At 37.6% G+C, this 72,089-nt stretch overlaps 1 protein-coding gene and 1 pseudogene across 1 annotated transcript; both read left to right on the forward strand.

Moving 5' to 3' along the window:
- Nucleotides 1–16,493: 16,493 nt before the first annotated feature.
- On the forward strand, nucleotides 16,494–44,621 carry LOC114281195 (anthocyanidin 3-O-glucosyltransferase 5-like; annotated as a pseudogene).
- Nucleotides 44,622–59,419: 14,798 nt separating this feature from the next.
- LOC114281193 (anthocyanidin 3-O-glucosyltransferase 5) lies at nucleotides 59,420–61,018 on the forward strand. The gene has a single exon (XM_028223640.2). The coding sequence runs from the start codon at nucleotides 59,498–59,500 to the stop codon at nucleotides 60,935–60,937; it is 1,440 nt and encodes a 479-aa protein (XP_028079441.2). The 5' UTR covers nucleotides 59,420–59,497; the 3' UTR covers nucleotides 60,938–61,018.
- The last annotated feature ends 11,071 nt before the right edge of the window (nucleotides 61,019–72,089 follow it).

Raw genomic sequence — 72,089 nt, forward strand, 5'->3', positions numbered from 1 at the left:
TGTAGGAGACCTCAAACAGAAAAGTATTCTTAATCAAACTTCAAGAGGAGCTCAAAATAAGGCACTTTACAGTTTATGACAAAGTCCAGAAATGCTTGAAAATAAGACTAATCAATGGAGCAAAATGATGCAAGAAAAAGGGAAATGGAGACTTATCCTTGAAGAGCAAGTTTCCAGCAACTTCTGGACCAAGATGGAAGCTCCTTAACCTCTGCAAATCAGCTCTAAGATGCTTGGATGGATGATGGAGGTGTTGTACCAAGGGTTAGTGTGCAAATGGTGCAAGAAAATTAGGGTTTGGAGCTTGGAATAGTGAGCTATGGAGAGAGAAGTGTATAAGCCTCTAACAAACTTGTTGAACCCTTGCAATGGAAGCTCAGCCCCTCCTTTATAGAGGAGAAGCTCTAAAGCTTCTCCAAGAAGCTTCAAAGCTAGCTTAAACATCCTCCACACACGTGTATGGAGGATGCATTCTGAGGTTTCCAGCTGGCTTTAACTCAATGAGACAAAAAAAGAGAAAATTGGCTGACCAGTTCAGGTGGTCGGCCGACCACTTGCCCTGGTCGGCCGACTACGTCAAAAGGTTCAGGTGGTCGGCCAGCCACTTTTTGTGGTCGGCCAGCCAGGTCAAAAAAGTCACTTTCAAAAAGGTGGTCGGCCTACCCATATTGGTGGCCTCCCAGATGAGCACAACACAATGGTGGTATGAAAAGCCAGAAATTGTGGCTCAAAAGTGAGAAAAACCAGCTTTCTGTCAGAAAAATCGGCTTTAGGAGAGAGAAAAAGAGAAAACTGGTTTCCAAGGAGAAAAGGTGGCCTCCCACCATACTACCACCTCCCTAACAATGAAAATAGGGTCCCTACCAAAAATGGACCAAGACGGATGCAAAACGAGGGTTCGGGGGCCAAAACGTGCAGTCTGGGGCCTCAAAAACAGGCTGTTAGGCACCGAAAGTGGCGTATGACCACCAAGGTGGTCTCTTGAGCCACAGTATCCCTCAAAAGAGAGGAAACAAGGTGTGTGCCAAAAGCTAGAGCAAACAGAGGTAGTTAAGCGGTCCCGAATTGAGGCACACGGCCGATGGCTCCGAAAATCGAAAACTGGTCTCCAAACGGGAAAAATGGCCTACGACCACGAAACGTAGCCTACGGCCATTGGTAGATGGTCTGCGGGACCTCTCCCTTCCTTTGGGAAGAGAAAACAGAGAAAACAAGACCTGGTTCGCAAACCGAGGCAAAGCACAAAAGAGTCCCGACGTCCGGTAGGCAAGGCTCGCAGCCGAGACTCTGCAACTTCAGAACGAGCACAATATGTACCATCACCGAGCACTCAACTGGTGATGTCTGAGTCTTAAGGTCGGTAAAAAATGGGGTGTCTACACCAATTCACAAAGTCCTGGATCAAATTCGGAATCATCCCTATTTCAGAACACCGGCAAAGGCACCAGGAGAATTCATGGGAAGAAACCTTGGCAGGCATTGTGCTTACCACAATGAAAACGGGCATATGACTTAGGGCTGCAGAGCCTTGAAAACACACTTGGAAGTCCTGGTGAGGCATGGCCATCTGAGAGACCTTGTCGATGAGGCCAGAACAAGGGAAGAACATGCAAGATTGCCTCAGGCGACAGCAGCTCCACCTCCCCCAGCACAGCAACCACAAGTAGGAGGACCTCGGGTAATTAATGTAATTCACTCGAAGGTCAACGAAAATGAGATTCGGGGGGAGACCCAGAAGGTAAAACATCTACAGTATGTCTATCAAGTCGGGGAGAAGAGACATCGGGCAGAGGAGTGCCAAGGACCAGTAGTGTCCTTTTCTAAAGCCGACCTTGAGATGGTGTAGCATCCACATAATGATGCCTTAGCAGTATCCCTCCAGGTTAGGGAATGCCAAGTAAAGCGCATCCTGATTGACCAGGGCAACTCTTGTGACATAATGTACGTCCGATGTTACAAGGAGCTCAGCCTTCACCCAAACGACATGGAGCAATCCAATAACCCAATGATCGGGTTCAATGGAACGCCGACATGGCCACTGGGAACAACCAGCTTGGAGGTGCAGGCAGGCACCAGGAAGATAACAACAGAGTTTACCGTAATTGACACACCCTCCCCTTACAACATCATTTTGGGAAGGCCATAGTTGTATGAAATGAGGACTGTTCCCTCAACTATTGCGGTTCCTAACAGAGTTTGGGATTGAGGAGGTCAGAGGAGATCAGCTGCACGCAAAGAATTGCTCCATGGCAGCAATAAAATCCACCTGCAGCATTCGAAAACCAGAGAAGGCAGAAATTGAAGACGAGGACGTGGAGGTCCTAGAGGATGTTGGCAAGGAGCCGGCCGAAAAGAGTGAAGAAACATTGAAGAAAATTCTCGTCCAAGAGGGGAATAAGGAAAGCTTCTTTCTTCTCGGCTCGAGCCTAGACGAAGAAGAAGAAAGAGAGATAGAAACTTTCCTAAGAGCAAATATTGAGGTGTTCGTATGGACACCCTACGAAATGCCTGGTATTGACCCCGAGATCACTTGCCATAAACTGAACGTCGATAGGTCGGCCAAACCAGTAGTCCAACGAGCAAGAAGACCGACATCGATACACGTCGAAGCAGTGGAGGAGGAAGTAGACAGACTTCTTGAGGCCAAGGCCATTCGAGAAGTAGATTACCCGACATGGCTATCAAACACAGTGGTGGTAAAGAAAAAGGATGGTAAATGGAGGGTCTGCGTAGACTTTACTAACCTGAACAAAGCCTGTCCCAAAGACAGCTTCTCTCTACCCAAGATTGACCAGCTGGTAGACGCCACTTCGGGGCATGGAAGGATGAGCTTCCTGGATGCATACAGGGGGTACCATCAGATAGCCATGTACCCCCCAGATGAAGAGAAAACTGCGTTTATCACTCCCATAGGGCTGTACTGCTACAGAGTGATGCCTTTCGGGTTGAAAAACGTAGGAGCGACTTACCAAAGGCTGGTAACCAAGATGTTCAAACACCTGATTGGCAGAACGGTGAAATTTTACATCGATGACATGGTCATAAAGACCAAAGAACCTGAAGGTCATCTGGCTAACCTGAAAGTAGTCTTTGACATCCTTAAAACATATCGGCTCCGACTCAATGCAACGAAGTGTGCATTTGGAGTAGAATCTGGTAAGTTTTTAGGATGCCTGGTGACTAGAAGAGGCATTGAGGCCAGCCCAGATCAGATTAAGGCCATCCTTGAATTGAAGAGCCCGACGTCGGCAAAACAGGTACAAATGTTGACTGGAAGGGCCGCAGCCCTGAACAGGTTCATAAGCAGAAGCTCACATAAGTGCAAACCTTTCTTCAACTTAGTGAAGAAAGCCACAGATTTCTTATGGACAGAAGAATGCGAGGCCGCCCTGGCCGACCTGAAAGAAGTATTTGACCACAGCTCCAGTTCTTTCAAATCCAGAACCTGGGGAGGAGCTGTTCCTATACTTAGCAATTTCAGAACAAGCAGTAAGCGCAGTGGTAATCCGAGAAGAAAAAATGGGAGCAAAGGGCTGTTTACCATGTAAGCAAAACCCTGGCCGATGCAGAAACAAGGTATCTATCCTTAGAGAAATTGGCACTGGCTTTAGTAATGACTTCAAAGAAGCTGAACCATTACTTCCAGGCCCATAAAATTGTGGTGCTAACAGAACACCCCTTGAAGTCCTTGCTGCAACAAGGAGACGTGATAGGAAGAATAGCTAGATGGGCAGTCGCTTTGGGCCAGTATGACTTGGAGTACAGACCCAGAAAAGCAATCAAAGGCCAAGTTTTGGCAGACTTCGTGGCCAAGTTCACACTAGAATCCATCGCACATCAGGCTCCGTTGAGCCGAGATGAACGATGTCCAAGCAAGCAAGGAGAAGCCCAGCCAAATGCAACAGAGCAAAGAAAAAAAGAAAAACTCAGACCCTGCAGCATTTACATCGGCGACTCCTTTCGACTGTTTGTCGATAGGAGCTCAAATCGGCAAGGAGCGGGGGCAGGAGTAGTACTGATATCTCCAGATGGAGAAGTATTGGAACAGTCCATTCAATTGGGGTTCAAGGCCTCAAACAATGAAGCAGAATATGAAGCATTAATTGCAGGACTAAAACTAGCGGTTGCAGCAGAAGCAGATGAAGTGATAGTCTTCTGTGACTCACAGCTCCTAGTCAACCAGACAACGGGCGAGTTTGCAGCCCGAGATGAAAGAATGTCAGCCTACACAAAGGAAGTCAACAGGTTAGTAGCTTTGTTTCATAATTGCCAACTACATCAGGTTAGCTGAGATGATAACAGTCACGCCGATGCACTAGCCAATCTGGCCAGTGCAATACAACTTGGAAAAGCAAGGACAATAATGGTCGAATACTTGTTGGGCCCGAGCATCGAACCACTGACCACGGAGCACGAAGCAATGTGTGTAGACATGGGACCAAGCTGGATGGATGCAATTGTTGCATTCCTGAAAGAAAGAAAGCTGCCAGACGACCACAAGGAGGCACACAAGATCAGATTGAAGTCGGCGAGATTCAGTCTAACAACAGAAGGACATCTTTACAGAAGATCTTTCATTGGACCCCTTTTAAGATGTGTACACCCGTCACAAGTTGAAGATTTTTTGTATGAAATACATGAAGGAATCTGTGGAAGCTACATTAGGGGCAGATCACTTGCCCATAGGGCCATTACCCAGGGGTATTGGTGGCCCTACATGCAGAAAGATGCTGAAGCCTATGTGAAGAAATGTGAAAAATGTCAAAGGTTTGCACCATTGATATACTAGCCAGCAGCAGACCTTAACTCAGTATCCAGTCCTTGGCCATTTGCCCAATAGGGCATGGATCTCGTTAGACAACTGCCCCAAGCAACTGGACAAAGAAAGTACCTGTTGGTAGTAACAGATTAGTTCACCAAGTGAATAGAAGCTGAGCCCTTAGCCAAGATCCGAGATATAGACGTGAAGAACTTCTTGTGGAAGAACATCATCATCAGATTTGGGATTCCGAGAGCAATAGTTACTGACAATGGAACACAATTTGACAGCAAGCTAATCAAGAACTTCTGTGCAAAGTTCAAGATCAAGAACTACTTTTCAACCCCAAGCTTTCCTCAAAGCAATGGTCAAGAAGAAACATCCAACAAAGTAATCCTAGATGGGATAAAGAAGAGGCTGCAGACAGCAAAAGGAAAGTAGGTGGATGAACTACCAAACGTGCTCTGGGCATATCGGACTACGCCGAGAAGATCAATAGGGGAATCCCCCTTTGCCATTACCTATGGCACAAAAGCTGTCATTTCGCTTGAAGTCGGCATCCCTGGGATCAGAACCCAAGGAGTAGAAAGTGGGACTAATGATATACTCTTAGCCCGAGATCTGGATTTACTAGAAGAAAGTGGAGAGAAGGCTGCAATTCAGTTCGCAGCCTACCAGCAGCAGCTCGCCAGAGCTTATAATAAAAGAGTCAACCCAAGGGAATTCCAAGTCGTCGACCTAGTCTTAAGAAAAGTCGTCGGCAACAAGAAGGATCCCAGGGAGGTAAGCTTGGCCCAAACTAGGAAGGACCCTATAGAATCACTTCGGTATTGGGCAATGGGGCATATCAGCTTGAAGATAATGAGGGCAAAGAGTTGTCAAGACCCTGGAATACTTGTAATCTGAAGTTTTTCTATCATTGAATTTTCCTTGTTGTTTGCCGACATAATGAATAAAATTTCAACATAATTTTTCTATGTTTGTGACTGATAAAGATACATAATGTTGTTTTTGGAAGACATGCATAATGAGGCCCCAAGTGGAACTTAGGTTTACATTAGGGGGCAGAGAAAAAAGATATGATGTTTAACACTTGTTGAAACTTGAGAAAAGTTTACAAGTTGAAGTTAAACCAATATGATGATTTATACTTGTTGAAACTTGAGAAAAGTTTACAAGTTAAAACCGAAATGATGTTTAACACTTGTTGAAACTTGAGAAAAGTTTACAAGTTGAAGTTAAACCGAAATGATGTTTTACACTTGTTGAAACTTGAGAAAAGTTTACAAGTTAAAACCGAAATGATGTTTAACACTTGTTGAAACTTGAGAAAAGTTTACAAGTTGAAGTTAAACCGATATGATGATTTATACTTGTTGAAACTTGAGAAAAGTTTACAAGTTAAAACCGAAATGATGTTTTACACTTGTTGAAACTTGAAAAAAGTTTACAAGTTAAAGTTAAACCGATATGATGTTTTACATTTGTTGAAACTTGAGAAAAGTTTACAAGTTAAAACTGAAATAATGTTTAACACTTGTTGAAACTTGAGAAAAGTTTACAAGTTGAAGTTAAACCGATATGATGTTTTACACTTCTTGAAACTTGAGAAAATTTTACAAGTTAAAGTTAAAACCGAGATAATGTTAAAACACTTGTTGAAATTTGAGAAAAATTTACAAGTTAAAACCAAGGAAGTATTGAGCTAAATACTTATGTACTTGCCGATGTAAACTAAAGTATTTCACCCCAAGAAGATTGCACAAGACAATGGCATATGAAAGTCATACAAGAAGCAATAAAGGGAAGACAAACAATGAAAACATTCAAGAAAGAAGGAAGTTGCATTCATTAAAAGGCACATCAGCAACTTAAAGAGTTTACATTACTTTGAAAGAAGAAACAAAGTACACAAAAGAAAGAGAAAAACATGAAATCAAGAGTCTTCAGCAGCAGGTTGGGTTTGGACCTTGGAAGACTGTTGAGAAGACATCTCGGCAACCTTCTCAGCCGCAAGTTCAGCATCAATTTCTTGAAGGGTTTCATCTATGCTCTTGTCGGTAGGAGGCACGTCCGATGATGCCTTCTCTGGAGTGGCATCCTTGGAGACTTCCTCATCCTCCTCATCTAAAGTCAAGTCCAGGACTTGCTCATTTTGAGTAGGTGACTTGGCCCCAGCAGCTTCCTTGGGCTTCCTCACCAAAACCTCCTCCTCGGACTCAGAGTCATCGTCGACGGTTTGGCTTGGAGTTGGGGGGAATGGCAGAGGAAGGACATCGACATTCCTGAGGGGGGAGTCCTCGGGGACATTAAGCCTTTTCAGCAAGGTCATCCAGCCAAGGGTGAAACCCTTGTTGCATGCCAGCTTCACTTGCTTTTCATAATCCGCCGTGACGTCGGCCACCCCATCGTTGTAACCCTTTTCATCGACTGCCTTGACTTCGACCTCTTTGGTGGCCAGAGCGTCTTGCAGTTCTATCTGGGCCTGGGCCATCTTTTCTTCGGCTTCTCTCTTCTGGGCCTCAAGAACTTTCTTGATGGCCTCAACAGATTCTGCCTTTTCTTCGGCATCGTTTTGGGCCTTGATAGCAACCTCAGCCTGGTCTTCTAGTTTTTTCATTTTTGATTGTAAACTTTTGTTGGCCTTTTGAAGACTGGAGACCTCTCTCTTTATTTCGGCTAGCCTCTCCCGATTCTCAAAAGATTGTACTGAGAATGAATGGGTATGCTGAATGGCCTGAAAGTAAATAGAACAGAAGCTGTTAAAAAAATTACAAAGTGTGGAATGAACAGAAAGAAAGAAAAAGTTGCCAGATAAAGACACTTACTTGAACGGAGCGTTGAAGCATCAGAGCGTAGTTTTCCTACTCGCTTAACTCGGCGTTTCAGTCGAGACCGCCGGGGAGAAGCAGAGCGGTACTAAGGGCTACGCCGACGTTGATGTCATCAGCACTATCATTTGCCATAACTGGCTTATCTTCCAGAGTAATTTTTGGGGCCCAGGGGGCGTCATGTTTTTTGGACCCCGAGGTGGTTGCAGAGGATGACCTCGGCCTCTTTGATTTCAGAGAATCGGATGGTTGGGCCTCGGCACGCCTCTTCTCTGCGATAGGCTGGGACTTGTCACTTTCAGCCGGCAAAGTGTCCTCAGTGTCAACCTGAGTCACCTTGGCCTTTGGTTGAGCCTTTTTAATTCTTTTTTGTTTTGGTGGAGGCTGGGTTTGCGTTGGCTGAGCGTCAACAGTTGATGGGATGCTGGCCAGGAGATCTTTTGCAACAGCTTTTTGACGACCCATCTCAGCAGAAAAAATGGTTCATCGCTGGTGTTGTCGTTGGGATATCAGGATCAGATATGGAGCCGAGGTTGACGGCTGTTCAGCAGGATCAGAGGTTGAACCTTGGTCTGTCCGAGATGTGGACGCAACTTGTGGAGTTATGGCAGAAGTTGGAGAAAGGCTTTTCTTCTTCTTCTTTGGGACGTCGGGAAGAGCCGACTTATAAGTAGGGATGAAGTTGAGAAGCAGAGGGGCCTTCTTCTTGAGAACTGGCAGATCCAAAAGCCTCCTCAAGTCTTTGCTGGGAAAGAAAGACTGACGAAAACCCTTTGGAGGCTGAGGAAGAGCTACAAGAAAAAACAGACATTAGAAACAAATAAAGAGTATCAAAGACTTTGAAACAAACAAGTATGGACGCAGGGCTCTTACCATTGCCTTCTACAAAAACTGATCGAGGAAGAAGATAGAGATGGAGGTCCTCGTCTAGATCAAATTCCCAGTTTCTCGAGGTAATGAAGTAATCGTCTCCAGCTCCCTTGTTGGAGTCTGGGAGGTCGGCTACGATTTTGTATTCAGTGGACCTCGGTTTAAGGTAGTAAATATCGCTCGTATCTTTTTTGAGGCCACATATGGTGTAGCAGTACTGGATATCGGCTAAGGTGATCCTAGCGTTTTCTTGTTTGGCTAAGGCTATGATACCATTAATAACTTGGTATGAGTTGATGGCAAGTTGCATAGGGTTCAACTTATAGTAATGAAGTATTTCACGAAAAAGGATGTTTAGTGGAAACCTAAGTCCACACTCGATAAAGGCCACTACAGGAAAGGGCATAGAATCAGTGGTGGGCATGATGGAGTCGTCATCCCCAGACAACCTCAGATAGACATCGGCAGGGATGGAAAACTCTCGCCTAAAGTAGTCTAATTTTGTCGGGGTGTCTACTCTATGCTTTCACATACCCATGATATCAGCTTAACTGAAGGGGTTGGATTTCAGAAATGTATTTTAAAAGGGTTGTTGGGACCTCGACAAAAAGCCTAAAGAATGTACTAGGTAAAGATTTGTGGAAATAGTTTCAGTTTTTCCTAAAAATCAAAGGTTCTACAAGCAAATCCCAAATCTAGGTCTATGGAAACGAAGATTGGATACATGGATCTGGAAAACAGAAAAACAGGGATGCGCTTCAGAATCAAGAACAAAGATGGATTGTCAAGAACATTGAAAGAACAAAAAGGTATCAGGCCAAGAACAGTGACAGAAATAAACTGGTGTTTGAACAGTGTACATTCAAGAAGATGATTTGGGTAAAAGTAGATTCATGAAACAAACATGTCCAAATATACAAGATGCAAGGTGAAATACCAAAAATATGAACAAGATTACAAAGACAGTAGGAAAAAACAGTGAAGTTCAGTAAGGCAACAAGAAATAAGAATCAGGAGGAAACGGTGGCTTACTAGAAAGAAAGAAGCCGGAATGAGATTTGCCGAAAGTCTGATGACAGTTGCAGAGGCAGAAGGTCGGTGGAAATCATGCCGGAGGTGGCAAATGAAGCAAGTTGTAGAGCTCAGAAAGCTTGAGCAATGACGGATCTAAGGAAAAGAGCTAGAGAGAGAAAAAGCTAGAGGATTGAACAACAAAGTGAAACGATGAAGAGAGGGAAAAAAAAGTTTTTGTTAAAACTTGAAACGGCGGCAGACGGAATTAATGCGCCTAAAACAACGTGAGTGTCAGACGGCGCACGCATGCGCAAGACGATTTAGAAGCGCGTCACAAGCACGATCCAGTAAGAGAAAAGTACGTGGCTAGAAATGGTTGAGTTGATGTGCACGACAGCTCATATGTATGAGAAGAGCTCTTGGAATTCTTGATTTTTAAGAAGACATGTCGGCCTAAAGTGATGATTTCGGCTTAAACCGATGTACAGGTAGGAAGTACCGATATAGGTTCCATCAACTCAGAATGCCGAGGTAATAGAACTTAGGGGACAATTGTGGGGATATATTTTCTAAATCCCAACACGTGGCCAAGGTGACGCTGACGTGTCAGCCGAGGTGCCACGTGTCCAGGATATGACGCCGAGGTTATCTTGGCAAAGCTGAGATTATCTTCGAAGATATCGGAATTCGAGATAAGCAGATAAGGGATAGGAGTCCTAGAATAAGGAAGGACTATGGCATGGATAAGGATAAAGTTGTTAGGGAGTTTACCTTTATCTCTTAAAGAGTCTAGGATAAGCACTGAGTAAAAGTCCATTGAAGCTAGGCTTCTAGTGGGACAAGGATTGAGTTAACTATAAAAGAGAAACATCCCCATGAGTCTAAGGTACGCAATTTATATTCTGAACAGTGAGTTTAACACTATTGATTATCTTTGAGAGATATACTGACTTGATCGTCGGAGTGTCCCGGGTGGAGGAACCACCGCCAGAATTTTCTGTTTCTGTTGCAGGTCAGCCGGGTATCATCTATTCTACCAGTACTCTCCAACTAATTAGTGAATTGGACAGTATAATCGAAAAATCATTCACGCACTAACCATCACTATTTTTGACTCCTGCTTGCTTAGAATTTAGTTGGGTTAAAAGTCAAATTGTGGCTCAATTCCATCTTGGGTGAGCGTGTTTCAGGTTTAAATGCATATTGCTAAACATTTTAAAAATAATGATATACAACTAATAAATTTTTTTTTAAAAAATACTTATTGATGTAACACTTGTATTATTATTGCTGTTTGTATTGTTATTTCTTCAAAGTTACTTTATAGCACGACACACACACATATATATATATATATATATATATATTTATAGCACGACACACACACATATACATATATATATATTTATAACCGTATACAGACCAGCATGACACATAATTACTAGGTAGTTTTAAAAAAATTATAAAGTTTGTTATTTATAACATTTTCCCACTTTTAATTAGTTGGTTGACAATTCAGTTAAGAATTAGTTGCCCTTAAATCCCCAAGTTTATGGTAGGAAAATGCTCCCACTTTTAATTTGTTGGCTGACATGTCATGTAAGGGTTGGTTACCCCTAAAATATGAATATGCTACACAAACTTAATATTTTTCAGTAGTGATTTAGATCCCTTCAAACTTTAACCTCCACCACCTCCACACACACGTGGCCGGTGGTGATTGGAGGAGAAGAAAAAAAAGAAAAAGAAAAAGAAAAAGAAAAAGTGACTAATCAAAAAAGAAAGGGGGTCAAAGCGGGTGAAGGGAAAGGGAGTCCCAATCTTTATTCAAAATTTTTATAAACTTTTCTTGTCAATTGATGTTTTAAAATAATAAATTTTTAAAACTTGAAATGAGATTTACTATAATAAAATTAAAATTGACATATCATCTAATAAATGAATTATAATAATTTTTAAATTTGGCCTTGCCTTTACTAGGGATATTTGGTGCTCATAATCAACTTTGTTTCGCTTGGCCTAGAATTTGCATATGCTTTGGCTGGGTGCATGTAGAATTGTGCAAAATACCACTTAATCTATTAAAATTATATTAATTTGTACCATTTAATCCGTTAATCGCAAATTAAATTTTAAAATTTATAATTTGTTTTCGAAACTGTTCTACTCTTCTATAATTAATATATATATATATATATATATATTTTAATCTCTGATGAAATATTAAAGTAAAATAAGTATGAGAGAGATTTAAAATGTAAAATTTGTTACAAATTAAAAATTTTACATATGAAAAATATTATATAAAATTAGTTTGTATTATATATATGAAAAATATTATGCAAATTAATATTATATATTATGCAAATGCTTGATAATTGGTTAAAATATTATTCAATCTGACAATCCGCCTAAAACCACACAAACTGCGATTTGTCAATCCGCCGATTCGCCATTTGATTTATAATTTAATTCTTAAACGCACGAATCGCACTGCGCATACCCCTAAATGCATGGTCAGCTTAGTTGGAATGTGTGACTTAAGCAATGGTGTTCGAATAATTTTTTTTTATTGGCAAAAATTAGTTATTAGTTATTAGATTAGTAGGAGTTAGCATTTTCATCATTTGCAAAGCACCAAATATTTATCCCCTTAATTTAACTCTCCCTAAAATAAAAAAAAAAATTTAAACTTATAACCCCCTTATAACGACAAAGACGTTTCTTATTGATGCTCGTTGTATTGCTTGTAATGGATATATATCTATGTATTGCTTGTAATGGATACAGTGGTCATGTTTGTTTGGGCGGATGTGTGTTTGAGATTGAATTAATAGTTTAATAAAATTATTAATTTGATATTTAGTTGAAAAATTAAAGTATAGACTAACAATCTATCCGGATATAATATCCCACATATGATGGACTATTTAATCTCATATAGGGAGTGGGATATAAATTGAGGGATTAAGTCAAAGCTTAGATTAACTTATCAAATGAGCATAATAGATATATTATGGTTAATATATTGGATGTCTCATGTCCTATGCATTCTAATCCCCTTAAATAAATATCGAATTGGATAATATTTTATTAATCCCTTCTTATAATCCTAACTCAATCCAAACATAGGATAGGATATACAATCAAAATGATTCTTAGTTGTAGGATTATTAGTCATAGGAATACTAATCTAACCTAATCCAGTCCGCCCAAACAAACATAGTCGGGTGTATTTGTTTGGACGAACTAGATAAGGAGGGATTAAAATTCACCGGATTGTTAATCATGGGATACATTGTCCCCGAACTATATGGTTGGACTGAATTTATATCTCATGTTTATTTAGTCATGAGATTAGATGTCAAGAAATGATTATTTGGTTAGATAGGATATGAATCTTATGTTTATTTGAGATTTTATGGAGAATGATAAATATTCAAATAATTATTTTATCCTTTTTAATTATTTACTAAGTAATAGTAATATTAAACATATCTTTAATATTTTAATTATTTTTAAGTAGATTAAATAAAAATTTATTTTATTTTATTTTTTACACAATTAAATAAATTTATTTTTTAAAAATTAAATAAATAAAATATCAATAAAAATATTAGTATGTTATTTTTTTAATTAAAATTTTAAATAAATTCATTTAAAAAAATAATAATAATTATAATGAACTTAAATAAAACATCTATTAAAATTTAAATAATGAAATTAAATAAAATATAAACAAAATTTAAAAATAAAACATCAATAAATATCTATAAAAAAATTAAATAAATAAAACGTCAGTAAAAATTAAATAAAATTATTTTATTTTTAAATTGAGGCATTTAGATTGCGTTTGGTAGAGCTTTGTAACTATGATTTGAAAATATGAGTTGTATTTTGAGTTTGTGAGGTTTGGAATTATGATTTGAGTGTGAAAAATTTGTTTGAGAGTTTTGAAAATAGTTTTGAATTGAGTAGAGAATTTTTAATGTGACATTTGATATTTGATACAAAAATTTACAACTCATAACCAAACATACAACTCAAAATTATTTTAAAGCATATAAAAAATTTTAAAAATATTTTTTTCGAATATATAAAAATTAACATATCAATTGCACAAAAAAAAAAAAAAAAATCACTATTCCGGTCAACTGGCTAGACGACCGGTTAGGCCAAATTTCGAAAAAAAAAAATTGAAATCGCACTCTGTTTGACAGACAAACAAAGCTTTGTGTAGAGTTATGAAAAATTAATTCCACAACTCTATCTAAACATCATACTCAAACTACTAAGTGGAAAACTAGTTTGAAAACGGTTCCAAACAGAAATTTCATTAAATTTTACTAAATATAATACATAATTAAATAGTAGAGGGTCAAAATGATCATTTCACCACCTAATCTCATATCCTCCTTATCCCTCCGTTTGTGTCCCACCCCCAATAGGATACAATAGTTCAATGGATTTGGAACTAATAATCCGGTGCAAAAATTTTAAATCAAACAACGGATTATTAGTCCGCATCCCTTAATTCCTCAAAACAAACACCACCTCTGAGCTTGTTTGGGGACTTAAGATTTTAGTTAAAAAATTAAAAAATTACTATAAATTGTTATATCACTTTCTTTATTTTTTTTTATAAAAAATTTAAAAATTAATTAAAATAGCCAACTCTCATCGTGGCTCTACCTCGTGGACTATGTCTGGTCATCATTATCTTAGCTATATAGCTTCAAAATTCTAATGTATCCCATCAATATATGCGGAAATCTATTTTTGCAGAAATTACAAAAAAAATAAAAAAACAAAAACTCAGAATTTGAACCTTATAATAAAATAAATTCTAAATTTTTTATTTTATTAATTTAAATCTTAAACTTTTAATTTATTTTCAATCTAAACTATTTGTTTATTTTCATTAAATAAAATCAATGAAAAATTAAGTATTTTAATCATTAAACTCAATAAAAAATATATTTTAGATATTTTATGAATGGCTATATAAAGTTTAATGATTAATTTAAATTTTTTCAGTCGATCAATATCCAATGGCTTGTACCATTTAATAATCAATAATTTTTATTTTGACAGAAAAAAGTTATGAAAATTATTTATTTGCATAACATTGCTCTTATGAATAACAAAAAAATTATTTAAATTTTATAATTTTTATAAACTCTTTTTATTAACTGAAGTTTCATGCAATGACCCCGTTTGGTGGAGCTGTGGAAAAGTGATTATAGATTATAACTTAACAGATTATGACTTATAGCTGTGAACATAAGCGGTTAACCTGTTTGGTGCAGTTGTGAGATTATGGATTTAAACAGCAGAGTAGTATTTGGTTAATAAGCTGTAAATAGTTTTTTACTGTATAATTGTCATTTCTACCCCTTGTATGATATAAAAATGATTATTTTGTCATTTTTTTTTCAGTTTTGATTTTTTTTTTTCAGTTTTGATTTAAAAAAATATTTGATTAATAAAATTTAATATAAGTAGTATTAATTAGTATCAATTAATATAAAAATTGATACATTTGCTAAAAATGTAATGGAAGTATTATTGTCATAATTATTTTTCATTATAAATTAATTAGTATCAATTAATTGCTTAATTAGTATCAATTAATACTAAAATTATTAATTAGTATCAATTAATGGCTTAATTACTCTCAATTAATATTAAAATTATTAATTAGTATAAATTAATATTAATATTTAATTTTTATTAGTATCAATTAATATTAATAATTAACAATTGTTATTAATTAGTATCAATTAATAATTAATTCATTACAAAAGTATACAATATTAATTTATTAATAATTAATACCAATTAATATTGATTTTTTTAATTAATATTGATTTTTTTCTTTTTCTTCAGGAATATACAATTTTTTATTTTTTTAATTAATATAAAAATATACAATATGAATTTATTAATAATTAATACCAATTAATATTTATTTCTCAATTAATATTGATTTTTTCTTTTTCTTCAGAAATATACAATTTTTTATTTTTTAATTAATATTAATATTTGGGTATTGACGAGGGCATTTAAGTAATTTTAGTCCCTTACACTAGCTGCGCGCTTAAGTTAAAAATTTAAGCACCCCCTGACCAGCTTTTGAGATAAGCTGAGAAATAGCTTGATTTAAGTTATAAGCTGGTTAACTTAAACTGCATCAAATACAATATTTTAGCTTAAATTAAGCTAAAAGTTGAAATAAACAGCTTATAAGCTCTACCAAACAAGCCTGATGATGTAATGATAAAATTTTGATATAAATGTAACATCAATTAATAACAGAAGTTTATAAAAACTATTTATTTGTATATTAATTTATGAATAAAATAATGCTATGCAAATTCAGGATATTTAATTACAAGTTTTTCTATAAACGAATGTTTCATGAGATGATAAAACAACTATAGCACGACTCATTAAGCATACCATTTAAAATTTTATTCATAAGCATTTATGGTTTGAAAAATATTTAGGTTTTCACCTAGAAAGTTAAAAATAAACTAGAAAAACCATTTTTTTATGCATTTGGATTTTATTATTATTATTTTTAATTTTTAAGTTGACCTATTTATACAAGTTTTGCCAGCTCATTGGAGAAGTTATTTGGTGGTCATTGGCACCGCTCCATGGTGTCCTAGATAAATTGTCATTGGAGAAGTTATTTGGTGGTCATTGGCACCGCTCCATGGTGTCCTAGATAAATTGTGATTAGCGAAAAGGGTATGATTCACAATTTTGGATTAAGTAATTAAAAAATAAAACGAAACATTATGAACCCTCATTGGTCAAAAACAAAGAACGTGATAGCCTGGATCACAATATAATTTTCTAGCTCATTATTTAAGCAAGCTTTCATTTGAGCTGCTTTATCTTGTACAAACTCACTAGCTAAGGCATTCCTCCTCTCTCTCTCTCTCTCTCTCTCTCTCTCTCTCTCTCTCTCTCTCTCTCTCTCTCTCTCTCTCTCTCTCAAAGTTGCATCCATGGAAAGCACAAAGCTTCATGCAACCATACCGCGTAGCCCCAACATGGGTCACCTTGTCCTAGTCCTCGAGCTAGGCATACGCCTTGCCACCCATCACAGCTTAGAAGTCACCATCCTCGTCGTCACCACCCATTCTTCAGCCACAGAATCCTAATTACTCGATCCCTCCACTTAGAGATGGCAATGGGGATCCTATCCTATGGGTATCCATGGAGATCCAACCCAAGTATATGGATTTTTTCTCTTTTTTTTACCCATAGGATTAATTAAGTGGTTTTTTTAAATATCCATAGGATATGGGTCAGGGATTGGGTACCCGCCCATTTCCCCATATGTTAGGGTTCTCATTCTTAATCTCGCTCTCACGGTTTCTCATTCTCATTCTCATTCTCACTCTTCCAGCAGTGAAGGCAGCGATCTCCATAAGTTTTGCAAAGGCAACAATCTAGCAGCGGCGATCTCAGTCGGCGTTACTACGGTAGTTCTCCGGTGTGGTGAGTTTCTCTATCTCGTTCTCTCTCTCTTGTTCTGTGTGTGTTTACAAATTCATCTATTTAGAAGAGAATTAAACTGAGTGTTGAGAAAGCAATCTTCATATTTGTGGACAACGTCCTTCCGCCTACAGGTATCTGCATTACAAGTTCATGCGCTCCATTGATGTTTTTTTTGTTTTCAGAATTATATAACCCTTTTTTTCCATAGCTACAACATTAGACAAGGACTTTATATTCATAGTTTATATATATATATATATATATATATATTCAAAAGATAGTAATTCTATTAGTAGTTTGGATCCTTATTAAACTAAATATATTTTGAATGATTTATACTTGTGATGTACACTGGAATTGGATGTATAAGCAATTATCAACTGTAAAGAGCAATTATCAACTGGAATTGGATGCATAAGCAATTATCAACTCCCTGTTTTTGTTCTCAGCTTAGTGGTCTGATTTCTGTATTGCTATGGGTTGTAATATCTTATGGGTTACATATTTACTTGATTAATATTAACCATATTGGCAAAATGTTAAAAAAACATAGTGTACAGTATCTCCTAGCTTGTGCAGTGTTCTAATTTCATTGGACAGAGTTAAATGCTATCATTTCTTTTTTGAAATGGGTTATTTATTTATTTATGTTCTCCAGGGTTTTTAACCATTGATAATGTCTGAAGTTGGAGCAAACTCCCAAGCAAACTCTCAAGTACTTGTTGATGGTTTACAACCATCAACATCGGTTGAGAGTGAGACCTCTCTACCATCACAACCTCCCCTCCCAAATCAAAATGTCCTTGATGTAGATGATTCTGATTCTAGTTTAGCTACTAGAAAAAACCCAAGTTTTGTGTGGCAACACTTTAAGAAGGAAGAAATTGATGGGGTATGGAAGGCAATATGTAATTATTGTAAGAAGCATCTTGGAGGTAATCCAAAACATGGAACTTCACATTTGCGTGATCACTATCGGAGTTGTCTTAAGAAAAGGGAGGGAATGGACACGAGGCAAAGAGTTTTAACTAGCAACTTTAACAAGGAGAGCCCAAAAGTCTCTTATAGTTTTGATGAAGATATTGCTAGGAGAGAGCTTTCAAATGCCATAATCTTGCATGAATACCCTTTGTCTTTTGTGGATCATATTGGGTTTAAAAGATATTCGATGGCACTTCAACCATTGTTTAAAGTACCTACTCGAAACATAATAAAAAGTGATATTTTGAAGATCTATGATAATGAGAAGGAGAAGATAATGAGATTGGTACAGAGCAATCAAAGTAACGTGGAAATCACAATTGATATGTGGACTTCTAGTAATCAAAAGAAAGGGTTCATGGTGGTCACGACACACTTTATTGATGATTCTTGGTCATTGCAAAGCCGTATTTTGAGGTATATTTTTGCATATAAATTTATCTATGGTTTATTATAGATTGTTGTTGCATCATATATTATATGCATTCTACTAAAAACATGTCTTGATGTGCTTTTGGTGTTGAACAATTACAATGAAAGCTATTCATAATGTTTTGTTGATCGAAATTTTGTTTTAATTTATGATTTTAGGTTCATTTATGTTCCATGTCCACACACAAAAGAAGTTATTTATGATACTTTGCTCAATTGTTTGATGGATTGGGATCTTGATAGAAAAGTATCTGCTATCACTGTTGATAATTGTTCCACCAATGATGCGATGATTAACATTTTGTTGGATAAATTGGATAGTAGTTCTCTTCTTTTGGGTGGGGCTTTGTTTCATATGCGTTGTTGTGCACATATTCTCAATTTGATTGTCAAAGATGGATTGGATGTGATAAGAGTAGGTGTAGAGAAAATTCGGGATAGTGTAGCTTATTGGACAGCAACTCCTAAAAGAGTAGAAAAATTTGAAGAAATAGCTCGTCAAGTGAAAAGTTTGAATACTAAAAAGATGGGACTTGATTGTGCTACTAGGTGGAATTCAACATATTTGATGCTTCAATCTGCCTTGTTGTATAAGGATGTATTTTACCGTTTTAAATATAAAGAGACCCAATATACAACATTGCCAAGTGAGGAGGAGTGAGAGTTTGCTCGAGAAATTTGTGGGAGATTTAAAATATTTTATAAAGCAACTGAATTGTTTTCTGGAACTAAATATCCCACAACTAATATTGCTTTTCCAAATTTATGTGAGATTAGGATAACTATCTCCTAATGGCTCTCTTGTTCAATTGAGGTTGTTAGATCAATGGCATCAAAAATGTTGGGCAAGTTTGACAAATATTGGGTTGTTATATACGGTCTTATAGGGGTTGCTGTTGTACTTGATCCTAGGTACAAACTTAGTGTGTTGGAGTTTTATTTTGATAAACTTTATGGAGATACAACTGAAGAGGAAATTGCGAAGATTCGCCAACTTTGTTATGATTTGTTGCAAGAGTATCAAAGAAAACTTAGTTTGGCGACTGATACTAATGTTGAATCTTCTACAAGTTCAAATTTTGGGGATTCAGAGGTACTTTCAGATTATGATTTGTTTATTAGTAGAAAACGAAGAAAAAAAGTCAACAATGTAACATCAGAGTTAGACTATTATTTAGAAGAGGATGTTGTGACAAGAACTCCGAATTTTGATGTGTTGACTTGGTGGAAATCAAATGTATTGAAGTATCCAACCTTACAGGCAATAACTAGGGATTTTTTAGCTACTTCGGTATCAACTGTTGCTTCTGTGTCTGTATTTAGCAGTAGTGGTAGGTTGGTGAGTCCGTATCGGAGTAGACTTCATCTAGATACTTTGGAAGCATTGATGTGTGCACATAGTTGATTGTGGGCTATAGAGATGCAAGGTACATAAATAAATCAATATATAAATATTTTTAAAATAAATATATTTTCATTGAATAGTCTCAGTACTTAATTTCTTTTCTTATTTTTCAAGTAATTCAACATTGGAATCAATTGGTTATGCTACTATATATGATGAGATTGATGCGAATCATAGTTGATTTTTCTTTTGCATTTCTCTTGTTGGACGGCTCAAACTTTCATAGTAGGATCTTTTTACATGTTATATATTGTCTTTCAGTATATGGATGTGAATTAGAGTCGAGCAACATTTTTTTCTTTGATCTTTATTATCCTTGTGTAGGTTTTGTTGCTGGAGAGTTGCTGCTGTTGGAATGCTGCTGCTGCTGGAGTGTTGCTACTGTAAGAAACTTGTAAAGACTTAAAGTTGAAATGTTAAAGAATGCACTTTGTTGAGTTGGGAGCTGAAATGCCAAAGAATGTGCATTGGGAGTTTAGTGTGTTTTGCTTCTAGTTGAATTAAGCCTTACTATGAACATCTAACTACTTTAATTATTCTGTGCAATTCATTAATGATGTTTAGAATTACACAGATAGATACTTTGACATGCATGTGTATTTAGAGTGAAGTTATCCATATATGGGTTTTGGTTGGCAAAGAGTTTTTTGACATTATTTTATTGGTTCTGTCTTTAAGATCTTTGCTGTGCATTTTGATTTGTTACAATTTTTATTTTTTATTTTTTTGTGTGTGCTACCATTGGGATAAACATGGGTAGCTATGTATTAGTTGTTGGAAACGGTTGGAAAATTCTGGGTAAAACCAGAATTTTTTCCTAACTTTGATTTATTATTTAGGTGGGACCTGAGTGTCAAATTTGGCAGGTCAAAGTGGTAATGCGTTCTATGTCGCGTTGTGATTCACGTGATATATTTGGTTACTCAAAACTATTACCGAGTGAATGGGAAATTGAAACCAAAGTATGCTCTATGGAAATGAAGTTTTGGTGGAAAATCTTTAAATGTTGAAAAGTGGCTTGTCCTACATTGATTTGGTGGGAAGTTTTGAGTGGACTTATAAGGTATGGGATTGGAACTTGGGGTGTGCTCCAAGGCGTACCCAAGTTTTGTAGAAAGGGAGGTTATGGACAAAATGGGCTAGACCCATTGGACCAAAAAATCACCACACACACGCGCGCGCCGCCGCCACTGTCTGTCCGGTCGGGCGGGCTGGGCTGGGCTTGGGCTTGAGCACGGGTGCGTGGTGTGAGGTTGGGTTAGGCTTGTTCGGCCCAATACTAATCTTTTTGGGCAAAAAACATTTGAATTTAAATTTCATTTTTTGAAATAAAATTTGTCCAAAAATTCATATTTTAAATTCAAATTGTTGCACCTCTTCACAAACAAATCCAAGTCTGTCCAAACCGAATTTGTTCTGTTCAAATTCAAATCAAAGCAGGTTTTTGAATTGGTTGAAATTCAAACCAAACAGTGCCTATATGTTTAATTTAAATTGAACAGGTATTGTACCTGTTTAATTCAAAATTAGCAGCTACCAAGCCACCACTTCATCTCTATAAATAGATTAGTCACTCATTTGGATTTCACTCTAATTTTGTACTCCATCTTCTGCTATATAAATCTCTTCATTTTGCTGTATTTAATTTCTGTAAGAAATAGAGAAAACACTTAGTGTGTTCATTAGGAAAATATATTGTAGTGCTGCATATATTTGTTATTGATCATTTCATCTTGGAAGATAGATGTCCATACTCTAAAAGCATCGTGGAGAGGACGAATCTGTCTTAAGGACACAGTGTCAAACATTGGACTTGATCAGAATAATATTCAAGATATAAATCAAGTAAGTTATTTATTTATTTTCTGTTTTTATTATTTATTTAAATCAGATTTTAATTTTGTTTTTGTAACAAAATAAAATCTGTTTTTATTTATTTCAAGTTTGATTTTTGTAATCAAACAATTTTCTCTCATATCCTTTATTTCTTTTATATTCTGCTTGTCGTTTAGTACCCAAACAGAATTAATTAATTTAAATACAGTGAAGATTGGCCAACAATCTTAAGACAGACCTGTTTTTTTTGGTATCTTCATTACATTTAATTTTCTGTGATTTCATAAAGACATATTCTGGTTAGAAAAACAAATAGTAACTTATGCTATTTGATAGATAGTAGTAATATACTATCTCTTTTCTTTGACAACTAGTAGTAATATACTGGTGTCATTAACAATTGCAGAATATTAATTTGTGTTACAGAAAATTACTGTGGTATTTTATTTTTCTTGTTTTAGTAACAAGGAAAATAAAATTATTTTGTGTAATAATTTATTTTCTGCTTTTAGTAACTAGAAAATTAATTTGTGTTTTAATTTTTTCTGATTTTTGTAATTAGAGATTATGGCTACTGCTACTGAAACTACAACTGGAAGTGGTACTCCGATTGTTACACCAACACCAGTCCCTATCCAGAACTATGTTCAAGTACCAATCAATCATGGAGAAAAATCAAAAAAATTTAACGGTATTCAGTTTAAGAGATGGCAGCAGAAGATGCTGTTCTATCTTACAACTCTTAATTTGACCCGGTTTCTCCATGAAGAGGCTCCAACACTTAAAGAGGGTGAAAGTGATCGACAAGTTGTTGCCGCTGTAGATGCTTGGAAACATTCAGATTTCCTGTGCAGAAACTACATCCTCAATGGCCTTGACAACATGCTATATAATGTTTACAGTCCTTTGAAGTCAGCAAAAGAATTGTGGGATTCTTTGGAGAAGAAATACAAGATAGAGGATGCTGGCACGAAGAAATTTGTTGTCGGTAAATTTCTGGACTTTGTTGTGGTAGACTCCCAAACGGTAATATTTCAAGTTCAAAGTTTTCAATTAATTTTACATGATATTCATTCTGAAGGTATGTTTCTAAGCGAGTCTTTCCAAGTCGCTGCTTTAGTAGAAAAGTTACCACCGGCTTGGAAAAATTTCAAAAATTATTTAAAACATAAATGTAAAGAGATGACCATGGATGGACTTATTGTAAAACTAAGAATTGAGGAAGATAATCGAAAGGCTAAAAAGAGGAATGGGAAAAATAGTAGATTGTGTGTTTATTGGTTATGCTTAGAATAGTAGTGCATATCGGTTTCTGACTTATAAATTAGAAATACCTGATATAAATGTGAACGCTATTATAGAATCAAGGAATGCTGTGTTTTTTGAACATGTCTTTCCTTACAAGAAATGACAAGAATTAAGTTCACAGAAAAGAACTTATGATTGTACACAAAGTCAAGAGACTAATGACAATCAAACACAAGCGACTAGTAATGGTCTTGACCAACAGGATTTAATTGATGATGAACCAAGACAAAGTAAGAGAGCGAGAACATCAAAATCCTTTGGTCCAGATTTTCTGACATACTTGTTAGAAAATGAACCTCAAAGCTTTAAGGAAGCAATGACAGGTCCTGAAGCACCTTTGTGGAAAGAGGCTGTTAATAATGAAATTGAGTCCATTATGCAAAATCATACTTGAGAATTGGTGGATCTTCCACCAGGTTCTAAACCTCTTGGATATAAATGGATATTCAAGAGAAAAATGAAAGTAGATGGTTCAATTGACAAGTATAAAGTAAGACTTGTAGTTAAAGGTTATAGACAAAAGGAAGGTCTGAACTATTTTGACACATATTCCCCTGTGACAAGAATAACATCCATTCGCATGCTTATTGCTATAGTAGCATTGTTTAATTTAGAAATACATCAAATGGATGTTAAGACAACTTTCTTAAACGGTGATCTAAATGAAGAGATTTATATGGAGCAACCTGAAGGGTTTGTAATGCCAGGGCAAGAAAAGAAAGTTTGTCGGCTTGTAAAATCTCTTTATAGATTAAAACAAGCACCTAAGCAATGACATGAAAATTTTGATCATGCAATGCTTACTAATGGGTTTAAGATAAACGAATGTGACAAATGCGTCTATGTTAAAAACACTGACCAAGGATATGCCATAGTTTGTCTTTATGTGGATGACATGCTTATCATTGGAAGCAGTCAAAACATGATCAAATCAACTAAGCAAATGCTTAACAAAAGATTTGATATGAAAGATATGGGGGTCGCAGATGTTATATTAGGAATGAAAATTACTAAAACATCTGAAGGATATGCATTATCTCAATCTCATTATATTGAGAAAATTCTTGATAAATTTATTAAGGATGATTTGAATGTAGCTAGAACACCTGTAAACATCAGTCTTTATTTTTCGAAAAATAAAGGTGATGCAGTGTCCCAGTTAAAATACTCCCAAATCATTGGAAGCCTAATGTACCTAATGAATTGTACTCGTCCTGATATAGCTTATGCTATTAGTAAATTGAGTAGGTACACTAGTAACCCCGGAGAAGACCATTGGAAGGTGATCATTCGGGTTCTTAGATATCTAAGATTCACCCGTGATCATGGTTTGAATTCTACTCGATATCTAGCAGTACTCAAAGGTTATTGTGATGTAAATTAGATATCGGATACTAAATATTCAAAATCCATATGTGGATATGTCTTTACTCTAGGAGGCACTGTTGTTTCTTGGAAATCCATGAAACAAACATGCATCGCACGATCCACAATGGAATTCGAGTTCATTGCTTTAGACAAAGCAGGAGAAGAAGCAGAATGGCTTCGTCACTTCTTAGAAGACATTCCAATATGGCCAAAACCTGTGCCAGCTATTTGCATTCATTGTGATAGTCAATCTGCAATAAGCAGGGCACAAAATCATATGTATAACGGTAAGTCACGACATATTTGCCGTCGACATAATACCGTAAGGCAATTGTTGTCAAATGGAATAATCTCAATAGATTCTATAAAATCTAAAGAGAATATTGCGGATCCGTTAACAAAAGGTTTGACAAAAGAGCTACTGTATAGTTCATCGAAGGGGATGGGATTAAAACCTATTACATAAGAGTCGTCATAATGGTAACCCTACTTATATGACTGGAGATCTCAAGAACTAAGTTCAAAGGGACAACTAAGTTATGTGTGGCTCGCAGAAATCACCAAGGGATTAAAATTCCCTACCCATTCCTATGGTGAGAGTGATATCTGCAACATGTGTTGTCTGCAGGGGTATAAGAATAAACTTTGCTTTTAATGATTACTTATATCTTGATTAAGGCACAAAATCAAGACGAGTATAAAGAGATACTCACAATAAAAATCACCTATATGAGTGTCATACTGGGGTCGGTTCTATGAGAATGAAAGAAGCTAAATTCTCTAGAAACACTCATGAAAACCAGGAGCGTTCAAGGCCAAAATGAACACAATAGTGAGAACCGCGATGTGTTAGAAGATATTTCGTGTAAAATCTATTGTCTTGGCTTACACAAACGGCTAAACAATTCAAGGCATCGCGTCCATTGGTTACCTAGTAAGTCCGATAAGTTATCACTAGGGAAGGTTCAGGGCCGAAAGCTACCTATCCTGATGCAAGATATTTTCGACTTATACTCTTTCGATAAAGTCTGCATATTGTTGCATTTCCGTTGTCATCAAATTCCATTCATGTGGGGGATTGTTGGAAATGGTTGGAAAATTCTGGGTAAAACCAAATTTTTTTCCTAACTTTGGTCTATTATTTAGGTGGGACCCGAGCGTCAAATTTGGCGGGTCAAAGTGGTAACGCGTTCTATGCCGCGTTGTGATTCACGTGGTATATTTGGTTGCTCAAAACCATTACCGAGTGAATGAGAAATTGAAGCCAAAGTATGCTCCATGGAAATGAAGTTTTGGTGGAAAATCCTTAAATGTTGAAAAGTGGCTTGTCCCACATTGATTTGGTGGGAAGTTTTGAGTGGGTTTATAAGGCATGGGATTGGAACTTAGGGTGTGCCCCAAAGGGTACCCAAGTTTTGTAGAGAGGGAGGTTATGGGCAAAATAGGCTAGACCCATTGGACCCAAAAATCACCCCCCGCGCGTCGCCGTCCGTCCGTCTAGTCGGGCAGGCTGGACTGGGCTTGGGCACGGGTACGTGGTGCGAGGTTGGGTTGGGCTTGTTCGGCCCAATACTAATCTTTTTGGGCCAAAAACATTTGAATTAAATTTTATTTTTTAAAATAAAATTTGTCCAAAAATTCATTCTGAATTTCTGTCCAGATTTAAATTTTAAATTCAAATTGTTGCACCTCTTCACAGACAGATCCGAGTCTGTCCAAACCAAATTTGTTCTGTTCAAATTTAAATCAAAACATGTTTTTGAATTGGTTAAAATTCAAACCAAACAGTGCCTATCTGTTTAATTTAAATTGAACAGGTATTGTACCTATTTAATTCAAAATTAGCAGCCACCAAGCCACCACTTCATCTCTATAAATAGATTAGTCCCTCATTTGGATTTCACTCTAATTTTGTACTCCATTTTTTGCTATAAATCTCTGCATTTTGCTGCATTTAATTTCTGTAAGAAATAGTGTAAACACTTAGTGTGTTCGTTAGGAAAATATATTGTAGTGCTGCATATATTTGTTGTTGATCATTTCATCCTGGGAGATAGACGTCCATATTCTGAAAGCACCGTGGAGAGGACGAATCTGTCTTAAGAATACAGTGTCAAACACTGGACTTGATCAGAATAATATTCAAGATATTAATCAAGTAAGTTATTTATTTATTTTCTGTTTTTATTATTTATTTAAATCAAATTTTAATTTGTTTTTGTAACAAAATAAAATCTGTTTTTATTTATTTCATTTTATTTCAAGTTTGATTTTTGTAATCAAAAAATTTTCTCTCATATCCTTTATTTCTTTTATATTATGTTTGTCATTTAGTACCCAAACAGAATTAATTAATTTAAATATAGTGAAGATTGGTCAACATTAGTGTTGGTTGATAGAGATCAACAAACAAGTCCTTATTTATGCCCTGATGCAATTTAATATGGGTCTTATAACACTTTCTTCAAATAGGCTCTTTTACATTTTATTTCTTCAAACAGACTCTTATAACATTGTAAACAGGTTCTTATAATATTGTAGGGAAGAGAGAGAGAGAGAGAGAGAGAGAGAGAGAGAGAGATGGTTGTAATTTTTTTTTAATCTTCCACGTTCTTCCACATTTTTTTTTCAATTACTAAAACTTATTTGATTGTCTCAAAATTATATATTTGATTATTATAAAACAAACTTTTTAATTAATTAATTAATGTGTATTTGATTTTGTTGTTGAACCAAATAAAATAAAATAAGAGTAAATTTATATTTAGCTTTTGTTGTGAACCTTTTAAAAAAATAAAAAAATAAAAAAAACTAAGTTGTTAACATTAAATATATTAAAAAAGAAAGAAAAAAGATTGAAGGTATATTTAGCTTTTGTTGTGAACTTTAAAAAATAAAAAATAAATAAAAAAAGGTGGTTGTTAACATTAAATAAAAAAATAAAAATAGGGATTAAGTTGGGTTGGGGAAAATCCAAACCCACTAGGAGATGGGGAGGGTGATATCCATGGGGAATGGGGAATGGGGATGGGGAATTAATATCCACCCCATTAACCCCCATTGCCATCCCTACCTTCACTGCCCCTAAACACCTCCGCATCCTCCAACTCCCTCCGGTCGACATCTCCAGCCTAGTTAACCCGGACACTAAGATTGTCACACTGCTCGCCATTATCATGCACAATATCATTAAAAAAAAAGCCACAGATGGACCAAAACAGAGCACAAACACAGCTATCAACAATTTGAATTTTTCTTCATAGATTTTTAGCTTCAAGCAAACAACTTTCAACACAAATAATCAGATAATAAAAACATTAGTAAACACTTATCTGGGCATAAAAAATATGCAATTTTTTCAGAAAAAAATCAGCTTTACAATGCTTTCTCCTCCACCTTGTACATAGTAACACACATACACACAAAAATCTTCTTTTTTTTTTTTTTTTTTCGTTTTTTCTCTTTTCTTACCGAGTTTTTGTCTTTGTTTTTTCTATTAAAAAAACTAACTGATGTGTTCACTTTTCAGCCACATATTTTCACCTATGAAATGTTCTAGAAGTACATTTTACTTACAAGTACAAAATATAATAATTTTACAAAAAAGACCCAATACACATGTAACCAAACATCCCAAAATGGGTTTACAATATCTAACATCCCCTCTTAAACCCAATGTTCAAAGGTCTAGCATAATCTTCAATCTATTGAATACATCATGCATCAAAGGCTTTGCGAAAATGTCAACAATTTGATCATAAGACTTGCAATGAACTAGCTTCACTTCCTTTGGCTTCACATGTTCCTAAATAAAATGATAACGAGTGTCAATGTGCTTACTCCTTTCATGATACACTGGATTCTTTGCCAAGGCTATTGCCGATCTATTATCAACAAAAATCTTTGTGGAACTCTCTTGTGGAAATCCCAAGTACTTCAATAGGTTCCTTAACCATATAGCATGACAAACAGTGGTATTGGCCGCTACATACTCTGCTTCACAAGTAGGCAAAGTGACAATTGCTTGCTTTTTAGATGACCAAGTGAATGCAGCATTTCCCAAGAAGAAAACAAAACTTGAAGTACTCTTTCTTTCATTCAAGTCTCTGCCTCAATCACTTTTAGCGTATCCAACGAGTGTAAAATCATTAGTCCATGAATAAAGTAAACCATCATTGAGTGTACCTTTGATATAACAAAGAATCCTCTTTGCCGCATTGAGATGTAATTGATTCGGTGGTTCTATATATCTACTAATTAGCCCAACTCCATAAAAGCATGTTTGATTTAGTGGAAGTAAGGTATCGGAGACTTCCAACCAAACTTTTTAAGTAAGTTGGATCTATATTGCCACCATTGGTGCTCTTCCTTAGCTCTAACCCACTCTCTACCAGATTGTTTACCAGATTACAAGACTTCATCCCAAATCTTTTGAGTATCTCCTTTGCATAGCCATTTTGAGAAATGAAAACTCTATCTTCCCTTTACACAACTTCAATGCCAAGAAAGTGAGACATCAAACCAATATCTATCATTTCAAACTCCCTGTAGACACCCCATTTTTGACTGTCCTCAAGACTTGGACATCATCGTTTGAACACTCGATGATTATCCATGTTTGTGTTCGTCTTGAGTTCTCGGAGGTTTCGGCCGCGCGCCTTGCCTCAAGACCTCTCGACTTGTCTATTTTGTGCTTGGTTGTGGACCAGGCACTTGGTTTTTTTTCCTCTGAGGGTAGGAAATGGGTTGTTGGCCATCCTCATACCTCACCGGCCATGGCTTGAGGCCACTGGCCCTATTTTATTGCCATCGGCCATTAGTGATGGTCAACCGGCACTGTTTTTGGTCGATCGGCCATTTGTTTTGGTCGATCGGCCACCTTTTCTGGCCGAGCCCTTTTCTTGAGGAGGTTTGAACCTTTTGAACCCCTCATTTTAGCTTCTTGAGGAAGCTTGAACCTTTTGAACCCTTGGTTTTAGCTTCTTGAGAAAGCTTGAACATTTTGAACCCTTAGTTTTAACTTCTTGAGGAAGCTTGAACCTTTGAACCTTTGCTCTAGCTTCTCCAAGAAGCTTGACCCTTTTGCTCTAGTTTTTCCAAGAAGCTTGAACCTTTGTCTAGCTTCTCCAAGAAGCTTGACCCTTTTGCTCCAAGCTTCTAAGAGGAGCTTGAACCTTTCTTAGCTTCTTGAGGAAGCTTGACTCTTGCTCTAGCTTCTCCAAGAAGCTTGAACCCTTCTAAGCTTCCAAGAGAAGCTTGTAACTTTTGCTCTAGCTTCTCCAAGGAGCTTGAACCTTTTGCTCCAGCTTCTTGGAGAAGCTTGAACCCCCTTTGTTCTTCTAGAAGAGGGAGCCTCTCCCTCATTAGCAAGGTTTGAAGAAAATTGCTAAGGCAAGAGACATACATATCTTCCTATATCTCTCTACTTTGAGCTCCAAATTGCTTGGTTCTTGGCCCCTTTGCACACCAACTCTTAGCCTAACACCTCCATCATCAACCTAAGGATCTTGGAGGCCATTTTCAGAGGTTGAAGGTCTGGTTTTTGGGTCTCAAAGCTGCTGGTTTTGCTGGAACTACAAGGGTAACACACTTTACCCTCTTTTGGTCTTTATTTTGCTTCATCTTTTAGCCACACTTAGAAGCATTTTCGAGCTTTGTCATAAACTAAAAAAAGTATTATTTTGAGCTCCTTTTGAAGTTTGTTTAAGATCACTTTTGTGTTTGGGGTTGTTTACCCCCTCTTAGGCCTTGTTTGGCCTCATTTTTGTGCCTTTTTGGTGAGCTTTGGGACCACCTTGTATTGGCCCTCTCACCATTGAAATACAGAGGGATTTCAGTGCTAGGGATGGTGTTTTGAGGTCCTAAGAAGAAGAGGGCCATCCCCTCTCCTTATTGTCTTGTTTACTTGCATTTTTGGCCTTACAAAGGAGCCCATATTTGCACACTTCTTGAGCTCAGTTCAGGAGTTTTTTAGTGAGTTTTAGGGCCTTCTTGAACTCTTTCCAGAGCTGTTTTTGTCATTTAAGGCTTGCCTCTTGCATGTGTAGAGTAACCCCCTTCATAGCTTTTTAAAGTAGCACCTCATTCTTGCATGTATTAGATACATTTTAGTGGGTATTTGGTCATATTTTGGCATGTCATGAATCTGTTTTAGGCTGGTTTAGTGACCCCTTGAATGCTTCATACACTTGTAGTGCAAATCCCCTAAACTAGCTTCACATGCTTTATGCTTTGTCATGTCTTGTTAGCTTGTTTGGTTTACATTTCAGTGTGTTTTTGGTAATGTTTTGCCATATCATGACCCTATCCATAGTTGGTTTGGTTATCCTTTGCATGCTCCATATAGGTGTAGAACAAATCTTGTTTACTAGCCTCTTGTGCATGATGTTTTGACTCATCATCCTAGTATATTTTGGCTTTACTCTAACATGATTTTATGCTTATTTTGGGCTATCCTAGGACTTTTTTGGGCTTCCATGGCCATATCACTCATGCCTTGTATAGCTATAGTGTAAATGCTTAGGCTAGTCTTGGGTTTTGAGGCCCCTACCATGCATATCATGAGTGTTTGCATGCTTTGGAGTCATTTTGGAATCATTTAGCATGCCATTTCAGAGCTTGATATGTATGCCATATGTCCATGTTCATCTTCTTTTAAGTGTGCTTAAAAGTTGTCTCTTTGATGCTTAAGTGTTGGACTATGTTTGCATGCATGTTTGTATGTAAATTTGACCTCATTTCCATAGCATTTGGCCACTGATTTTGACATGCTTGAGAGCTACCCATATTAGTTTAAGTCCATCCTTTGCATATTGCTCAAATATTGTTACATTGCTTCATGTTTGCATACTTTGGTTGCATTGTGTCTTGCATGCTCATTGTTTGCATTGTTGGCACATGTTTAGCCAGTTGCATGTTGTTGCATGCTTGAGCTATATTGCATGGTTTGGCAAGCTTGTTGCATTTCATTTTGCATGCATGCCTTGCCTCTTGATCAAGCATGATAGAGGTTGGGTCCTTTATGTGTTTTGTGTGCATTCCATTTGACATTGAAATTGCATACTTCGGCTCCTTTGGCCATCATGCATCGAAATACGTGATTGGTGGCCCAAGGACCGAAGGTCACACTCCCTTAAGTCCATAACATGATGGGGAGGGTGGTCGTGCAACATTTTGCATTGAAAATCCTATGCCATGCACTGTCTGTCTTCTGTTGCAGTAAAACCAGTGTTCTGCAGGAAGAAATGGCCAGTCGACTACTTGCAGTGCCGACCGACCACCAAAATCCAGCCGGTGGCTTCATTAATGGTCGATGACCGGTTACAGATGGTCGGTGGCATTTCCATTTGATCGATGACCTCTCAGCATGTCTCTAAGGCAGTTCAGAAGTGTCATAGAGGTTGGCATTATTTTCAGAGATGCAAAACAGTGCAGATAGAGACAATTGTGTCATCGCAATGGATTTCCAAGTGAAGCCAATCCGAGCATGCGTGCATTCCTCTTCCTGAGGCCTTTTACTACTTTCCATAGCTTAGTTAATTTGTTTAATTAGTTAAGTGTTATGTAATATTTAATTAGCTAGGTTAGTTAATTATTTATTCGGTTTGTATTATTTATTCGGACCCTCTGAGCGAGGGCAATTGTGTAATAAGTGTGCGTGAGTGTGTGTATGTCTTCCAACCCCACGTCTTTCTCTCTTTTATTTACCTGCTATCAGTGATTTGTATTCGGGCATATTTCAATTAGCATACTTATGCTTTGCATGTTTGCATCCATTCATCCGTATTGCATGCACCGGGCTCGGCGCATCATACTAACCGCGTAGTATTTCAATTCTAAATTGAATACATGTATCAAGTTGCATTTCACATGACATCTTAGAATAGCCGAGTCTATTTCTAGTTGCATTTTGCATGTGTTGCATTAACTATCTTAACATGAACTAGGATCATGCATTTGATTACTAACTAGTTTCTGTTTTGGCTTGGAGTACTCAGTAAGTGTTTATGCTTTTGCATCTTGCATGCGTGTGAGTGTTGCCATGATAGCATGCTTACCATGAGGCTAACTGCTTACGTGATATAACTGCCTGAATGCCTATGGGTGAAGGTTGGATTGTTTGAATTGGGATAATTCATTGAAATCCGTGATTTAGCCTACTTGGGAGTAGCAAACTTCAAACTCTTTTCCAAACAAACGGATATGCAATGCTTTGTTCCAAATTAGGCGATCTAGTCTATACTTGTTTTACTGTGCGTATCACATAGTAATTCTAGCTAATTAATTGGAATAAGAACGCATGTGTTTTCAAAAACAAGATATCATGGTTAGTAGAGGCTGATCTTCGGATCGGGCAAGCGGGGGTGCTCATAGCTGACGTTCCCCAATCGTACCCAAGTTCCTGAACCGAGGCAACTTTGGTGATGGGTTTCTCTCTCTGCCGGCTAACTTAACACTTAGCTCGGACACGTGGCAACGGCTGGTTGGCTCTCCTAAAAAAGGTGATAGATTGACAAGACAAGACTATGACTAAGCGTATCTAACAAGCTACTCAGTAAGGCACTCCGGCAAGTGATGACATCGGCTAAGGACGAAGCTTCGGCAACTAAGGTGACAATGACCTCGGCTAGGAAGGACAACACTTGACTAAGTTGTGCCACACCTTGGCCTAGATGTGCCGTACCTCGGTCTAGGTCATACCACTCCGGGACAAGATCACTTGGGTGCAAAGGTAACATCTCGGCCTAGATGATTCACACCTCGGTCTAGGTGATAAACACCTCGGCTTAGATAACGACATCTCGGCCAATATGTCAGGGCGGAGGTGGAGGTCAAACAAAGTGGTTCCAAGATAATTCTAGACTGAAGACGACCTCGGCTAAACTCACACCAAGCGAGGTACAAAACATGCTGTAACACTTAAATGAATAAGGACAAGACTTGAAACGCAAGCTTACAAGACAGAATCACATGAATGCATATGTGTATGGCTAGGGTAGCGTGAGGGTTATTACATCCTACCCCCCTTAAAGAAGTTTGGTCCCCAAACTTGAGTTACCTTGTTTCGAGAATAACTCCGGATATCAGACTTTCATTTCCTCTTCCATTTCCCACGTAGCGTCCCTGCCGTAATGCTCTTTCCATTCAATCTTCACCATCGGTATTGCCTTATTTCTCAATCGCCTCACTTGTCTATCGGTGATGCGTATCGGCTCTTCTTCATAGCTTAGGCCTTCATCAACCACAATCCTGAAATGATCGATCATGTGCAGTGGATCCCGTATATACTTTCTCAACATCGAGATATGAAACACATTATGAACTTGACTTAATCTCGGTGGTAAAGCAAGTCTGTAGGCAACCGGGTTAACTTTGTCAAGAATTTCAAACGGTCCAATGTAACGGGGTGCCAATTTACCCTTCTTCCCAAATCTTGAAACTCCTTTCATCGGCGAGGTTTTCAGGAATACATGATCCCCTACTTCGAATTCTAACTCCTTTCTTCTCTGGTCGGCGTAACTCTTTTGTCGGCTCTGAGTGATTCTGATTCTCTGTTGGATGAGCTTAATCTTTTCGGTTGTCCTTTGAACTAAATCGGGGCCAATCAAAGCTCTATCTCCTACTTCGGTCCAACATATCGGCGATCTACACTTTCTTCCATACAAGGCTTCATACGGCGCCATGCCGATGCTAGCTTGGTAGCTGTTGTTGTAAGCGAATTCTACTAATGGCAAATGCACTTCCCAGCTTCCCTTGAAGTCCAATACACACAGTCTAAGCATATCTTCAAGTGTTTGAATTGTTCTCTCTGTTTGGCCATCGGTCTGGGGATGAAAAGCTGTACAAAACCTCAATTCGGTTCCCAAAGCCCTTTGTAAACTTTGCCAAAATCTAGAAACAAATTTTGGATCTCGGTCTGACACGATGGACATCGGCACACCATGAAGTCTAACGATCTCATTCATATACAACACAGCAAGTCGATCAGCACTGAACAAGGTCCTAACCGGCAAGAAATGCGCTGACTTAGTTAACCTGTCGATTATAACCCAAATCGAATCCATTCCTTTCTGTGTCTTCGGCAAACCAATCACAAAGTCCATGGAGATATCTTCCCATTTCCACTCAGGAATCGGCAAAGGTTAGAGGAGTCTTGCCGGCCTCTGATGTTCCGCTTTCACTTGTTGACAATACAAACATTGAGACACGAACTCGGCTATTTCTCTTTTCATATTCGGCCACCAAAAGGTTTGTTTTACATCTTGATACATCTTGGTGTTCCCTGGATGAACTGCAAATCTGGATCCATGAGAGTTTTGCAAAATCCTTCTTTTCAATTCCGGGACGTCGGCCACGCACAATCTTCCTTCAAACTTGAGCACTCCATTCTCAAGGGCGTAACCCGACCTCGGCCTGGTGGTAATCTCGTCGGCTACCTTCTTCAGGAATCCATCCTCCATTTGCCTTGCCTTTACTTCCCCAATAATAGTCGGCTCCACTGAAATCATGGCTAAGCATGCCAAACTTCCCACTGACTTCCTACTCAATGCGTCGGCTACCGAGTTTGCTTTACCTGGGTGATACTGAATCTGCATGTCATAATCTTTCAATAATTCAAGCCATCTTCTCTACCTCAAATTTAGTTCCTTTTGGGTGAACAAGTACTTCAAACTCTTGTGATCCGTAAAAACTTGGCAAGAGGCTCCATACAAGTAGTGGCGCCAAATCTTCAAAGCAAACACCACGGCTGCTAGCTCTAGATCATGGGTTGGATAATTCTTTTCATGAAGTTTCAACTGACGGGATGCATATGCTATGACTCTGCCCCCTTGCATTAATACACAACCCAAACCCATATGTGAAGCATCACTGAAAATCTGAAATTCCTCATTACCTGACGGAAGTACAAGAACTGGTGCCGTAACTAACCTCGTCTTCAACTCTTGGAAGGCTGATTCTCTATCATCGGTCCATTCATATGCTGTTCCCTTCTTAGTTAGTTGTGTCAATAGTACTGCTATCCTTGAGAAGTCCTTCACAAATTTTCTATAATAACCTGCCAAGCCCAGAAAACTACGAACCTCGGACACGTTGGTCGGCGTCAGCCAATTCACAATGGCTTCAATCTTACTCGGATCAACTAATATACCCTCTTCATTAATCACATGCCCTAAAAATGAGATGCTGGAAAGCCAAAACTCGCACTTACTCAGCTTGGCGTACAACTTCTTGTCTCTCAAGATTTGCAGGGCGAGCCTCAGATGATTCTCGTGCTCAATTGTACTCTTGGAATAGATCAATATATCGTCAATAAAAACAACTATGAACTCATCTAGATACGGCTTAAAGACTCTGTTCATCAAGTCCATGAACGCTGCAGGAGCATTGGTCACTCCGAAAGGCATTACCAAAAATTCGTAGTGGCCATACCTTGTCCGAAAAGCAGTCTTCTCAATGTCTTCGGCTTTGACTTTCAGCTGGTGGTAGCCCGACCTAAGGTCAATCTTGGAAAAGACTCGTGGCCCTTGTAATTGATCAAGCAAATCGTCAATCCTAGGCAATGGGTATTTGTTCTTAATGGTTACCTTATTAAGTTCTCTGTAATCAATGCAGAGGCGAAGTGTGCCATCCTTTTTCTTAACAAATAAAACGGGTGCTCCCTACGGTGAAGTGCTCGGCCTAATGAATCCCTTATCCAACAATTCTTGTAACTGTAGTTTCAATTCTCTAAGTTCAGCTGGGGTCATTCTATAGGGTGTTTTGGAGATAGGTTGCGTCCCCGACACGAGGTCCACAGTAAACTCTATTTCTCTATCGACTAAGTGGCCAGGCAGCTCATTTGGAAAGACATCGGGAAATTCCTTAACAACTGGTATGTCGGCTAACTCAACACTCCCATTCAAATCACTTAGTATACTGGACAAATAACCTTGACACCCCTTTTGGATCAACTTATAGGCTTTCATGGATGAGATTAAGTAAGGTGGGGGTACTACTCCCTTCCCTTGGAAAAAGACCTTGGCTTTGTTTGGGGTCTTCAATGTAACGCTCTTAGTAACACAATTAATGGATGCATGATGCGTTACTAACCAATCCAATCCCAATATGACATCGAAGTAAGTCATGCTTAATGGCATCAAATCAGCTAATAATTCTACATCCTCAATCACCACAACACACGCCCTATATATGGATGCAATAATTATAGTTCCCCCAGATGGAGTAGATACAGATAGCACATAATCAAGGGGTTCTAATGGTCTGTTCAACTTCTCAGCAAATTTAACAGATATAAATGAATGTGTAGAGCCCGAATCAATCAAGACGTATGCAACTTGAGAGCAAATTGAGAGTGTACCTGACACTACCGTTTCAGCATTTTGGGTGTCTCTTGGCACTAAAGCAAAAACTCTACCCTGTCTCATCTGTGTCCTTCCGACGTTGCTTCCTTGTGCAGAGCCCGAGGTGCTCCCATTTTTCTTACCATCATCAGCTCTTGCCTTTGGACAGTCTTTCACGCGGTGGCCTATCTTGCCACATTCAAAGCAGGCTTCTGTCGCCCAGCGACAAACCCCGAGATGCGGCTTCCCACAACTCGCACACGTCGGCTTAGCATTTCCATCCCGATTTGAGTTGCTGGAACTGCCCACATTCGCCTTCTTCTTGGCATTAAACGGCATCCGACGACCTTCATAGTTCTGTCTCTTCCTCTGACTCTCTCCTGAACTTTGATATCGGTTTAAGTTAGCTTCCGCCAAGATGGCCTTATCTAACACCTCGGCGTAAGTCGGCATATTCAGCATGTTGACCCGATCCTGAATTGGTCCACGTAGTCCACTTTCAAACTTCCTGGCTTTCCTATACTCATCGCTGACCATATGAGGCACGTATCTCGCCAATTCGGTGAAGGCACGATCGTACTCTGCCACTGTTCTGCTGCCTTGTGTCAGAGTCTGGAACTCTGTGGTCTTGCGATCTCGAACGCTAAGCAGAAAATGCTTGTTGTAAAATAGTTCCAAAAATCTGGCCCAAGTTAAACCAGGATTAGCCTCCCGGATCATCATCCACCACCTTCGCGCGTCGTCGTCTAATGTGAATGCTGCTAATGTCACCTTCTGAGTGTCGGTGCTAGGAAAGATTTCGAACAGCTTTTCCATTTCCAAAACCCACGCCTCGGCCTTCATCGGCTCTATGCCCCCTGCGAACCTCGGTGGGTTCATCTTCTTGAACTCTTTAATCAAAGTCATCATCCCTTTCCCATACAAGGCTGACTGTGGAGGCACTTGGGGCACTGGAAGAGGTGGAGCTGCATGTCGGCCATCCGTCTGTTCGGCCGGGGTAGATGTAGCACTTGCATTCTGTTGCCTCATCTGCCTCAACTCATGGGTTAAACCTTCAACTAGTCTTTCTAGTTTGTCTAACCCATCCTCTGATTGATCTCGGCCAACTGATGGTCTACCTCTCCTCATGATGCTATGAGTAGGCAAAATGCAACCTTAAAACAAACTGAACCAAGAACCGTGTATGCAAATAACAAATGGTTATGCCGAGATGATGCACACCTTGTCAAGTAACAAGCAATATGATGCAATCCTAAGATCATTCTAAGGGACATCCTATGCTCTTTAGGACTCAAAGTGTGTGAATAACGCACTATAAGGAATGCGTGCTCTGATACCAATCTGTTACGACCCCAAACCGCCCCTAATAGTTTGGTGCTGTGATGGCCAGTAATTCGGGATTACCGAAGGCCAACCTTCAAAATCCACACACAATCAGAGTATAAATTTATATATATGGGGCTCACAAGTGCGGAAGCAATAATTTAAAAATACAAGTGGTCCATAAGAGCAGTGCGTAAGTTACATGGAATGGCATACAACTTTGCAAAATTTTACAACTTGAATACGGATACAATAAAGTACAAAATACATATTACATCTTGATCAAAAGGCTTCTCCAGCCGACATGTGTAAATTACAAGTATTATAAGCCGAGAAGCATAATTTTCAAGATTGCCGACGTGAACACAAGTTAGGCCGACATGACAAAAAAACCCAAAACAAGCTCGCGAATCACACCTAGGCGTCACCGCCTTCCTGCTCATCACCTACATATATATAGAGAGGGTGAGCTTGGATACTCAGTGAATGGTATAAGAAATAAAGGGGTTTGCATGACTGGTATTCAAGATTTTTATCAAATAATACATAACATAATTAGTGCAAGTCAAGGGATGAACCAAGTCCATCTTCCAAATCTGTCAAGTTTCAAAGGATGCTTACTAACATCATTATAATACAAGTGATGACATCTCGGCAAACAAAACCCACGCGGTAAACCGTCAGTGGCAAACAAGACAAGACAAGGCAAGGCAAGACAAGGAAGATATCTCAATTCAATGGTGCCGTTGCATTATAGTCCCCTGACACTAAGGACTTGTGCTACTAATGCTTAGAGTCCCCTAGCACGTACGGACTTCCAAACTTTGTGCTACAATTGCTTATAATCTCCTAGCACGTACGAACTTCCAAACTTTGTGCTACAATTGCTTATAGTCCCCTAGCACGTACAGACTTCCAAACTTTGTGCTACAATTGCTTATAGTCCCCTAGCACGTACAGACTTCCAAGAATGTCATCAAAACAAGATAATATATATATATATATATCCAATTAGGAATAACTATTCATGCTTACAAATACTTTCCAAAACGAAACAAAACAAGACTTTTATCAAAGCATTATAACATAGCTTTATTAAAAATATCACTCACTTAGTTCTTTAGACGTCGGGGTCAAGCCAGTCCAAACCTTACAAACATATGACAAAGTCTGTTGAATGCACTTTCAAACAAGTTTCACATGCATGCAGATGATCTCGGCATTCCTCAAGACTAAGTCGAATCAAAACAAACACAGTTCTTTATCTCGGAAAACATGCTGGGCAACTACCAGGTCTAGGCCGAGGTTCCACACCCCCTTGCCGAGGTGTGGCCTCGATGGCCACATTCAAAGGGATGAAGTCGGGAAAAATTTAGGTTTCTATCTCTTAAAGAACATGATGAACATAAAGAACGTGTTCATGAGGAAGATGGATGCAAGGATAATGATTTGCTATTACAAAACCTGAGATTTCATGCTATGAGTTCAAAAACATGGACCTGGGTACCCATATTCAAGGATCTTGTGAGAACAAACACAAAAACATGAATCTTAATGCAGACTTTCAGATCAAACAAGACTTTTTCTTCAAGAACACATGAACACTATTTTCTCTTTCTAAACCAACTTTAAATCGATGCATGACATGCAGAACGGTTCGATCGTGCAATGCAACTAGATGATTAATAAGAACGACAAGAGTAAATCAAGAATCTAACCTCAATACGCGAATCTAATGGTTTGATCTCTAGGAATCAAGCTCGAAAATCTACTCTCCCTCAAGAACTTTTCTTCCTCTCCTAGAGCTTCTCTCTCTTCTTCAAAACAAGTATGGGAACAAATGATGGGTTTCTCTCTCTGCCGGCTAACTTAACACTCAGCTCGAACACGTGGCAACGGCTGGTTGGCTCTCATAAAAAAGGTGATAGATTGACAAGACAAGACTATGACTAAGCGTATCTAACAAGCTACTCGGTAAGGCACTCCGGCAAGTGATGACATCGGCTAATGACGAAGCTTCGGCAACTAAGGTGACAATGACCTCGGCTAGGAAGGACAACACTTGACTAAGCTGTGCCACACCTTGGCCTAGATGTGTCACACCTCGGTCTAGGTCATACCACTCCGGGACAAGATCACTTGGGTGCAAAGGTAACATCTCGGCCTAGATGATTCACACCTCGGTCTAGGTGATGAACACCTCGGCCTAGATAACGACATCTCGGCCAATATGTCAGGGCGGAGGTGGAGGTCAAACAAAGTGGTTCCAAGATAATTCTAGACTGAAGACGACCTCGGCTAAACTCACACCAAGCAAGGTACAAAACATGCTGTAACACTTAAATGAATAAGGACAAGACTTGAAACGCAAGCTTACAAGACAGAATCACATGAATGCATATGTGTATGGCTAGGGTAGCGTGAGGGTTATTACATTCTTGGTGATGGGGTTATTCAACTTGTACCCTATTGTTCTATCACTATACCTAAGAAAAATTCATTTTTCACCTTTGTCATCAAGTTTTGTTCTTCTAGCTTCCGGAATTTTAGCATATGCAATGTACCCAAATACTCTTAGATGAGTAACACTTGGCTTGAATGAATTCCAAGCCTTTTCTGGTGTCTTCAGTTTAACACTTTCTGCTGGACATCTATTCAACAAGTAAACAGCACATACAACGGCTTTAGCCCAAAACTCTCTAGGCACACATTTTCTTTTCAACATGCTTCTAGCCATATCCAATATTGTTCTATTCTTCCTCTCAACGACTCCATTTAATTGTGGCATATATGATGGTGTTACTTGATGCATAATTCTATGTTCTTTGCAATAATTTTCAAAAACATCGAATATATACTCATTGCCTTGATCGGATCTCAACACCTTGATGTAGTAGCCACTTTGCTTATCAACTAGTGTCTTGAACTCCTTAAAAACATCAAACACCCCAGACTTCCTCGTTAGAAAGTATACCCACGTCTTTCGGCTATAGTCATCAATAAAAGTGAGGAAATGCCTATTCTTCCCATTTGACATAGGTTTCAAAGGTCCATATACATCGGTGTGCAGAAGCTCTAAGGGCTTTGATGCTCTCCACCTCACTTGTTTTGCAAAGCTCGATCTATGATGCTTACCAAGAATACACCCATCACACACTTCATTCGGATGATCAATATTTGGCAAACCTTTCACCATTTTCTTACTTGATAAAAGCTTCAGGCCACCAAAGTTGAGATATCCAAACCTCAAGTGCCATAACCAAGCCTTGTCTTTGACAATAGCATTCAAGCATTTTATGGCATCATGTTGAATATTCAAAGAAAATATTCTACTCTTGGACATTTTCATATTAGCAATCAAATTACCACAAGTATCTTTAATAGTAAGGTAGAGATTTTTCAAGCTAATACCATAACCCTTCTCTAAAAGTTGGCTCAAACTCAAAATATTATTCTTCATATTCGGAACATAATAAACATCGAAAATAAAATCATGATTTCCATTCTTGAGTTTGATTAGAATTTTACTTTTGCCTTTCATCGAAATTTTGGAGGAGTCACCAAATGTAACATGGCCTTGCACCGTTTCATCAAGTTCAACAAACATATGCTTCTTGCCACACACGTGATTGCTAGCCCTGGTATCAAGAAACCATACATTGCTTTGATCATTTTCAAACCCATTATAAGCTAGCAACAAAGTAGGCCCCACTTCATTGCTCTCTTTTTCAACATAGTTCACTTGCTCACCAACTTTATTGCTTGATTTTGCTCTACATTCACAGCTATAGTGCCCAAAGTTATGACAATTGTAGCATTCCACATTTCTCTTGTCATAGCCATGCCTATTGAATGAACAGTTGTAATTTCTTACTCCTCTTTCTCTTCCTCTTCCTCTTGGATCATATGAATTTTGGCCTCTTCTACCTCGACTAATGTTTCTTCCGCTTCTAGCTCTACTTCCATGACCTCTACCATGGCTCTCATAACCTCTTGTACAGCTTTTATAGCCTCTTCCACGATTTCCATAGCCTCTATCATAAACTTCATAGCCTCTTCCTCTTCCTCTTTGGGATGTCCCACCTTGCTCCTTTTCTTCCTTAAAAGAAAGCTTGGATTGGAGAGCTTGCTCAGGGGAACTAGAGGCTTTCTTGTTTATCATTTGCTCATGTATGTCAAGCGTAGCCATCAATTGATCAACTGTCATAGTACTAAGATCCTTCGATTCTTCAATGGTAACAACCACATGCTCAAATCCTTCGATTCTTCATTGGTAACAACCACATGCTCAAATTTGGAACTTAGTGACCGTAGAACCTTCTTTATCACATGCACATCATCAAGATTTTCACCATACCTTCTAATTGGATTTACAATACCCAAATTTCTTGTAAAGTAATCTAAAACGGACTCATTTTCATTCATATTCAACGACTCAAATTCAGCCCTTAAAATTTGAAGCCATACTTGTACTGTTTTATCAATGCCTCTATGTGAATTCCTAAGAATTTCCCAAGCTTCTTTAGAAGTAGTGGCGGAGGAGACCTTCTCAAAAGTTGACTCATCAATGCATTGGTAGTGTGTAAACAATGCTTTCTTGTCTCTTTTTCTACAATCTTTTAGTGCATTCTTCTGATTTTCTAACAACTTGTCTTCATCTTCTTGTGAGTTGGGTTCTTTATACCTTTTTTTCAATTAAATCCTACAAATCTTGAGAGGCCAACAACACTCTCATTTGGATACTCCATTTCTCATTATTGTCTTTACCCAATCTAGGAAATTAAGGTTGAAAGAAATTGGTAATAAAATCCATCACAACTTAAGTAACAACAAACATCAACACAAGCTCTAATTTCACCACAGTATTTAAGCAATACACCCAAAGCTTTGATACCAGATTTGTTAGGGAAATTTAGGAGTTAATTACATGCACAATATCATTGAAACAAACAGTCACGGATGGACCAAAACAAAGCACAAAAACAACTATCAATAATCTAAATTTTTTTGTATAGATTTTTAGCTTCAAGCAAACAACTTTCAACACAAATAATCAGAAAATAAAAATATTAGTAAACAATTATCTGGGCATAAAAAATCTGCACTTTTTTCACTAAAAAATCAGCTTTACAAAGCTTTCTCTCCCACATTGTACATAGCAACACACACAAAAAAAATTCCATTTTTTTCTCCTCTTTTACAGAGAGTTTTTGTCTCTATTTTTTCTATTCAAAAAACTAATTAATGTGTTCACTTTTTAGCCATATATTTTCACCTATGAAATGTTCTTAGAAGCACATTTTATTTACAAGTACAAAAATATAATAATTTTACAAAAAAACCCAATATACATGTAACCAAACACCTCAAAATGGGTTTACGACATCTAACAGACCCTCCATCCGGTCAGCTCTCTATGCCATGAAGAACTGCCCTACCATCTGCATCGTCGACCTCTTCGGATCTGAAGCTTTTGACATCGCGACGACAATGCATGGTTCACTGCTTTAACCATTTAGGGCTAGTTTGGCATGTATTAAATAAGTCAAAAAGTCAAAAAGTCACTATCTTATTTAAGTCATATCATCTTATTTAAATCACATCACCTTTCTAACACATCACATCAAACCCAACCCAAACCCACCAATAAGTCAAAAAGTGCATTTTTTTAGGACATCCCAAACCAACCCTTACTGTCATGTGCTTGACAAGGAGGTTGAAGGTGAGTACATCCATCAAAATGAACCCCTCAGACTTCCGGGTTGCAAGCCAGTTCGTCCGGAAGACGTAGTCAACCCGATGCTGGACCGGACCAATCAGGACTATTATGAGTACGTGCGCTTGGGGGTTGAATATTCGCAATTTGATGGGATCTTGATGAACACTTGGGAAGATTTGGAGCGTACATCAATCAAAGCCTTATGAGACGATGAAATGCCGTGATCAATAGTTAAGGTTCCGGTTTATCCAATCGGACCATTAACAAAACCGATTGAATCGGTCGAACCAACAAGCGAGCTGTTGGAGTGGCTCGACAAGCAACCCAGTGAGTCAGTGATATATGTCTTGTTCGGGAGTGGCGGGACGTTGTTAGCAAGGAAAACCATAGAGCTGGGTTGGGGTTTGGTGCTAAGCCAGCAGAGGTTTGTTTGGGTGCTACACCCACCCACTGAGGGGCATGGAGGTGCATCCTTTTTCACGTCAGGGAGTTGCCCAGATAGTACCGTAGACTGCCTGCCCGATGGGTTCTTGACTCGAACCCACAACGTTGGGATGGTGATTCCACTTTGGGCCCCACAAATGGAGATATTGAGCCATCCATCAGTGGGGGGATTTTTATCACACTTTGGGTGGAACTCTACTTTGGAGAGCCTAACCAATGGAGTGCCCATGAGTGCATGGCCACTCTACGCTGAGCAGAGAATGAATGCAACCATGCTAGCGGAAGAGCTCGGAGTTGCCGTCAAGCCGTAGGTGTTGCCGACGAAGAAGGTGGTGAGGAGGGAAGAAATAGAGGAGATGGTGACAAGTGTGATGGAATACAAGCATAGAAGGAAGGAGATGAAAATAGTGCCAAGAATGCCCTGAGCGTTGGTGGGTCTTCTTACAAGTCAATATGTGAGGTGCTCAAAGACTAGGGATGCAACGTGGGTGGGTTTAACTTGAGCAACTTGAATTCAGTCCGAATTTTTTAAGGGTTTGGACAAGATATTTTTGAATTTAGTATGGGCTTGGACAAAAATTTAAAAGTCTGAATTAAATTTAGACGGCTTTCTGTAAAGACGTCAAACAATCCGAGTAACCCGAAACCTGAATTACACATATATAGATATATAAAAATATTAAATATACATATAAATTATTAGCCATTACATGATATTAAAATAATTTAGATTATTAAATCATATTGAATATATATTATTATATATACAAATAATATAAAATCTTACTTTTTTTTATTTTATTATTTTCACTCATAAATTGTAAGGGCTACTATAGCGACATCTTTCTTACATTATATAAATTATTTGTTTTGGTGGTATTAATGATTTTCTATATAAAAAAAATGTAAATAAAGTCAAATTTTAATAATTTAATAATGTAGCTGAAGAAAAAAAAAATTGAAATTCATTTACAATTCGGGGAAACTCGGGTTTAACTCGAGTCGGGCTCGGGGAGACAACCTCGGGTTACAATTCGGGTTTGGATGAGCCTGAGTAAGTCTCAGCACAACTTAAACTGAGTTTGAACAACCTCCCAATCTGACTGAATTGGCCCAAGTTTCACTCCTATTAAACACTGCCAGTTGAGACTGTCCGTTAAAACCCAAGGCCAATAATTGTAAGGTGCCATGGATCATGTACCAGGCACAATGGCACAGTTTGTTACAATTTAAAAAATTTCAGTGGTTATAATTTATTTTAATCTGAGAGTTTGTGTTATATTATTTGATGCAATTTATGGTTATAATTTATTAGATAAAAATAAGCTAAATAAGTTAAAAAATTAATTATCTAAAAGCTAGGGAGTTATTTTTAATTTCTACTTTTTGATTATTAATTTTTTGCTTCCAATAAGTTACACCAAATAGGAAGAAAAAAATTGCTTAGCCATTTGTTAAAATGCTTATTTTCAAAGGTTTTGTGTTAATCATTTATGAAAAAAAATTAAATTGATCTAATAATCACTAGCAGATGATTTTATTGTATTTATCTTTAAAAATTAAATAATTTATTTTCAAAGTTGTTTGTCATCTAATTTTATTTTATTTTTTTTTTAAACAAATGTTATGAATTCAGATGGTTATAATTATGAATGAATTTAAGTTTTTTTAATGAATAACTTTACTTAACCAATTGACCTTTATAGCTTTCCAATGAATAAAAGACTAAGGCCTCGTTTGGGAACAGGCTAATTTAGTAACTTTTTGACTATTTGGCTAAAAAGGTAGGTAAAAAAATTTGTATGTTTGGGATGACTTTTTGGCTAATTACGAAAAGATGTGCAAAAAGTAGAGAGAAAAAAGAATCTTTGACTTTTTGGTATGGGTTGTTGACTTTTTGGCTAATTTAGTAACTTTTTGGCTAATTAGCTAAAATAGCCTCTTGCCAAACAAGGCCTAAGAAACAGGTTAATTTTTAGTGCAGTACTATTTAGGTTAAGAAATTAGACATATTTCATGGCAGCAAAGCTTCTGATTAGACAATGTATAGGACGCTGTTTGTGAGGTGTGAAACAGGGAAGCTGAATGCAGCATTGCTGCTGTTCAGAGGCCTACTTTTTTTATTTTTTCTCCTCTTTCTCTTGGTTTCTCTGGATTGGTTTCTCACCAATTTTGGGTCAAGTGCTAGTAGATGATATTCCTTCCTCAGCGGTGCCAATCTAGTTGAGATTGTTAAGGTTAGCGGTGATACTTTTTGCACTTCCCTATTTGTTAATGTAAATTTTATGCTTGTATTGCTTTCTTCATCAATAAAATTCTTTTTGCTTATCAAAAAATAAAAATAAAAAATAGACATACTCCAAATTCAATAATGTAATAATTTTTAGTGTAGTACTCATTTTTTCATATTTTCTTTAATTATAAATCAATCATATCTTTTAAACATTATCAAATTTAAAAAATAGAACTTATATATGATTTTTTTAACGTATTTTTTTTTTATTACGAATTCTTTCGAATACTATAGAGGTATTAGTGGAATATTCAACCAAACAATCTGTTTCATGGCGGTAGGGCTTTTGCAAATTAGGTGAAGGGTGAAGAGTGAAGAGGTGGATTTCTCTCAAGTTAAAAATCTAACTTGAGAGAGTATTTGATTTTAGTGTGTTTATTGTAATTTTAATTTTGATGATTTAAACTATTCGCTTTTTGTAGTTTATTGAGAATAATAAACATATAAAAAATTAAGATAATTGGACTTCGAAAACTATATATTTGAATCACATTTATCTTAAAAAAATTAACGATTATTCTTAAAATTATAATTACTAAAATCCAATCATCTTAATTTTTTACATATTTATTATTCTTAACAAATCTTAAAATACAAATGATTCAAATCACTAAAATTTAACTCACAATAAACCATTAAATCCAAATATTCTCAAGTTGAATTTTTAATTTAAAAGAAATCAAACTCTACGTGAAGCCTCCCAACAAATCAGGCAGACAAAAATTTGTTAGTGGGAATAAAAAAAAGACAAACATGAAGAAAAGAAAGACAAACATCATAGTAGGGGTGGGCGCGGGTCGGTTACGGCCACGAAATCTCCAATCCGCCATCCGTTCGTCAAATTGGCGGATTGAAGAAAATCAATCCGTATCTGTCCGCGAATCCGGCGGATGTGGATTGAGCGGATTGGCGGTTTGGCGGATGGATGCGAATCGGTTTGGCGGTTTAAAATTTTATAAATTTTTAACATAATTCAACTTGTGCACTTCCTTAAAAAAAAAAAAAAAAAGTATTACAGTCAATGACTTAAAAAAGTATTACAATCACTGTATGCCTTATCTAAAGAAAGAAAGTTTGAAACTTTAGAATATCACGATTACTGTATGCTTCATCCACATATTACAATTACAGCATGATTCATCCCTATAAAGTATTACAATCTGTGATTCTTAAAATATAATAACAATTCAAACCACCAAAACCATAAACAGAGCAGTAGTAGAGATTGAATGTCTCTATATTGTTACATCTACATATGTTTTTGAAAACAAAAACCAACCAGCATATATCATATTTTTTATTTATTATTTTTAGAGTTAGATTTAAAAACTAAAAAATATAGATGAATAATATGTTTATTTTTTTCAATTCAAAAATATATTCAAGTTGAAAATTTTTTTTCAACAGAATATTTAAACTCTTTTTCAATTGAAAACACAAACATAATATTTAAACAAATTAAAAATACAAAGTCTTATAAATTACTACAGGTGCTCGCGATTTGGCGGTTCGGTTGCGGCCAAAAAATCTCAAATCCGCCATCCGTCCGCCAAATTGGCGGATTGGAGAAAATCAATCCGCAACCATCCGCTCATCATCACGCATCCGTCCAAAATGCGACGGATCGGTTCGGTTCGGTCGGTTTTGGCGAATCGGTATATCCGCTGCTCACCCCTACATCATAGTGATATCATATAAAGTACATTGGCCATGGCACTAGTGCATTCGAGGACTAGAAAGCAAAATGGTGACTTGTATATATAATATATATATATATATATATATATATATATATATATATATATATATTTTTTGATTAGTCAACTTGATTTTTTGATTTTTTTAGGGGTGTTTTAAGGAGATAATTAAAAGTTAATTTTTTAATTTTTTTAATTTTTTTATGTGAGAGATGATACGACTACAAATAAATTAAAAATTGACTTTTAACTTTTTATTCATGCTCCAAATGACCCCTATATATATATATATATATGTAAAGTACGCAACTTACTTGATGAATGCTCTATCACATAATTTTGATTTAAAAAAATAATTACAATAATTGTTTGGTTTTAATTTTTTGAATTTAATTTTTTAAAAATTGAGTTTTTATTTTTAGTTATTTTTTTTTAATATTTTAAGAAAAAAATTTACTTTTTAGATACACCTAATCTAAATATACCTAAAAAATAAAGTATTTATAAAAAGATCATTTAAAAAAATCAATAAATATATAAGAATATGAAAATATATTGATTTTTTTTGTATTTTTGATATTTAGTGAATTTTTAAAGAATTTTTTTTATAAATATTATATTTTTTAATTTTATTTATATTAAGTGTATCTAAAAATTTTAAATTTGCATAAAATATTTTTAAAAATTTACCAAAAACAAAAAGACACAAAAAAATTAAAAAAAAACTCAATTTAAAAAAAATTAAATTCAGAAAATTAGTTCCAAATATCTAATTTTACTTTGCAGTTAGACCTCTTTTGAAAAGTGGCTTATAAGTCAATTTGTTAACTTATTTAGATTACATCACATTTTTACTTTTTACGCATCTTTTTAAAATAAACAAAAAAAAAAAATCAACTTATTTAGCACTTTCATTTGCATAATTCTATTGAATCAGAACTGCATTGGTATGAAATTATCATATCAGACTGTCCATATTTGGAGGGATTCTTTGGTAATCTTCTGATGATAGTGCATAGGAGGGAGTAATTTATAATATCAATAAACTTTTTATCTATCTCAAAATAATTTTAAACATTTCAATACACTTTTTCACACATTTTTTTAACACTATCAAGTGTGATAAGGGTTTTTTTTTTTAGCATTTCTCTAAACTTGAATGAGATGAAATGATGATTTATTAATTTTAAATAAATATCTAGGGACTGAAATGGGCGATTGGCGACTGAACCTTGGGCGATTGCTTTACCTCCTTGGGCGATTGCTTTTGATCGACTGAACCAACCAAGATTTGTAAGCATCAGGCATTAGTGTTCAACCAGGCACACCTCTGTTATTTGGATACCATAGTTAGCGGCGATTATTCACTCCAACTCTACTTTCTATCTTCCTTCGTGTAAGGCCATTACTTAGCTTTCTGATCTCTCTGTTTTCTGATCTCTCTCTATTCATCTGGGTTTTGTGATTTGGGGGAAATGTACAGTATGAGCTGGTCTTGTTTTTCCTAGTAATAAGTTTTCGCACTCCACCTGTTTGATAATATGCCTCGGTGAAAATGTAATGGCAAAAATAGGAAATGAAGGTGGGTTTCCGTTAGAGAGGTGGAGGGAAGGGGATGGAGATCAATGCAAGGATGTTAAGTATGGACTGTTCATTGTATTTGTGGATAATTTACCTTCAGCTATGGATGCCAAAGCGCTATTCAAACTTTTCTCGCAATTTGGCATTGTAAAGAATGTCTTTATTCCGTTCAAAAGAAGGACTATGTCAAAATCAAGATTTGGATTTGTGAGATTTAATTGCCCTGTAGCTGCAGACATTGTCATCCAAAAAGGAAATGGTCTGCTGGTAGAAGAAAGGGTGCTAGAAGTTAAAAAAGCTACTAAGGAAAGATGCACCAGATTTGAGCAGAGCAGGAGAGAACCCCATTCCATCAGCAGAACTCTTGATATTATCAGTTACAAGGCTGAAGTTCCATATTCAGGCCATAGATCGTTCGCTGAAGTATTGAAAGGGGTCACACCCACTGTGGCTAGGAAAGAAAGCTTGTCCGTAAAAGCTAATGAAGATGATCTTGGATGGCTCTATAGTAGTGTAATAGTCAGATTCAATTCTGAATTCTCTACTATTAACATTGGAAATGTCTTGAAGGAGAAAGGTTTGGATCATGTAAGGGTCAGAAAAGGGGGTGGTTGAGATATAGTTCTAACATTCAAATTTCAAGAGGAGCTGAAATCAAATATTTGCAATATCAAAGAATGGTTTAAGGAATGGAGTCAATTTGTGGTGGAATGGAAGCCAGGTTTTTATCTTGAACAAGAAAGATGTGTGTGGTCGATGTGTTATGGCATTCCCTTAAATTTTTGGAATAGAGACACACTCAACAACATTGAAAGCATGTGGGGTACTATCCTTAGCTTGGATGGTGATATTTGTCATCCTAAGTCCTTCACCCACACCAGAATTAGAGTGACAACATCTTGTATGGAGTTTATTAACAAAACTATATCTTTGGATTGCAAGGGTAAATTATACCCCATTCTTGTGTGTGAAGATCTTTCATCAGAATTTAGTAGCTTGAAGCGCAATGGCTTGGAAGAGTGCAGTTCCAACGAAATCTGTGGTAGTATTGTGGAAAGAACAAGTCTAGAGGAGTGTTTTAGGGAGAAGGAGGCAGACCATGTGATGGAGGTAAATACAGTTGTTGAGGAGTCAAAGTGGGAGGAAGGGTTCAACAAAGAAGAGGAAGTATGTACCAAGAAGGTTGATCAGAAGTCAGGGTCTAGTGATTGTCATTTGGGTGAGGAGGTAAACACAGTTATCGAGGAGACCGCATTGGAAGAGTCAGTGCACAACCCAAATTTTATTATTGAGCAAGTATCTACACCTGGTTTTTTCAAAAGCTTCAGTGGATCTCGTGATGGAAGTGGGTTTGGTATCAATCTTGAAATGGATTTGGTACAAGCACTTAGTAAGAATCTAAATAGAAAGGGTCTTCTGAGCCTTAATCAGTCAGGCCTAGTTAGGCAACCTACTCCTGTCCCAAAACTCCTTCGGAATGAGAAGAGGAAAAGAAAGAAGAAGGTTCAGCTAGAGGGGTTCACCAGCTTTGCTAGACTTCATGGGCAGAAAGCTGTAGCAGTCAACAAGCACACTTCTAGGTCTGTCATTTTTAGACCAACAATAGCTGCAATTGCACGTTCAGATCTGTCTGAAGGTGGTACTAGTCCGAACAATCTTCTCCTCAATGAAGCTAAAGTTACTATTCAACTAGGTAAATCTCTTGGCATCAATTTCAATGGGGAAGAAGATGATGTGCTAAACAATATTATTGGGCTAGAGTTAAAGGACAAAGAGATATCCAAATAGGAGGGTCTGGTCTTAAAAATGTTGTAGAATGGCAACAAGTAAATTTAGTTGGAGTCTTCAGTAGGTTTTAAGCTTTGTTAGCTAGTTTCTGGGTTTTGGCTTCAAGTGTGTTTGTGGTCTTGTGAGCTAGTGTTGGTTTCTCACCAACACTATGCTCGGTCTCTTTTCTTGTTCTTTTTTCTCTCCCTTGTTGATGTTATCTCATATGTATTGTATGTTTTCTTTTTCAATAAAAGATTTTCTTTGCTGATCAAAAAAAAAAATATATATATCAAGCAAAAACGAGTTTGCTGCCTGCCATAAAGACACATGATATATTGTTAGAAATTGGGCGCCCATGTGGCATGACCCTTAGAACCTTTTGAACCTGAACCTTTTGAACCTTATCCAAATGGGTTTTGAATTTGAATTCAGACCTATTTGGATAGCCACTCAGGATGTATATCTATCATATCATGATATGGGTAGATGATATAGATATCAGATATTATCTCATATAACAAATATGGATAAATCAGATAAATAGAATATATATCTGATATATGGGATATGGGTGATTAAGTGAAAAATAACATATGTTTGAGTTTTTCCCATATACTGACTTTTTCCTAAAAATAACGATCAAAGCCATTTGCACTGTGGTTTGTGTGGGTGATATTCACTATTGTAATATCACCCTATTGCTGGGTTAATTGACCAGATTCAGGAAGCACGTGATTTACCCACGAGATCCTTCAATTCAAACTCTGATTGAAAGGTATGACCATAATATTTATTCCGCTGCGTTATACTTTGTTTACATTGGTATCAGAGCGTTAATGGATATTTTCATGTTTCTTTTAATCATGTGTATATTTTTATATGTATATGTATACATTATATACATGAATGTTTGTAAAGGAGAAAAAAATATACTTTTATTAGATTAAGAGCATAAATATTTTTTTAATGTTCATCAATGTCTTTTTTAATACCGTAAATGGTTTTATTTTGAAAAAAGGAGTCCGGCAGTACAAAAATCGGACCAAAAAACACCCTGGAAGGCGGCGCGTGGTCTGCACGTGCCACCTGACGTCGTGAGCTGCTCCCATGCACTCCCATGCGCTGCCACGCGCCAGATGCCCTGTCGACGCTCCTGCACGCGCCCTCACGCTTGCGCCCTCCGCGTCACGCACGCGCGCCGTGCCCTGAGCCGCGGGCTGAGCTGCGCACCGAGCCGCTCGTTGAGCCGCGCCGTTTTCCTCCACCGGCTCGGCTGGCTTGGCTACTGATGTATTAGGCGCTGTTTGTTTTGTTTTTAATTCTGAATCGCGTTAAATTGCAATAATTAATTCGTTATAGCTTTGTTTTAAGCATGGTTGGTACCGTTAGACTCAGAATTAAATTTTTTATCTTCTGTAAAATTTTGAAAATTTTATAAAAATAAAAAATATTTTTCCTGAAATAATAATTCATTATTTCTGGTTTAAAATGCATCTGGTGTTGCATAATTAAGTTTCTGGGGCTGATTTTTTTTTTTGTAGACTACTGTTATGGTTTACTATTTACTGGTATAGTTGTAGCATTTTATCAGTTTCTGATTTTTTTATTTCTAATTTTATGTATGTTTATTAGTTATTTAAAATTTCAGAAAATTTCAGAATGATGTACATTTTAATTATAACATAATCTGAATATTGTTTCTGTTTATCAGTTTCTGGATTTTTTATTTCTAATTTTATGTATGTTTATTAGTTATTTAAAATTCTAGAAAATTTCAGAAAATTCCAGAAAATTTCAAAATGATGTACACTTTAATTATGGCATAATCTGAATATTGAATACAACATATTTTTTGAGTTTTTAATATGTTGCAATTAAAGAAGCATGATTAATTATTTTTTTTATTTTAATTCCGTTATTAAATGTAACATAGCATGTATTGATTGTGAATTTACATTATGATGCTATTGTATGGAATTAGAATTTTTTATCATACTTTTAGACATGTCATAGTCAGTGGGAGGTTATTCGGTTGAGAGAAATCTTTGTAGATTAACTCCCGAAAACCAATATTTTGCGCAAAAATTAAATTGAAATTTGGATAATTGTCACCTGTGGCGCAAGAGATGATTACGAGCATAGCGGATTTTTGATCTTGCGACTTGTGTAATATTGTCACTATTTAATTTAGATTTTTGCAGCAAAATTATAATATGCTAATCAAATTAATCCCAATGCGAATTTCTCTCTAAATTGATTTAGCTTATGGAAGTCAATTGGTTGACCTAGACTTAGTAAAGATGTTCAAATGTGAACAATGTAATCCCATTCTTTAGATGAGCAAAAGTCTTGGAGACTTTAGGTCAAGTCTTAATTAAGCCAAAGTAAGGAAACATGACTCAAAGTCGCCGTGGTTTTGTTGCCTTGTTTGGCACAATAAAAACTAATGTGTGCGCTATGGCTAGCGGCATGCTACGTAGTTTTGGTTGGCGAGTTTTGGAGTTATGAAATTAGTAAGTCCTCAATAGATCTGTATATGATCTTGACTATTGAGCTGCACGGATTGACTTTGTAATTTGACTTGTAAATAATGTTATATCATTGGATGAAGTAACATTCAAGAGTCACGTCATCCAAGAAATGCGAGCTTAAATAAATTAGTCATCAAGTATAAGACAAGTAGCCAGTATGAGCAGTATTTTGCTCTCTACCCAATTATTGGGAATGGATGGAGCAAAATTTCATGCACTATAATAGTGTGCATTGAAATATCACGTGAAGTTAAAAGATTAGCGCTTAGAAGCTGCAAAATCTATTAACACTAAGTGAAAAGATTAGCGCTTAGTGGTTGTAAAATCTATTAGCATTGCCGACTTGTCTTAGTCTGGACACTTACTGTTTCCACACTTGAGTGTGAGACATGAGGAGGGGCTTCTTTGTATGATTCCTTAGCTAGGCTAACGTTTTGAATAACGTTTACCACTAAGCGCAAACGTTGCAGCATAGTAATGAAAAGGTCAAGGTTGACAAGGTTGTTATGACTCTAAGAATTTGACGTATCGCTTGTAAGAGCATTGTGTTGAATTAGACTCTTTGGCCTAATTCGCGCTTAAGTTACTTCAGGAGCTGTCATAGTTGATAGCTTATTCTTTCATTCTTGTGGATAGTAGAATTAATTGTAAGTAGCTATGAAGCGAGAAACAGAGATGGCAAGAGGAGTATCGTCATCTTTCAACTAGATGCAGTAAAGTGTATGGAGAATAAAATTGACTTGTAGGTGCAGGGGATTAGCACTTACTAGTTAAATTTACGACTTAGGCGCACTTGATATCTCCATGACATCCTTTTTATGATCTAGTGAATATGACTTAGTCATGAGTCATTACTTAGTTGGGCCCAAACCTTTAAAACTTGTCTTCGAGAACTCACACATTAAGATGATTGGAAATAGTTTATGACATTGGTCATGAACCAGTGGCTTATTATACTTAATCACATTAATGAGATAATGACACGATGGTTTGAGTAGGCCTTCTCGGGCCCACTCGCTTATGACATCGTGCTCTCATATGAATGTGTAACTTTGTTCGCAATGGGTGCACACAAGTAAGTAGGAAACCCGTAGAAGGTCATTTGTATTGGCGCATTTAGTCCACTATAATATTTGTGACTAGATATGTGTGATGGTATGATAGCTAAGCCTCAATCTCGACACATTAATAGATTACGATACGCATCTGAGTCAAGACTATTTTATCTCCTATAAGTCAAAAGTTTTGAGATGACATTGCACATATGAGGTCGAGATCAATTAGATAAGAGCTTTTGTGCTTTTAGTTTTGACCAAGGTGACGAGTATCTATTTGAGTTATTTTTTAGAAAACTCTGTGAAGAGAAATGGATGCTTAAAAAATTGATTATTCCTAGTACTCAACAACAAAATGGTGTAGTAGAGATAAGGAATTAAATATTGTTAATGTTAGGTGGATAATGGCGTAAGATGTTTCCTAATTGGAAATTGCACTAGTTTGTTGCTATATCCCTAACTAAGAGCCCTCTATATCAAATTTTACACTCCAATTTTGAGTAATAGGTTAGCGGAGAGCCATCTATGGGCGATCTGTAACCGTTAATCAGCTCATCTTTATTTTACTTCTCATAAGATTGCGAAGTTAAGACCTAGGGTTCTATAGCGCATTATTGTATGCTGTCTTGTAAATACAAAGGGTCGTGTGGCGCATTATTGTATGCGGTCATGCAAACCCTCCAGGTCATATGCATATAGGTAAGCAGCTTTGTGGTAGTGTAACTAAGTTACATAAAGTTTTATTAGTAAAGGTGACGTGAATAGAGTTTTTGGAACTCTATAAGATAGAGAATTCTAAGCATAGCGTTCTATGTAGCCTAGTTGAGAATGGAAAGAAATTTCCAATATCCTAAGGACAGTGGAAGCGATGTGCCTACTAATGGATTACTCCATTAGAGAAGAATACTCTACTTTCTTAGTTACGTGGTAGCAAATGTGAAAATTTTCCACGTCATCACTGGGTGATTGAGAGGGAAACATTCATGATTGCTCCGCAAGATGATAAAGAGCCTAGGATAATGCCAAAGGCTCTAGTCCCCTGTTTTTAGAAAGTGGATCAATGTTGCGTAGTTTAAGACAAAGTCTTTGAGGATTAACTATTTCTATAATTTGGTTGACTTTCTATTATGACGCGAAACTGTTCTAAAGTTATGCGTAATTTGGATAGTCATTGTTGAGGCATAAGGCTCACTAGATACCGAAAAGTCGCACCATTGAGGAAAGTGTAGACCATGAGAAGACTTCCTCCTGAGGAGTGAGGTTATTTTGACTTAGGCTATGATTGACATAAGTTCAGAACATTGATTTGTGGACATTGTGACCTAACTTTCTCGTTAGAGAATTGGATAAGTGGATCCGTAGGGATTTACCTTCTGCTTTTATGGTAAAAAGTTAGGAGCGCAAAAAGGTTGCTAGTTCCAATAAATCTTTTACAACCTAAAGCAGTTATCCAAACAGTGGTTCTTAGATTTCGTCAAGCCATGATAGGCCAACGATGATCGATGAAGACCACTGAGGCATGATCAATGGTCTAAAAAAAAGTTTTTTTCCTTACTTAGTCATTATGAGCCAGGAATTTATAAGGTTGTCGCCACCTAGTGTGGACAGTCCTCTATTTTAGATATGATGGACATGGGTGATGCAATTTATATGCTCGGATGTACGATCCTTAGGGATTGGTTTGGGAGAATTCATGTTTTGTCTTCGATGACTTACATAAGGAATATCCTAGAACGATTCTAGATGCAAAATTGCAAACCCATTGACTTACCTATCGGTAAAAGCCAGAGCCTTAGCTATTGAGTGAATCCTCGGATTGTCTTAGGGAGAAACAGATGACCAATATTCCTTGATCTTTTCTTTGTTGTGGGAGCCTAAAGTACGCTATATGGGCGTATTCAGCATGATAAGTGTTATCTTTGGTAAATGGTCAACTGAGTTGTTTAGACATTAACCTTGCTCATTAGACTGTGGATAAAATGCTTTACCAGAAGCATATTAATTTCCTCCTTGTAATATTCAATGCGCTAGTTGGGCGCATTAAGAATGAACGCAAATTGGTCACCAAAATATCTTTAGAGAGGTTATTGCGCAAGATGTAGTGATCTTAAATTACTTTATGTGAGGCGCACATGGTGGATTTCGTTGTATATACTTATCGCAAGAGGTGCTGATAAGGCTTATGTTTGGAATCTATAATTGCGCAAGTTGTGGTCAATTTTTTTTTAAAAAATCGATCACTTATTTTGAGATGATGGGATGTTGACACTATTATGGTTTGTGTCATAATGATTAGCAGATGATGATGTCAGCAGGCAAGATTGGCTCACTCACACGAGCAATCGCCCTTGGCGCTTAGGAGTGAGCAAGGATGAGACTGGTGGTTTATTTTTATTTGGAGCCAAGAGAGGCTTAAATTATCCACTATGTATGTCGCCTTGGTTATAACCAAGATGAGGTCGTGTTAAGGACCAAACATGGATGTTAGTACCCACTTTTCGTGTTGTGCCTGTTATGATTAGCTAGATGCGAGATCTCATTTGGCGCCAAGAAGGCGAGCAAATAGAGAATTCAGGTTAGGCGCTAGAAAGCGACTAGACTAATATTTTTACGGTGTATCGAGTATGACGTCACTCTTTATGGAAGAGTTACTCCATCGTAGCATGTATTCATACTATATGTGCTTGGCGACCGAGTAATGAGGTGAGAGAATGGATCCCTGCTTCCTCACCGTGTGAGTCTTACGTGTCATTATTGATATGACTTTCATTTATGTACCCTTTTGTGACTTTTGACTATGTCATAAGGTAAGGGGTTGATATTCTGCTATTTTGGTATGTTGCCTGCGGTCATGGATGATTCGGCCTTAAGGGACATCACTGGGAAAGCGGTCAATTCTAAACTAAATGGCATGAGTGCAAAGGGAAGATCATCTAGTGTTACACCACTGTTGTATATTCACTGCCGGCAACTCACATCGCCCTGTATGAGAGACGAATTGAGTGTGAATATATTGCAAAAATAAAATAAAAATTGAGAGGGTCAAACATGCTCTTTTTGAGGGATTAGAGATGTTTTTTGGATCGGTGTAATTCGATGGGTCTGGGGTATATGAGACACTATTTCTGTTCTTTTTGGGTTGATGTCTCTATGCTGGCTCATTTTGAGTTTCTAGTATAGAGCTCCCACATGCAGGTGTTCTCAGCAGTTGCATGGTGCAGTGGCTAGTATGAGATTGTTTATTTTTTGGGGAGATTGAGATAGAGACGTGGCAGTGTCATGCCAACTCATGTCTGAGTGGGAGATGTTAGAAATTGGGTGCCCATGTGGCATGATCCTTAGAACCTTTTGAACCTGAACCTTTTGAACATTATCCAAATGGGTTTTGAATTTGAATTCTAACCTATTTGGATAGCCACTCAGGATATATATCTATTATATCATGATATGGGTAGATGATATAGATATCAAATATTATCTCATATAACAAATATGGATAAATGAGATAAATAGAATATATATCTGATATATGAGATATGGGTGATTAAGTGAAAAATAACGTATGTTTGAGTTTTTTTTCCTTATACTGACTTTCTCCAAAAAACAACGATCAAAGCCATTTACACTGTGATTTGTGTGGGTGATATTCACTATTGTAATATCACCCTATTACTCGGTTGATTGATCAGATTTAGGAAACATATGATTTACCCATGAGATCTTTCAATTCAAACTCTAATTGAAAGGTATGCCCATAATATTTATTCCGTTGCGTTATACTTTGTTTACACATATTGGATGGGGCAACCTAGTTGAGATTATAGTTCTTTATTATAATGTTTATAGTACTATTCCTTCATTCTTTTGTCTTTTCGTTTATTAATGCTTGATTCATAATTAATAGTTTTGCTCATACAAAAACAAACCCAACTGCATCTTTGAAAAATGCAGCAAAACCATACCCTACCCATGTTACTTCCACATGCATATGATTATTTAAGAGTATATTCATGCTTCAGCGTCTCACATAGTACCTACGAAGAGAGTGAAAAAAGAAAAACTATATACTTTTATTTTGCTAACCACCATCGATCTCTCTCTATTGGATTCTTCTTCAAATTAAATCAGGATTGATTGCAAGTTGACCGGCATCCCTAGAAATAAAAATTCATGAAGTTGTACCAAGTGGCACATATTTTATCTGTATTACCTTTCACTAATTATAAATATATATGTATATATATATTTTATTATTTTTTAAATATTCAACATAAATGTGATGGATTTTACTATTAAAATTAATCACAATAATAAAAAGCACAATATGACATATAGTATACAAAAACTACTCCTTTTATAAACTCACTTGGCTAGAATAATGCTTCTCTGCATCATCTCTCTGTCTCTCTCTCACAATTGTATCCATGGAAAGCAGAAAACTACATGCGGCTATACTCTCCAGCCCCGGCATGGGTCACCTTGTCCCAGTCCTCGAGCTCGGCAAGCACCTCGCCACCAATCATGGCTTAGAAGTCACCATTCTCGTCGTCGCCACCCATTCCTCACCTGCAGAATCCCAACTTCTCGATCCCTCCACCGCCCCGAAACACCTCCATATTCTCCGACTCCCGCCAGTAGACATCTCCAGCGTAGTTAACCCCGACATCAAGGTTGTCTCACAGCTCGCCATCATAATGCGTGAGGCTCGACCAGCCATCCGGTCCGTTCTCTCCTCCATGAAGCAACGCCCGGCCATGTTCATAGTCGATCTCTTTGGAAATGAAGCTTTCGGGATTGCCGACGAGTTTCACATGTCCAAGTACCTATTCGTGACATCCACTGCATGGTTCACCGCTCTAACGTTGTACTGTCATGTGCTTGATAAGGAGGTTGAGGGTCAGTACGTTGATCACAAAGAACCACTGAGACTTCCGGGTTGCAAGCCGGTTCGACCGGAAGACGTCGTCGACCCAATGCTGGACCGGAATTGTCAACAGTATTATGAGTACCTGCGCGTAGGGTTCGAATATTCGATGTGTGATGGGATCTTGATAAACACTTGGGAAGATCTGGAGCGTACATCAATCAAAGCCCTACAAGCGGATGAAACCTTACGATCTGTTGTTAAGGTGCCGGTTTATCCTGTCGGTCCATTAACAAAGCCGCTTGAACCGGCTGGTCCAAAGAGTGAGTTGTTGGAGTGGCTCGGCAAGCAACCCAGTGAGTCAGTGATATATGTCTCGTTCGGGAGTGGCGGGACGTTGTCGGCTGAACAAACCACTGAGCTGGCTTGGGGTTTGGAGCTGAGCCGGCAGAGATTTGTTTGGGTTCTACGCCCACCCAAAGAAGACCATGCAGACGCATCCTTTTTCACGTCAGGGAGCGGCCCAGATGGCACCCCAGAGTTCCTGCCTGATGGATTCTTGACCCGGACCCACAAGGCTGGGGTGGTGGTTCCACTTTGGGGTCCACAATTGGAGATACTGAGCCATCCATCAGTGGGGGGATTTTTATCACATTGTGGGTGGAACTCGACTTTGGAGAGTCTAAGCAATGGTGTGCCAATGATTGCATGGCCACTCTATGCCGAGCAAAGATTGAATGCAACCATGCTGGCGGAGGAGCTCGGAGTCGCCGTCAAGTCGAAGGTGTTGCCAACGAAGAAGGTGGTGAGGAGGGAAGAGATAGAGGAGATGGTGAGAACTGTAATGGAGTCCAAGCATGGGAGGAAGGAGATGAGGGAGAGAGCGAAGGAACTGCAAAAAAGTGGCAAGAATGCGCTGAGCAAAGGTGGGTCGTCTTACAAGTCAATATGCGACGTGATTAAAGAATGTGAGCTGAGACTTCGGTCTCACAAAATTTAAGAGCATTTCCATGTCCATCCTAATAAATAAATTTATTGTGTAATAAGTCTTATAATAATTAATCAGTGGGTTTGGTTTAAATTTTTTGAATTAAATTTTTTAAAAATTTAGTTTTTTATTTTTTGTGTTTTTTTATTTTTAGTGAATATTTTTAAAATTCTAAACAATTTTTTTTTTTACATTTTTAGATGCACTTTACGTAGATGTATCTGAAAAGTAAAAAATTTGTAAAAAAATATTTTAAAAATTTAATAAATACATAAAATATAAAAAATGTACTGAATTTTCATTTTTTTTTATATTTTTGGTATTTAATGAATTTTTAAAAGGTTTTTTTTACAATTTTTTTTACGTTTTAGGTATATTTATGTTAGGTATGTCTAAAAAATAAAAAAAAAATTACTTAAAATATTAAAAAAATTCAGTATAAACAAAAAAATAAGCAAAACAAGAAAATAGAATTTTCTGAAAAGTGTTTTTGAAAAAACACATCCAAGCAAGCTCAATAATATTTTTCATTAAATATTTTTTAAAAAGTTTTGAATTATTAATTTTTAATGACAGTTTAAAAAATTTATCACAAAAAATATCATAAATTATAAATTTTATTTATAGTTTAAAAAAATGTTACTAATTTTCAATTTTTAATGATAATTCGAAAAATTCGCCACAGAAAAACGTCACTAATTATAAGTGTTAACAACAATTTAAAATCGTGATAAAAAAGTCACTAATTGTTAAGTTTTAGCGACATATGTAAAAAATCGTCACAAAAAATTATTTTTAACGATAATTTTACTATGACTAACTTTCAATAGGACTTAATGAAAATTAAATCCAATTATTAGGACATATTAATAGTTTATCCTAAAATTTAAGGATTACAATTCTAGTAAGGTCTGGTCTTTTGTTTTGTAAATTATTGGAGAAATTTTAGTATACTTTAGAAAATAATTATAAATCAATGATAAGTTTTATAAATATTAATAATTAAATTCTTAAACATTTTCATCAATTTATAATAATTTTGTGAAAATACAGTCGGGTGTGATAATTTTTTAAAATTATTTATAATCATTAAAGTGCTGTTTATTAACCTCGCCAGTAATTTTTAAGAAAAAAATATTTAAAATATTTAAAAATATATAAAACCATATCAAGTTATATTCAATTTACTCATAAATTCCATAGTTTAGCAGCAGACAATTCTTAAATAATTGACTTAATATTGGGCCGAGCTGGTTTGGGCCAGAGACAAGCCCTTGCTCGGTCAGACGTTGGGTGCACACTGTATCGAGGACTCAGTCCGGTCGAGTTGGAACAGCTTTGGATTGCCAGTCTACAGGGGATGTGTGCTCTACAGGGTTAGACATGATTAGTCCTTCCAGTATCAGGATGGACCGAACAAGAGCTCGGCCATGACTAAGGAGCTCGGTTGAGCCACGATATGGAATTATCAAGGAAACCAGACAAGTAGCACGGTCGTAAGGTGGCGACACGGCGCTGTGCCAAGCGTAGCTCGGTGGGGAGTACAACACGGCGCCACGAGACTACGAGAAAGAGATTCCGTTGTCCGTACGCGTCAATACCGTTTGGGGTTTCGTTAGGTGGTGTTTAGTTGTATTAGTGCTGACACATGAGGAAACGTGAGAGAAGAGCAGGTCCATGCGTCCCGAGGGGGATGGGCGCAAAAACGCCTGCATAAACTATATAAACAACGCTACACCTCCATACTCAAGGCTGGAACATCCTCTAATCAAAGCTCACTTACCACTTTGTCTCATCTCTTCTCTCTCTCTCTCTCTCTAAGTGTACTAACTTGACCGTCGGAGGGGTTTTCCGGTAGTACATCGTCGGGTAGCTCACTGTCTTTGTGTTCTCAGGTTAATCAGAGTGAAGCGCAGCTTGGACACGAGGAGTACAGATAATGTCGGATATTTGACTCCCATACACCATCAACAATGTAATAAAAAATATAGAACAATATTATTAAACAATGGGTTAAATTATAGGAATGTGGTTTGAACTTTTGTTGTGCAATCCATTCATTGGGTCTCACTTTAGCCTTAGATTAACATTTGTTAACTTATGGCCATCAGTTTGGTAAGAAAATGACTCAAGTCGGAATTTTTTTTTTATAGGGGACGGAGAAATGTTTTGGTATGTAATGCATATTTTTTGTAATTTTATTATAAAATTATGTAAATTTTTATGAATTTATATAAATGATTTCACAAAAATACGTAAGTTGAATATAATAAGTTCGTAAACATTTATGACTTTTGTAAATTTATGTTCAACTAATATATTTTTGTGATATCACTTACATAAAAGGTTTATTACACTTTATACCCTTAAACTATCACTAAATTGTCTATTTTAATTCCTAAATTATCGATTATGTCTTTTAAATCTCTAAAGTATATAAATTAAAGAGTAAAAAACACTTTACCCTCGTGTGATTTTGAGTGGTTACAAATAACATCTGATGTTTGAATATACGTAGATACCACCATTGTGGTTTGGACTAATGCAATAACATCTGTTAACTTTAGAGGTTAAAAGACTATTTTACCCTTGTGCAAAAAAAATAATATATATGTATATGTGGATAGTTACAGGCTTATATATACAATATATATACACACATGAATATGTAACTAATATATATGTATATACATAACTAAATTGATTTTGCAGAGAAATTGAAGTTGGATTATCAATCATCCATGGCATGGAGGAGGAATCTTATTTTTCAAAGCCTTCAGGCCAAGGATTTGCACGGCCTCGTGTAGGCAACCCATTTTTGATCGCCCTTAAGACTTGGGCGCTGCTGATGGTTTCTTTGGTGGTGAGAGTTGTGCAGTGCAAAGGTTTGATTTCTTCGGCAAGAGGAGAGTCAAATCCCAACCCCACACCCCATTTTGGACCAAAGCTATTTTGGATGGTTTTTAGATCTTAACCCTTTCTTTCAAAACATTTTTGAAATAAAGTTCCTACGATGTTCTGAGGCTCGCATTTCGTTAAATGTTACGCTTTTCGGTAAACCGAGCGAGGACAAAGTGGAAATGAATGAAAGAGAGATGAAATCTTTGAAAAATATTTCAAAACACCTTGTTCGGGGGTTTGGAGTTGAAGAAAAGAGGAGTGGAGAGAAGAAACTTAGTTGAGAAAGAAGTTGGGCATGAATCGTTAAGAGAGAGACGAGTAGCTCTTTCCAAATCGGACCTATCCTATTGTATACTTGGATTTAAGCTATGAGGCCACCTCCATTGGAAAGAAGACTTCTGGGGCTTCATTTTACACTCAAGAATCTCCTAAAGCCGAGTCCGGATGGGGAAGATATGGTTGGTTGAAGTTGGGCATCAATCCGGGAAGGATCGAAACTGAGCAGCTTCACCAAAACAAGCCTAACTTTTTTCAAAGTTAGAATTTTGATGCAAGTCTACCACCAGTGAAAAGATTACTTCCGGGGCTTCAATTTGGACACAAGAATGACCTGAAAAGGAGTCCATATGAATGAGTTATGCCCATTTGAAGTTAAACCTACAGAGCAAAATTTGCTATCGGCCACAAATGTGTGCAGTCAGCCAAAAAAGTAACAGATCGGCCATCACAAGTAGCAGATTGGCACCAAATATGCCTGGTCGGCCAATAGTGACACAAATTCTGATTTTTTGAAGATCGTTTCCCTCCAGCTATTTCCAGCAATCTCCAGCTGTCCCAACTCAGATATTTTCGACCAAAGTTGATATTTTGCTATATATGAGAGCCTTATATCTCATTTTCAAAGGGTTAGAACTTCTTAAGCAAGTTTGAGAGCTTCTCTCACTAAACTCCCTCTCTCTCTACAATTTTTAGAGCTTAATCTCTGCCTCTCTCTCTAGAGCCTCTCTCTCTAGAGCCTCTCTCTCTTGCTCTTTTGTGCATGAAAGTGCATAGAAGTAGAGAAATACTTCTAATTGGCCTAGGCATTTGTAGACGCGGCCGAACGTCCTGGGAAAATCCCATTTTGTTCATTAGGCTCACTACAGTTCGGACTCAAATGTCACGGTTTTGAATCTAATTTCGCAAAGTGCCATACAAGACTGATAAATCACCAAAGAGTCTAAATCTGGCAAATCGTTTTGAAAAACTGATTTTTTAGAAAGAAACGCCAAACATGGACTGCTTTGCCAGATATAGAGTCGCCACCTAAATGTTTTATTTTGGGAACTTAGGAAACCCTGACTCATGCCTAAGGCCACGTGTCCGTCATCACCAAAGTTGCCTCGGCTCGAGAACTTGGGTACGAGAGGGGAAGGTCATGCAATGAGCACTGCCGCTCGCCCGATCAAAGATCGGCCTTTACTAATATGATATCTTGTTTTTGAAAACACATGTGTTCTTATTCTGGTTATTTAACTTAGAATTACTATGTTATGCGCACAATAAACAAGTATGGACTAGATCACCTAAATTGGAACAAAGCATTACATATCCGTTTGTTTGAACATGGTTTGAGGTTTGTTACTCGCAAGTAGGCTAAATCGAAGATTTAAATGAATTGTCCCAATTCAAGCAATCCAACCTTTACCCATAGGCATTCAGGCAGTTAATCACATAAGCAGTTAGCCTCATGGCAAGCAGGTTTTTCTTGGCAATGTTAACACACATGCAGTATGCTAAAGCGTAAGCCCTCACAGTATACTCCGAGCCAAAACAGAGAACTAGTTAGAAATCATGCATGATCCTAGTTCATGTTAAGATGGCTAATGCAACACATGCGAAATGCAACTAAGATAGGCTCGGCTATTCTAAAATGGCATATGAAATACAACAGTTGATACATGTATTCAACTTGGTATTGAAATACAATGCAGTTAGTATGATGCGCCAAGCTCGGTGCATGCAAGACAGATGAATGAATGCAAATATGCGAACATAAGGATGCTAATTGAAACATGCCCTAAAACTAACCATCGTAAGCTGGTAAATAAAAGGAAGAAAGAAATGGGGGTTGGAAGACATGCATCACACACACGCACACTTATTTACAACAGTTGTGCCCTCTCGACGGAGGGTCCGAATGAATAATACAGAACCCACTAGCTAATCTAAGCTAATCTAGTTAAACTAGTTATTACACAACAGAATGAATAACAAGCTACAGCTAATTATTACACAACTCTAACTAATTAACAAATTAACTAAGTTAGCAATTGAATAAGCATGTAAACTATATGAAATAGGCTTTGGATGACGAAGGATGCGTGCCTGGTAACCTCATGCGAAAATCCATCGCGATGCCCCGATTTGCCTTTGTTTGCAACTAGTCTCAAAACACTGCAAAAAGCTCCAGAAGGCTGAAACTCCATCATGGGAATCTGTAAGAGGGCTACCGACCAGTTGTTGGCATTAGAGGCCACTTGCCGACCACTTTCTGTGCTGAAAACCAGAAAAAGTGGTCGGCCAGCCACTTTATCTGGTTGGCCGATCAGTTTCTGCTGCTAGACTTCAGTTTGCTGCAACAGAGAGCAAAAAAGGGGCATGGCAAAGTATTTGCAACACATGTATGCACAACCACCCTCCCTCTCATTACATAAGCTCAAGGGGGTGTGGTTCTCGACCCTCGGGCCACCAATCACGCATCTCGATGCATGATGGCCGATGAGCCAAATTGCACAACTCAATATGAAATGAATGCACACACGAACACATAAAGCCTAAAACTCCATCATGTATAGTCAAGAGTGTCAGCGACCGAGAATTGAGGCACGTTTCATCACTTCGAGTATGAAATGCCCCTCATTTCCCTTGTTTGGACTAACTCCTATTCCAAACACAATGCAACAAACAACATGGCATGGCATACACAATGCGGCTCAAGCATGCAAACATTCAATGCAATGAAACAAGCATATGAACACGATGCAAGGGACAAGCATGAAAGCATGCAACTAACATACTAGCATACACAATGCTATGAACTACATGGCATACACAATGTATAATAGACTTAAACCAAAATGGATAGGCGTCAGCTATGTCCAAATCAGTGGCCATACATACTAAGATAGAAACTCAAAATGCTATACAAACATGCATGCATATCGGCCCAAGCTTAAGGCTCAAAACACAACTCTCCAAAAGCATTGAAAGGATGAAACATGGGGTACAATGACATATGTTCCAGCACTGAAATGGCATGCAAAATGACTTAGAATCATGCCAACAACCCATGTAATGCATGTTGAAAGGCTCAAGCGTCAAAGCTAGTGAAGTGTATTACACTAGAGGCATGCAATATAATGCTCAAATGACCAAACTAACCCCAAACAGACCCTATGCAGGCCAAAACAGTAGCAAAAATGAGTTGGGATGATGGCTTGAAAGGCACGAAAATGAGGCTCATGTAATGGCTCACAAATAGGGCATAAAGGCACAACCCTTAAGAGCACTTAAGGATTGGAAAATATGCTCTGAAATATCATTCTCAATGATACCAAAACATGCAAATACCTCAAGTTAAGTATGCAAGAGGCCTCGAAATTCAAAGCTAGTCAAGACTATTACACTACAAGCATGCATGACAAGCATCATTCGACCAAGAAGCCTAAAAAAGAGCTACAATAGCCCAAAATATGAACAAAATCATGCTGGAGCATAGCCAAAATATGTTAGAATAATGAGCCAAAACATCATGCAAACAAAGCTAGTAAACAAGATTTGCACTACAAGCATATGAAGCATGCAAGAGGCTACCAAACCATCCAAAAACAGAGTCATGACATGTCAAATGATGGCCAAAAATCTACTGAAATGGAGCCAATACACGCTAGAAAGACATGCTACTTTGATGGGCCATAAATGGGAATACGCTACACATACAAGAAGAAAACACAAGGTGGCCAAACCAACCATAGACAGAGCTAAGGCAGGCCCTAAAAGTCATGAAAAAGTGCTTGAACCAAGCCTTGAAAGTATGAAGATGCATGCTCCTTTGATAGGCCAATAATGCAAGCAAACAAAATAAGAAGAGAGGGGATCACCCCCCTCTGATTTGAGGCCTCAAAATGACATGCCTACCACTGAAAATCCATTGGATTTCAGTTGCTAAAAGGCCAAGCAAAGACCAACCCAAAGGCCTTAAGGCATGGCACAAAACAAGACTAAACAAGGCATGCAAGAGGGTAGAAGGCCCTCAACACCAAAAGGGCCTTAAACAAACATGCTAAGGACTGAAAAATAGAGCTTTCTGTAGTTCAATGTTAAGCCAAGAGAAGCATGCAAATATGGCTAAGAGAGTGATCAAAACAAAGCTTAAAAGAGAGAAAAGAGGTTATCCTTGAAGCACTGCAATACTAGCAAATTTCTCAGCCAAGAACCAACTTTTTAACCTCCAAAATGTCCTCCAAGAACCTCAGTTTAATGATGGGGGTGTATGGTTGAGGGCTATATTGCAACAGTGAAGAACAACACACTCTTTAGGCACCAAATATAGAGATATAAAGAAAGATATATGCTTATGCCTTAGGAAAATTTCAGAACCTCTCCCATGGAGAGGGAGAGCCTCTCTTATAGAAAAAAAAGGTTCAAGCTTCTTGGAGAAGCCAAAACTTGGATGCAATCCCTCCATACATGTGTGTGGAAGATACAGTCTGTGCCCTTCAGCTGGCACAACTGGCATCCACACAGTCTGCCAAAATAGGGGGAGAGCTGCCAACCACTTAAAGTGGTCGCCTGCTACTTGCAGGGGTCGGCCGACCACTTCAAGTGGTCTCCCAGGAAAAAAAGTGGTCGGCAGGGGGATTGGTGGTCTCCACACTGAAAGCAAGCCAATGGTGGGATGGGAGACTAGAAAAGGTGGCCCAAAGATCAAGAAAACCAGTTTCCCGACCAGAAAATCGGCTGGCGGGAAGGAAAGTGGTCTCCAAGGGGAAAAACTGATCTCCCACCCTCGTACCACCTTTCAAGCAAGGAAAACAAGGTTTGTACCAAAAACAAACCAACACGGATGCAAAACGAGAGTTCGGGAGGCAAAGCGTGCATCCGGGAGCCTCGAAACCCAGCTGTTGAGCACCAAAAGTGGTGTATGACCATAAAAGTTAGTCTCTCGGACCACAGTGTCCTTCTAGATAGAGGAAACAAGGTGTGGTTCAAAAATCACGCCAAACGGAGAACATTAAGCGGTCCCGAGGCAAGGCGCACGGCCGAAGGCTCCAAAAATCAGAAACTGATCTCCAAATAGGAAAAAGTCATGAAAAGTGGTCTACGACCACAAAGAGATGGTTTACAAGACTCTCCCTCCCTTCAAGAAGAGAACATAAGGTTCGGTTCACAAACCGATCCAAAGCACAAAGAGTTCGGAGACTCGAATGCAAGGCTCTTAGCCAAAACTCTGAAGCTCGAAATAAGCACAACATGCACTATCATCGGGTGCTCAATCGACGACGTCTGAGTCTTAAGGTCGGTCAAAAATGGGGTTTCTACAACATCCTTCATCAAAGTTGCATATCTATGGGCTGAGATCCCTTGGAGCTTATTTTTGGACTGTTGGAAGGTCATTTGAGCCAATAAAGAGGCCATTTTGCTGTTGTGCTTCAAGGGTAAGCACCTCTCCTCTTTTGTATTTGTTTTGCATAGCTTGATTCACCACCCTTTTTCCATTGTTTAGGGACTATTTTTGGGGTGGTGTTGAACTACAAAAACCTCTGTTTTTCGTCAGTTTTTCGGTCCTAAAAGTGTTGGTTTGTGCCTTGTTTGGCTATGGGAGTTGTCCTCCCTTTTGCTCCTTGGCTTGTAAGGCCTTTTGAGCTAACTTTCAAGCTTTTCAAATAACTTTTTTTTGGCCTTAAAACCACTAAATTCCACAGGAATTTTAGTGGTAGAAAACTTGTTTTGAGGCTCAAAATAGGAGGGGGTTGTCCCCCCCTCCTCTTCTCTTGTTGGCTTGTGTTGATGGCCAACCAAAAGAGCATGCATTTCTATCTTCTTGAAGATTTGTTTGAGCTCATTTTTGTGACTTTTCAGACCTACCATAACTCTGTTTTTGGCTGTCTTGGTCACCCCTTGCATGCTTCTTGTACTTGTAGTATAATCCTACTTCGAGCTTTGCAAAGAAGCATGTCTTTCTAGCATGTTTTGGCTTCATCTTAGCATGTCTTAGGCCTTATTTCAGCATGATATAACTCTGTTTTAGGTTGGTTTGATTGTCTCTTGCATTCTCTATACACTTCTATTGTAATCTTTGCAAACTAGTCTTGTATGCTTAAGGTTTTGGCTCATCTTTCTAGCATATGTTGATTCCATTCCAGCATGTTTTTGGTCATTATTTAACATTTTATAACTCTAATTTGGGTTGGTGAAGTCATCTCACGCTTGGTTTTGGTAGGCGTAGTGTAATTCTCTGCATTGGCCTTGTATGCTCCATTCTTCGTGCTTTTAATTCTAACTTGTGTTGGCTATGTTCAAGTATGTTTTTGGTCTTGTTTTGACCTACCTTGGGACAGTTTTGAGTCACCTTGGCCTTTTGGGGCTTGCTTGTCATGGCCATGGTGTAAGTCCCTTGGCTAGTTTTAAGCTTTGAGCCTACTAGCATGCTTTATTTGTCATATGTGCATGATTTAGCATCCTTTGGAATGTAATTTTAGAGCTTACTTCATTGCTACAACCTCACATTTGTCACTTCTTCATCATGTTTGAGAGTTGTGCTATTATGCTTAGTTCATGGGCCAATGCATGAGCATGCATTTTCTTGCTTTTCATGCCACCATTTCAGCAGTTTGGCCACTCTTTTGGACCCTCTTAGGTCTGTCCATATGCGGTTTAAGTCCATTGACTGTTTCATTACATAGCCCTTGCCATGTTCATGTTGTTTGCATGTTGTTGCATTGCATTATGTTAGCATGTTGTGTGTTGCATTGTGTTTGGGTTGGATGTCAATCCAAACACGAGAAACGAGGGACGTTTCATACTTGAAGTGATGAAACATGACTCATTTCTTGGTCGCCGACCCTCTTGATCAAACATGATAGAGGTTAAGGCCCTTAAGTGTTATTTGTGCATTCATTCACATTGAATTGTGCAAACTTGGCTTCTTTAGCCATCATGCATCGAGATGCGTGATTGATGGCCCAAGGGTCGAGTGCCGCACTCCCTTGAGCTTGAGACATGATAGGGAGGGTGGTTGTGCACACATACCTTGCAAATACCCTGCCATGCCTCTGTATGTGCTCTGTTGCAGCAAAAAAGGAGAAATTGCAGGAAGCAGTGGCCGACCGGCCATCAAAGCTGCCGACCGGCCACCTAGTCTGCCGATCGGCTGTCAAAATCGGCCGATGGCCATAAACTCTGGCCGATGGCCATCCCTTTTTCTCGACCACCCCTCAGAATGTTCATAAGGTGGATCAGAAACATCTTGGAAGTTAGCACAATTTTCAAAGGTGCAGAAGTGTGCAAACAGAGGCATCACAAGGCACGGTAGTGGATTTCCGGGCAAGGCAATCGAGCATGCATATCTCCCTCTCCTTGAGGCCATTTTAACTGCTTTGTGTAGCCAGTTAATTTGCTGATTTTGTAATTAATTAGTTAAGTGTTTAATTAATTAATTCAGTTTGTACTTAATTAACTTAGAATAGTTAGTTGATTCAATTTGATTTGTAATAATTAATTAGCATAGCGTAGCTAGTTAGTTGATTCATTCGGACCCTCCGTCGAGAGGGCATAACTGTTGTAATAAGTGTGCGTGTGTGTGATGCATGTCTTCCAACCCCACGTCTTTCTCCCTTTTACTTAACTGCTTTTGATGGTTAGTTTTAGGGCATGTTTCAATTAGCATCCTTATGCTTGCATGCGTGCATCCATTCATCTATCTTGCATGCACCGGGCTCAGCGCATCATACAAACTGCATAGTATTTCAATACCAATTTGAATACATGTTATCAAGTTGCGTTCACATGACATCTTAGAATAGCTGAGCCTATTTTAGTTGCATTTTGCATGTGTTGCATTAGGCATTCTTGGCATAGCTAGGATCATGCATTGATTACTAACTAGCTTCTTTTTTTGGCTCGGAGTACACTGTAAGTGTTTACGCTTTAGCATATTGCATGAGATATGTATGTTGCCATGTTAGAATGCTTGCCATGAGGCTATTTGCTTAACTGATAT

The sequence above is a fragment of the Camellia sinensis genome, chromosome 1 (genome assembly GCF_055761805.1).
Source record: "Camellia sinensis isolate YWXY chromosome 1, ASM5576180v1, whole genome shotgun sequence".
Classification (NCBI taxonomy): Eukaryota; Viridiplantae; Streptophyta; class Magnoliopsida; order Ericales; family Theaceae; genus Camellia; species Camellia sinensis.

Bases quoted from the DNA above. Each gene is read 5' to 3' on its own strand.
- LOC114281193 (XM_028223640.2), top strand. From the start codon at position 59,498: ATGGAAAGCAGAAAACTACATGCGGCTATACTCTCCAGCCCCGGCATG.